Below are 72,089 nucleotides of genomic sequence, written 5' to 3' on the forward strand. Positions count from 1 at the left end.
ATACATATACATATATACATACACTACCATGTGTAAAATAGATAGCTAGTGGGAACATGTTATAAAGCACAGGAAGCTCAGCGTGGTGCTCTGTGATTATGTAGAGGGATGGGATGGGCTAGGGGTGGGAGGGAGTCTTAAGAGGGGATAGATATATGTATGTATATGGTTGATTGACTTCATTGTACAGCATAAACTAACACAACACTGTAAAGCACTTATATTCCAATAAAAAAAAAAAAAAAGAAGTCAGAAGGGGAGTCTGTGAATCAAGCCTAAGCCCTGGAAAAAAATAAACTGAGTGCATATTGCTCTCTTATAGCTTAGACATGGAACTAAGAATAAATACAGAAAAGGTAGAAAAAATAAGAATAAACAAATATAATTGATAGAACATACATTAAGACAATAGGTATGAATCTAAGAATCAGTCAGTATAGTAAATCTGAATATGTTAAATTTCTGTTGTGAAAGGCAAAAAGATTTATGGAAATGAATTCAAACATATGCATTTTTGCAAATGATTCACTAAATTATATTAATAGATATACAGAAAAGTTGAAAATGAAGAGTTAAAAGGTTTCAGGCTAGCAAGCAGACAGCTATATTAATGTTGTCAGAGAAAAAAGAATTTAAGAAAAAAATTTTAATACAACAGAGAAGGACAGTTCAGATTATTGTTATGAACTAAATTCTTGTTTTCTCAAGTTCAGGTGTAGAAGCCCCTATCCCCAGTGTGATGGTATTTGGAGATGAGACAACTAGGAGGTATTTAGAGTTTATGAGGTCATGAGAGTGGGATCCATCTAGATTTTAGGATTAGTTCCCTTCTAAGAAGAGACCCCAAAGAGTATAGTCTTTGTCTTTCCACTCACACACAAAGGAGGGATCATGTTACCACATTATGAGATGGCAACTGCCTCCAAGCCAAGAGAAGAGTCAGAATCAACCCTACCTTGATGGCATTTGGATTTTGGACTTGAAGCCTCTAGATGTGTGAGAGATAAATTTATATTGTTTAATCTGCACGTGCATGCATGCATGCTAAGTCACTTCAGTCATGTCTGACTTTTTGCGACGTTATGGACCATAGCCTGGTAACGTACCAGTCTCCTCTGTCCGTGGGATTCTCCAGGCAAGAATACTGGAGTGAGTTGCCATGCCCTCCTCCAGGGGACATTCCTGACCCAGGAATTGAACAAATGTCTCTTATGTCTTCTGCATTTGCAGGCAGGTTCTTTACCACTAGTACCACCTGAAAAGCCCCTTAATCTGCCCAGTCCATGGTATTTTATTATGGTAGGTCAAGCAAACTAAGACAGTTACTTTGAGATAAAATCCATAATATTCATGGATCTTTATACATGTAACTAGATATGTATTACAGCAAAAAAGTCACTATAAAATTGAAGACACTGAACTTCTTTCAGAAAAGACAGAAAAAACAATAACAAAAGAATAAGAAATTTGATTGCCAAAACTGTAAACCTTGACCTAATGAATGTATATGAAACCATATACTCACAAGTTCAGTATTTACACTCTTTTGAAGCATGTATAGAAACACTAGTAGATAGTTTCTGTGTACATAGTCTTAAAAGAATTGTCAAGTAATTTTAAAAGAAAAAGCGTAATTTTACTTAATATGTTTTAAAAATGCAAAATGCTAGCCAAAATTATGCTTCACCATTAAAATACACTACTCTAAATAGTTATTGAATGAGAAGAAAATTTAAATTATCATTTTTAAGAACAGAAATATGTGGTATGAGTAGTATAACAGGAAAATATATAAATAAAAAAATGTGTAAAATTCATATTTGGCTAATGCTAAAACAAGATTTATTCTATGAAAGCCTATTTTATATAATAAACTCAAGGCAAGGGAAATCCTAAAAAACCAAAAATAATAATTTTATATAGAATAAAAAGCTTTCATATTCAGTAAAACTCAATATTAGTCTTTTAGGAAACAAAAGAAATACTGGCAAATTTGATCACTTGTAAGTACACATAACCTTAGAAATCAAAAACAGTTGAGACAGAGAGTAACTAGATAAAATTGTGGGAGCATATTATATATGTTTATGTCAATTTAAAAATTTAAATAGCATAAATGCTTTTCTAGAGAAAAAAATTCCATACAGCAATTCTTTTTTTAAAATATAAATTTATTTATTTTAATTGGAGGCTAATTACTTTACAGTATTGTATTGGTTTTGCCATACATCAAGTATTTGATGAAGCAGACAGTTTTTTTTCTTGAATAACATACAGCTCTTTGATGATATTACTGAAAAAGAAATAGAGAATGTTGCAATTCTGTCCATTCTAAGTTATATAGTTAAAAAACGGTCAACAATTAATACAAAAAGAAAGTTATGGAGGGTTTTTGTTTTATTTTATCCCTTCCTGAAGGTATCATCAGCTGTTGTTGTTTAGTTGCTAAGTCATATCTGACTCTTTTGCGACCTCATGGACTGTAGCCTGTCCAGCTTCTCTGTCCATGGCATTTCTTAGGCAAGGATACTGGAATGGGCAACCATTTCCTTCCCCAGGGCATCTTCCCAACCCGGAGATTGAACCCATGTCTCCTGCATTGGCAGGCAGATTCTTTACCACGGAGCCTCCAAGGAAACCCATCATCAACTGAGTCATCTCAAACAAAACCATCCAGGCTCCAACAGGCAGTGGTTCTAAAGTGGTTATGGTCTGGTTCCAGTCGTTTCAGGAGAAGGCATTTTGGGTCTGTGAAAGGGAGTCAGCATCTCTCATTTTTATATACTTCTGAAGTAATTCTGTATGTGTCTGTATGGAATTTGTGACTTAATCTGAATATGATGCTAATAAAAGCCAATTGGACTTCCAGTGTCTTGATCCACATCTACACTAGGCAGTCAGGACCCTGAGTTAGGAACATGACTGGTGAGAACCCCAGTCTAATCCCCAATAAGGTTTGGTTTCTACTGTGTTTGGAGTGATTTTTGAAAGTATGGAAATATTTACATTAATATTTTTATTTAACTTTTGAAGTAAACTATCCTTGTAAACACATAAACTTAATTTAGTAGTAATACTTTGGAAAACTCAGCAGTGGCCACAAGACTGGAAAAGGTCAGTTTTCATTCCAATCCCAAAGAAAGGCAATGCCAAAGAATGCTCAAACTACCACACAATTGCACTCATCTCACACCCTAGTAAAGTAATGCTCAAGATTCTCCAAGCCAGGCTTCAGCAGTACGTTAAATGTGAACTTCCAGATGTTCAAGCTGGTTTTAGAAAAGGCAGAGGAACCAGAGATCAAATTGCCAACATCCGCTGGATCATGGAAAAAGCAAGAGAGTTCCAGAAAAACATCTACTTCTGCTTTATTGAGTATGCCAAAGCCTTTGACTGTGTGGATCACAATAAACTGTGGAAAATTCTGAAAGAGATGGGAATACCAGACCACCTGACCTGCCTCTTGAGAAACCTATATGCAGGTCAGGAAGCAACAGTTAGAACTGGACACGGAACAACAGACTGGTTCCAAATAGGAAAAGGAATATGTCAAGGCTGTATATTGTCACCCTGCTTGTTTAACTTATATGCAGAGTACATCATGAGAAATGCTGGGCTGGAAGAAGCACAAGCTGGAATCAAGACTGCAGGGAGAAATATCAATAATCTCCGATATGCAGATGACACCACCATTATGGCAGAAAGTGTAGAGAGGAATGAAAAAGCCTCTTGATGAAAGTGAAAGAGGAGAGTGAAAAAGTTGGCTTAAAGCTCAACATTCAGAAAACGAAGATCATGGCCTCTGGTCCCATTGCTTCATGGGAAATAGATGGGGAAACAGTGGAAACAGTGTCAGACTTTATTTTTGGGGGCCCCAAAATCACTGCAGGTGGTGATTGCAGCCATGGAATTAAAAGACGCTTACTCCTTGCAAGGAAAGTTATGACAAACCTAGATAGCATGTTCAAAAGCAGAGACATTACTTTGCCAACAAAGTTCCTTCTAGTCAAGGCTATGGTTTTTCCAGTAGTCATGTATGGATGTGAGAATTGGACTATGAAGAAAGCTGAGTGCTGGAGAATTGATGCTTTTGAGCTGTGGTGTTGGAGAAGACTCTTGAGAGTCCCTTGGACTGCAAGGAGATCCAACCAGCCCATTTTAAAGGAGATCAGTCCTGGGTGTTCTTTGGAAGGAATGAGTCTAAAGCTGAACCTCCAGTACTTCGGCCACCTCATGCGAAGAATTGACTCATTGGAAAAGACTCTGATGCTGGGAGGGATTGGGGGCAGGAGGAGAAGGGGGTGACAGAGGATGAGATGGACATGAATTTAAGTGAACTCTGGGAGTTGGTGATGGACAGGGAGGCCTGGCGTATTGTGAGTCATGAAGTTGCAAAGAGTCGGACATGACTGAACGACTGAACTGAACTGAATAATAAATCTTATCTATCAGACTAGTGTTGCTCCATGAGTGAAGAGTTCTCTTGAGGGCTGTCTGTCTTGAGGGAGAGGAAGAAGCAGAGCAGTTGTTGTTTAGTTGCTCAGTCGTGTCTGACATTTTGGGCCTCCTTGGCCTGCAGCATGCCAGGCTTCCCTGTCCTTCACTATCTCCCAGACTTTGCTCAATCTCATGTCCACTGAGTCAGTAATGCCATCCAACCTTCTCATCCTCTGTTGCTTCCTTCTCCTGCCCCCAGTCTTTCCCAGCATCAGGATCTTAAAGCAGGGAGGATGTCTGATCCTTTGAGGTCATAAGATCATAAGATCGTGGGCTGAACCTCATGTATAAATTGCTAAAATAACAGGAATCTTTTCCTGTGAATGCTGAAAACTGCCCCTAGGAACCCTAAAGTATTTTTTGTATCAGTGCTAGAAGCACCCAGTTACGCACCAGAAACTGCAAAACTGCATAGCCGGAGAAAACTAATTTTGAGGATGCAGTAACTATAATCCTAGGGTTAGTTTCGGAGATAATGGGTGTGAGTCAGGGTTTCTAAACTAAGAAACACTTTAAAAAAAGTTTCTTCTGTCTTTCCATGTCAGACCAAAATTGGCCTTCTAAGAAAGCCAGCACACAATGGAAAAAAGCAATCCAGAGATACTTAGATATTTCAAACACATGTGGAATAGTTTCTGGTGACCTATTTTAGCAAGATATTTAAAATAGGATATTTGAAATAGTCTTTATGTTCTGCCAGATAATTATCCAGTATTTTTATCTAGTAACTTTTACATGATGATTCTTAGTTTCTTGATGCTGCTATGTAATTTTCAGAAGCAAGACTAGGCCCATTTTCCTATTTCTATTGAGTTAGTGTTCATTTTGGCAGTCACTATAATTATATTGTGCTGAATTCAGGAACACTGGTCAGAAAAATAAAATGCAGATCAGTGGAGCACTATTACAGTCTGCATACTAGTTCCCTATAAATGATTTCACAAGTGAAACATTCTTGTTTCTCCAAAGACTTTCAAAATACTACAAAAAGAATATTATCAAAAAACATTTTTTTCTAACTCAAGGCAAAACAAATGGAGGAAAACAAAAACATAAAAGGAGCAAAGCACTCTCTGTAATTATACTTGCAAAAATGTTTCATTTTCCCTAAATATCGCATGTATTTTTAGCAGTACTTATTTTACATGTTTAATATTATACAGTTACTGGAAAAAACTGTTCTTGAGAGCCAAGTCCATTACATAAAAAAAAATAAACCTCTTCTGTTAAACTAGTTTGAATAAAAAACAAACTTCTCTAATATATTCATTATTGTAATTGTATTTTTTAAACAGATAAATCTATTTCAAAAAACAAGTTTTTCTGGGATAGAAAAGCTTCATCTCAAAAGTGATGAGAGAGATTTATAAAATCAAAAAATCTAGAAATGCAAATAGTTGATCCAGACAACAAAAAGAAAAGAACATTCTCAAATAATGATAAAGCTTCCAGTAAGATTTTAATAGTACCTGGGACCATTTGAGTATTCTTATTAAAGGAATGGGATTCTCTAGTGGCTCAGATGTAAAGAATCTACCTGCAGTGGAGGAGACCTGGGTTCAATCCCTGGGTTTAGGAGGTCCCCTGAAGGAGGAAATGCCAACCCACTCGAGTATCCTTGCCTGGAGAATCCCATGGACAGAGGAGCTTGGTGGGCTACAGTCACTGGGTCGCAAAAGAATAAAAAGACATAGTTATAAAATATGTATTATGTCCGTGCTTTGCATTAAGCTAATATGAAAAATTTAAGCATAAAAATGCAATGAAATTTATAATAAGGCTATACCCTATGAGTGAGCAGTCTGATCTTTGCAGTTCAGGTGTCCATGTGGCCTTTGTGATAACTACTTATAGTGAAAATTTAGGACTACTCTTTCCAGTCCCCCATTTTGCTGATTTCCCTGCTATAGTTTCTTTATATACCTATTTCATCACTCCGAAAGCAGTCCAGGTAATGGTTATCAAATAAATTCTAAGCACTTGATAAGCTTTCAATTAATGTTCATTAAAGAAAGACTGAATAAATCATTCTGTTTCAGCTTATTTTATTTTAGCTTATGAGTAAATATTTTATTCATCAATGGATAAAAGAATACTTAGGAAATTTTACAATATATAACTAATTTTTGTGTAGTACTTGGCATATATAATCATCTAAGCTGGTATATTTGTTACATTTCAGATTACATCATTTTAGCTGGCTTATGTACTGTGTAAAAGGGCAACCCCAGAAAAAGAAATATTATACTACATTTGATAAATTCTTAAAAATTTGTTTTGGAATAATTATGAAATCATTGAAAATTCCAGAAATAGAACATTGATTACTCTGTAACATTTACCAAACTTCTGCTAATGATAACCAGTTATATAATTATAGTACAGCTAAGAACTTTTACATTAGCACTGTTAAAGAGGAGAGTTTTTCCTCTTCTCATGAAGGTTAATTAGACTGGTCTAATAATTAAGTTGACATAAGAAAAACAAATGTGATTTTGTGTATATGGAACCTCACAGAAACTTCAGAGGACTCAAGACAGGTGACTGAGGCTTATGTGCCATCCTGAGCTAAGGAGAAGGTGTAGGGGTCTGGGACTATAAAGGGGAGGAATACAGGTTACAGGGAGATAGGAAAAAACAGTGTCTGGAAAAACAAATGTTTGTCATGCCATGTAGAGATAATGGGACAAAAGGAAGCTCTTGAGAACCAAGAGCAATGGTAGCATTTTTCTTATAATATTTAGGCTTTTGTCTTCAATTCCTACAAAACTCCAGAGCCATAAAGGTGAAATGGGTGTCTTATTATTTACAGCAAGCCCCTCTGTACCAAAACTGGGTTTAAGTTAATGAGGTGACTTTTGAAAGCATCAAAAGGTGGAGGCTGGTGGTCTGGAGAACCAACATTGTGGTTAGAGTTGGAACATTTAGTCCCACTTGAGAATATCTGGAGGAGGGAGAGGGACTAGAAATTGAAGTAGTCCCTGAAGGCCAGTGATTTACTCAACCGTGGTTAGTTGGGAAGCCTCCATGAACATACAGAATGACTGTGTAAGAGCTTCTGGGCTGGTGAACACATGGGGAGAGTGATGCTCTCAGAGGTTGTGGAAATTCCTGTCCTTCCTTATACCTTGTCCTACATGTCTGGCACATCCCAAGTTATATCCTTTTATTAGAAAACTGGTAGCCAAGTGAGTAAGTGGGTTTCCCGAGTTCTGTCAGCTACTCTAGCAAGTAATAGAACTCAAAGAGGGATTTATGGGAACCTGTGATGTACAGCCAGTCAGGTAGAAGTACAGGTGACACCTTGGGCTTGTGACTGGTATCTCAGATATGTGGAGGAGGGCAGTGTCCTAAGGCTGATCCTCTGACTTGTAGAGTATGATGCAGTCTTGATGTAGATCAGGTAAATGGTGTTTGATTATAGGAGAAACAGCTGGTGTGGAAAATTGTTTGGCGGTATGAGGAGATCAATATTGCTGGGTGAAATACGAATAACCTCAGGTATGCAGATGACACTACTCTTATGGCAGAAAGAGAAGAGGAATTAAAGAGCCTCTTGATGAAACTGAAAGAGAAGAGTGAAAAAACTTAAATAACTAAACATTCAGAAAATGGAGATCATGGCATTATCCAGTCCCCTCACTTACTGGCAAGTAGATGGGGAAACAGTGGAAACAGTGACAGGCTTTATTTTCTTGGGCTCCAAAATCATTGCAGATGGTGACTGCAGCCATGAAATTAAAAGATGTTTGCTCCTTGAAAGAAAAACATGGCAAACCTAGACCACATATTAAAAAGCTGAGACATTACTTTGCCAATAAAGGTCCATATAGTCAAAGCTATGGTTTTTCCAGTCGTCAGGTATGGATGTGAGAGTTGGACTGTAAAGAAGGCTAACTGCTAAAGAATTGATGCTTTTGAACTGTGGTGTTGGAGGAGGCTCTTGAGAGTCACTTGGACTGCAAGAGGATCAAACCAGTCAATCCTAAAGGGAATCAATATTGAATATTCATTGGAAGGACTGATGCTGAAGCTCCAATACTTTGGCCACCTGATGTGAAGAGCTGACTCATTAGAAAAGACTGTGATGCTGGGAAATATTGAAGGCAGAAGGAGAAGGGGATACCAAAGGACAAGATGATTGAATGGCATCATTGACTCAATGGACATGGGTTTGAGCATGTTCTGAAAGATAGTAAAGGACAGGGAAACCTGGCATGCTGCATTCCATGGGGTCACAAAGAGTTGATGCGACTGAACAGCTATGAAGTGAATTCCTCTCTCTATGGTAAAACTGGGCAAAACCCAAGAGTAGAGTTAAAAGATTATAGGTAGCTGAAAAATCAATTACCTCCTAATTTTTTTCAAATCAGAATGTAAACAAATAGAAATTGTAATTTGTATAATCACAGTGAAATTATTGGTAACACTCAGGCTGACTTCTGAATGCTGCAGGAATCATGGTGACCAAACATTGCAAAAGAACATGCTACTGGAATGAAGAAAACGAATAAAAGGCACCAAGCAATAATAGCAACAAACTCTCGGCTTCACTCATAATTTGAATTGTTGTTGTTGTGTAGTTTCTCAGTTATATCTGACTCTTTTATGACCCTGTGGACTGTAGCCTGCCAGGCTTATCTGTCCATGGATTTTCCCAGGCAAGAATACTGGAGTGGGTTGCCATTTTTTTCTCCAGGGGATCTTCCTGACCCAGGAATCAAACCCATGTTGCCTGCATTGGGAGGTGATTCTTTACTGCTGAGCCACCAAGGAAGCCCCCATAATCTGACTACATAACATTCAAAACTGCAGTGGTATTTATTTAGATGTTCATATTCTGAGTGGCTGAAATCTTCCCTGCATATATGAAAGGCTCTGGATCCAAATTCAGGAGACCTGGTATCAAGTCCAGACTCTAATAATTACTGGCTGCATGATTTCAGATGATTTGCTCAATATTTCTCCCCTATTTTTTCATCAGTAAAAGAGAATGAGATGTGACCATCAGACAGAGTCATTTTGAATGTCAAATAAGACCATCTAATAAGATTTCTTAACTCTCAAATCATATGCTAAATTTAGTAATTATTATTTTTGCTCTTCAATCCTATGTATCTTAGCTCATAATTGAATCTATAAACATAATCCATCTTTCAGTGTCAGACTTTATTTTTTGGGGTTCCAAAATCACTGCAGATGGTGAATGCAGCCATGAAATTAAAAGACGCTTACTCCGTGAAAGAAAAGTTATGACCAATCTAGATAGCATATTCAAAAGCAGAGACATTACTTTGCCGACTAAGGTCCGTCTAGTAAAGGCTATGGTTTTTCCAGTAGTCATGTATGGATATGAGAGTTGGACTGTGAAGAAGTCTGAGTGCCGAAGAATTGATGCTTTTGAACTGTGGTGTTGGAGAAGACTCTTGAGAGTCCCTTGGACTGCAAGGAGATCCAACCAGTCCATTCTGAAGGAGATCAGCCCTGGGATTTCTTTGGAAGGAATGATGCTAAAGCTGAAACTCCAGTACTTTGGCCACCTCATGCGAAGAGTTGACTCATTGGAAGAGACTTTGATGCTAGGAGGGATTGGGGCCAGGAGGAGAAGGGGATGACCGAGGATGAGATGACTGAACTGAACTGAACTGAACTTTATGTTCTTCTAATGATCTAGCTATTTTCAGTGGAAAACTACAATCAGTTTCAGTTCAGTCACTCGGTCATGTCAGACTCTTTGTGACCCCATGAACCGCAGCACACCAGGCCTCCCTGTCCACCACCAACTCCTGGAGTCCACCCAATCCATGCCCATTGAGTCGGTGATGCCATCCAACCATCTTATCCTGTGTCATCCCCTCTTTTCCTGCCCTCAATCTTTCCCAACATCAGGGTCTTTTCAAATGAGTCAGCTCTTCCTATCAGGTGGAAAACTTCAATAAAAATATCAAAATAGAAAACAGGTTTTTGAATGACTTCTAAATATATGAAACACTGGTGTAACTCTTTAGTTCTTTTAAACAATTATTTTTCTTTCCTGCTTATGATGACCTCATAGCATTTCTTTTCTGTCAGATTATTAATTCTTTGTTTACACAGTATCTAAGGTAGAATATAGCATGCCCTGTGACATGCTTGTTTGATTTTTTTAATAATAACAAAGTTTTGAAGCAAAGCAAATACTTAAAATTGCCCATCAAAATGATTTCTGTTGTTTTACTTTAAATACTATTTTGTACAACTGGGAAATAACACTTCCAATAGCTTTGGCCCTGTATCATAAAAATTATTTAAATACAGTAAATCACATGTAAAGTATTCTTAGAAGTGGAAAAAAGTCACAATTCACCTGTTTTGACCTCATTTACCTGAATCTAAAGAAATTTATTTCATTTACACTTAATAAACAGCAATCAGCAACATGTACTTTCACATTAAAACCCTCATTAAATTAAAGGACTACTTTAATGTATTTTCCTGAGTTATACTGCCATGGAAGAAAAAATGAATTTTGGGCTCATTTTAGAGTTAAGTTCAACAGGTAACAATATTAGATCTATTATCTAAATTGACTTGTTTAAATTAAGCATTACCAATCATGATTGGTAATTTACAAATTAAAAGAATAGGAAGACAGGCATTTTATTGAAAACTGAGTTGATAAAATATTTGGATTATTGATGGCAGTGGCTTATTTTTGTAATCAAGTTTTTCTCAGACTAAAAATACTATTTCATAACTTGTCAGCAATTCTTTGATAAAGAACAATTAAAGGAATGTCAGCAGAAGTTCAAAATGATGCTAAACTGGAGATGAAAGTTTGCCTGGAATTATAATTTTGCCAAAATGATCCTTGAATGATTTGCAACTATTAGATCATTATATTTTCAATCCAGTGGAGGCCTCTAAATACAGGTATTGTTGCCCTTGTAACAGAAAGGAAAATTACAAAGAAGGGAAAAAAAAATCCCTCAATGCTTGTAATTTAAGGGTCAATGTTAAACCTGATGTCTGATGATGGAATTTATTATATTGTTTGAATAATTTCTGTAACTCATAGATTAGTATTTTTCTTTGAATTTGTACTTAGATGATAATAGATGTACAACTAGAGTGAAAGACAAGCAGAAACAAGTCAAGCACAGAGACTGGGGAATAACATTCCAGGTTCAAAAGCCCTAAGGTGAGAACTGTGTTACTATGTTAGCATTCATTCAGTAGTGTAACATTTACAGAATAAGATAAATATTCCCCCTTTGTCTACATAGTGTACAGTGTTGCTAATTATGTACAAAAGTTAACACATGTATTTCTCTTCATGCATCTTGGGTTAGTTACTGGTGAAAATACATAGTCATTTAGAAAATATTACTAGATAGGAATATTTGATCTTTACCTTTATCAATAAAATTGTGAACTTGGATTCAGTTCAGTTCAGTTGCTCAGTCGTGTCCAACTCTTTGTGACCTCATAAATTGCAGCACTCCAGGCCTCCCTGTCCATCACCAACCCCCGGAGTTCATTCAAACTCACGTCCATCGAGTCGGTGATGCCATCCAGCCATCTCATCCTCTGTCATCGTCCGCTTCACCTCCTGCCCCCAATCCCTCCCAGCATCAGAGTCTTTTCCAATGAGTCAACTCTAGTGGGATTAAAATGTAGTGTCTTCTCTTGTTCTTTATTTATTATCTTTACAGCACAACAGTGAACCAGAAACTGGTTATTTTGAGCATAGTAGTATATATTATTTCTTCTGGCTAACCACACTTTGGTTGATACAGATGTTAAGTCTAATTTAATCTAAATTCTCTGTGGATATTAGCAATTTAACACACTGTTACCTGAAGTTATGTTAACTTTTTGTTAGAAAATGATTTTTTTTATAAGTATAGGATTAAAATTTTGTTTTCCTCAAAATAACAAGAGACATAATCCGAGAGTAAATTTCAGGTATTTAGTTTCTAAGGGAATACAGTTTAAAGCCAAGGAACTCAACTAGACTCTTCAACTATCTTAATATACAAGATTTTCTATAAAAAATGCACTAAAAAATTCAGTGATTCCACAGTACCTGCTGCACCTCTCTGCTTATATTCTTGTGACATTTCTGTGCATCTCACTGATTTTAAATTCCTGGTATCAGTATCTCGGTGCTTTGCTCCCCAGTGGTGCTTCTGGAACCTCCTTATTCTAGTCTTCCTTAAAGCATTCAGGTTTGTATTTTCCATCATTAGTGTAAACTACCCTGTATCTCTTCATATTGAAAGCATTTTTCAAATACCCAAGTTGGCTTCTCACTCTATGATTGTAATTCTTGGTTAGATATCTAATCTTCATAATTTTTACTTTGATAACTCAGTGGTTTCAGTATATATGAAGAAAAAAATTCCCAAACTCACAGCTTCTTGGTTATCTCATCAACATTCAGTATATCAAATGCCAGTTATATGGGGGATAACCGCCAATTTTTTGTCTAAATTCTTGTTTTTTACATCTGTGAAAGTACTGGCACAATCAAGAGTCTGAGCCTCTCACCTCCAAGAGTTTCCTTATTCCCTTTGAAAATTATTTCTCCCCATCCTGTGCTCCTTCTCTCCCTGGACAAAGATCTATTTGCTTTCAAGTGCTATCACCTAATTAAATCTGTTCTCTGCTCATATTGGCTGCAAGTGAAAGCTAACTTATGTGGTTTTAAAATTTAGCATAACCCTTACTTATTCCTGGCATCTTCTACTTTTTTTTTTTTTTTTTTTTTTTGCCAAATTGGTTTTGGAAAGAGTAGAAACCATAAAAGAGAAATAAAATATCAGACAGTATATGTAATGTCAAGATTAAAGTAAGACAGTGACTTGATTTACTGATCCATTTTTAAACTCTGATTGGATCTCCATTCTACACTCCCAGACTTTTGTCCTACTATTAAAAAGAGTCTCTAGGGACTTTCCTGACAGTCCAACGGTTAAGACTGTACTTCCATGCAGGGTTGGTGGGTGGGGGGAATTGGTTCAATTCCAGGTCAGGGAACTAAGACCCCACATGCTGTGTTGCATAACCAAAAGTAAAATAAAAAGCTTAAAAAAGTGTCTCTAGCTTATTAAAATCTGCTCCATGCTTTTAAATTTGATTTTTATTTTTTTGAGATGAACAAGTATATCTACTTTTTAGTATTTATGAACATGACCTTTAGAATTTTAATTCTGGTTAAGGTATTAGGCAAGGTATTTAATCTTCCCATGCTCTTTTCCCTCCACAGTAATACAGTGGTATATTTTATGCTTACTTTCTAGGGTTGTGTGAAGTTCAGGTTAGTAAATCACAATTAAAAAAATCAGCCTTACTCATAAAACCATTTCACAATAATTTCAGTAACATTTAGAGACAAATGTATTCCATTTTTACAATGTTTCAAATGTTTGTTTTCTAAAACTGTAAGTGTAGGTACACTAAACATATTATTTGGTTGGTCTAAAGTTCCATCTATTCTAGTGGCGTCAGGGCTTATTTTTGCAAGAGCCATCGCAATTACCTGTATGAGGCAATGTTCTTCATGATGACCAGCCTCACTTTGTCACTTTCAATGGGTCATTTTTGGCCAATTTTCCTCAGTTCCTGTGACTTCAGGGAGCTGATCACAGCAAGCTTGCAAATCAGAAACAAGATTTATCCCTTCTTGGTCCATTACATAGAAAATTGTGATGTTAAAATGCTTTCTGCAATCACTTGGATTAACCCAAATGATGATGGCTTGATGTTTTCCTGGAATTTCTTCATACGTTGTCTGCTCCAAAATGAAATAATGATTCATAACGTAGTCCTCACTCAAGGCACAAACACGTTGCTAATGAACATTTGCCTTAATAGAGTGGGTTCTATTACAGTGAAAGAAGACTTATTATTCCTTGGCAAATCTATCTTAGTACTTCTGTGGATTTATAAATAATAATGATATAAGCAATGCAGAAACATATGCAGTTAGATTTCTCTACAGAGAGAGCAATGCAACAAAAACTCAGCAGTGGATCTTAAAGTCAAATCATAATAGAGATATTGAGGAGTGGACTTCCCTCGTAATTCAGTCGGTAAAGAATCTGCCTGCAGTGCAGGAGACCTGAGTTCAACCCCTGGGTCTGGAAGAGGAGCCTGGTGGGCTGCAGTCCATGGAGTCACAAAGAGTCGAGCACAATTGAGTGACTAACACTTCATTCATTGAGAAGCACCACTTGAGGTTGACAATGGTGACTAATTAATTTTATATTTTATTTGTATTGGAGTATAATTGCTTTACCATGTTGTGTTAATTTCTCCTGTACAGTGAAGTGAATCAGCTATAGGTGTACATATATTTTCTCCCTCTTGAGCCTCTGTCCACCGCCCCCCCCCCCCCCCACCATCCCACTCCTCTAGGTCATGACATGCACTGAGCTGAGTTCTGTGTGCTATACAGCAGCATCCCACTATCTGTTTTACACATGGTAGTGTATATATGCCAGTGATACTGTCTCAGTTCATCCCACTGAAGTTTTATAACTATGTTTCTAGTGCAGATCAGTTGGAAATCTTGTGATTAAAATAGTAAGAAATAAGATCAGCAGCAGTTAGAAATCTAATAATCTGTTGCAAATAGATTATCAACAGTTTTTATTTCTGAAATAGAAAAGTTACTAAATACCTAAAACATGCAGAAAGACAGAGAGAGAAGGGGAACAGATTCTATCAAATGTTTATATTTTATGTATGTATGTGGATAGATGACAGATGAATGATAGATGATAGAAAAACAGCTGCGTGTGCATGTGTAGTTGTCTCATACTCCCTGTTTGCAATAACACAGGCCTATAAAAACAGCAGGCAGGATAGGACCCAGGGTCTGCCAGAAAGGCAGGCAAAATAAGTAATGTATTTGAGTGTTCAGCAAGTGTCAATCAAATGATTTAAATCCCCACACTTAACCTTCACAACAACCCCACACAGAATGCTCAGGTCAAGATTCCACATCCAGCCATCCCTAAAAACAAACAACAACAACCAAAAAAAAAAAAAAAAGGTAAAAACTGAGTTTGTTTTTATTATAAACATTTATAAATGTATTTGGTAGCAAATCATGCTTTAAATTGTGATGCTGTTAATGTTATTCATAGTCTTTTTTTATCCGACCAAGTGAGAATATCCAGTTGCTTCCCTAAAGAATTATTAATAGGTTTGTTTATGAGATGGAACGTAGCTTGCAATCTGTGCAATGTAATACTTACCAAAATGTTTAAAAAATAGATTCAAGTATATATCTGGCCCCAAGGATTTGGGATCATAGATTTGTGGGACTGTGTCCCTCCCATGACAGGGAGACAGTGTGATTATAGGCCAGCGTATCAGTGGCTTATTCTTTCTGCTTAAACAATAGTGTAGACATAATAATTAATGTTTGCTATGACAAGTGCGTTCTCTTGGCAGAACTCTGTTAGCCTTTGACCTGCCTCATTTTGTACTCCAAGGACAAATTTGCATCTTACTCCAGGTATCGAGAAAAAGAAAGGCGAAAAGGCAAAATGGTTGTCTGAGGAGGCCTTACAAATAGCTGAGAAAAGAAGATAAGCTAATGGCAAAGGAGAAAAGGAAGGATATACCCATTTGAATGCAGAGTTCCAAAGAATAATAAGGAGAGATACAAAAGCCTTCCTCAATGATCAATGCAAAGAAATAGAGGAAAACAATAGAATGGGAAAGATTAGATAGCATATTTAAAAGCAGAGACATTACTTTGCCAACAAAGGTCCATCTAGTCAAGGCTATGGTTTTTCCAGTGGTCATGTATGGATGTGAGAGTTGGACTGTGAAGAAAGCTGAGCACTGAAGAATTGATGCTTTTGAACTGTGGTGCTGGAGAAGACTCTTGAGAGTCCCTTGGACTGCAAGGAGATCCAACCAGTCCATTCTGAAGGAGGTCAGCCCTGAGATTTCTTTGGCGGGAATGATGCTGAAGCTGAACTTATGCGAAGAGTTGACTCATTGGAAAAGACTTTGATGCTGGGAGGGATTGGAGGCAGGAGGAGAAGGGGACGACAGAGGGTGAGATGGCTGGATGGCATCATTGACTCGATGGACATGAGTCTGAGTGAACTCCGAGAGTTGGTAATGGACAGGGCAGCCTGGCATGCTGCTATTCATGGGGTCACAAAGAGTCAGACATGACTGAGCGACTGAACTGAACTGAACTGACAAGCAACAGCAAAGGCAATTTTCACTTAATTGCAAATAAATAAATTGGGATCTTTGGGATTTTCTCTCGATGAGCCAGAGAATAATTCCTCTTTTTATTTGTCCATTTATGACAGTGATGTTTTTAAGAAAACTGGTTGAATGTTTCTCTTCTGTTTCATCTCCCTTCCTGCTGAAGAGAGCTCAATTTGCTCATAAAGTGCTGAGGAGTCTGAGACAGCACAGAAAAGTCTAGCAGGTGATGTGTCAAGTTTATCGGGCTCTTACTAGAGCAGCCAGCTTGCCTTCTCTTGCAGATGCTCTAAATCATATAACTGAACTTGGTTTTTATTAGGAAAAGCTGGGTTTGAGGATGCTTACAGTAAACTATGGGTCCAATTACAGCAAGTGTGTAAAACATCCTTTGGCAAATTTTCAGAAGTAAAGTTAAATAATGTTTCACTTTATTATCCCTAGTAATTTTTCCTTTTCAATCATTTATGCAGTATAACATATTTTTGTCGTGTTGAATAATATGCGATTTTGTAAGCTACCTTAAAATGTTTGGAACAAAGTAGATAATATGGAAAGTAAATCAGTGTAATTCATGGTTTTTCATTCAGCATTGTAACAAAAATCTTTTTATTAGAACTTTTCATAAATATCATATTTCAATGACATGAGATTACATTCCTCCATGATTTACTTTATCACTTCCTTCTAGTTCATTGAACAAATTTCCACACAGTTATTAAAATATTATGTGATTAATATGATTATGTGTAAAGTTTGTAACTTAGTTTAGGTAGATTGATAGAAAAATATAGTAGAGGGTATTGAAAAGCAAGAAAGTCAGTTTAGTATTAGACCAATGTATATATTTTCAAAATTAATGTATACTTGAAAGACAAAATATTAGACTAAAATATATGAAATCTCTGGGAGCCCATGCCTGCCTAGAGGTGAGGACAGAGGCAGCCAAGCCCCGACATGAAGCCAGTCAAGGAAGAGACAAAATCACATTTTTCCTTTCATGAGGGAAAATTGTTAAATTAAAACCTGTCTGTAATTAATTTTAAAGAAATTTTAAACAACTCACTTTAAATATAGCGGGTTAGACAAACTCAATCTAAGTCTTTATTATTATATTCAAGAAGAAGTAAACTCACTTCAAAATCTTAGGTTAATAATAATATTATATGTTGAAATATTCATTTGATTTCTAAGAATTCCAGAAATCATGAATATTTATAGTTAAATCCTTCAAATATGGTCAGAGTATAAAATAATCAAATAAATAAAACATCGCTTTTAGTCTGTCTTCATTTTTAAGGAAATTTATGTTGCTAGCTAACGAGAATAGTTCAGACCCTCTTTCCTTTTTATACACTTTGAATAACTGAATCCTCTTCTTCTCCCCAAAGATTTGCCTCATAATTCACTTTAAAAATAAATATAAGCAAGACTCCTAAAATGCTTCACACTTGCAATCCTACCTACCTGCCTCTCCACTCATAATTCTGCCTTTGAGGTTCTTACAAGGAAAAAAAAAAAAAAAAGATAATTCCTGTTCTTATCAAAGTCTTGTCCAGATCCTCCATTTTTTCTCGAATTCTCATAACCTCTAAGCCTCTTAAAAAATTCATTCCTGAGATAACCTTCATTCAGAATCCTAAATTCCTCCTATGGTACTAAATCATTTTCATTAACATAAAAGTAAGAGAAATATCTCTTTTTAAAAAATCAAACAAAAAAGGCAGTTATAAAACCTTAAATCTGCCTTTGCTCATGTTTATCACCCTGTTTTTTTTCTCTCTTTCACAGTGAGCATTTTAGAAAGTATATTCTATTGACTGCAGTCCTTACCACCTGTTCTCTAGCCAATTCACTCCAATTGAATTTCAATTGGAAATCCAATTTTTTTCTTAGTAACTTGTAGAAATGTGCTTTATTTCATGCAAAGCTAATAATATCCCATACTTTAACAGCTAGATAAATAAACATTTTTTAAAAACTCATTACATCACAATAAATTAAAATACTGTGAAGCAATTCCAAGTCCATGACTTTGTCACAAACAAACAGAGAACATTATGCATAGGTAAGGGAAAGATGCTAACTTACTTATAGATAGCAGCTTACAGGTTTTTTCAAATACATACTGAGTGAGAATAAGTAGAGAATAATAGTTCCCTGGAACTGTTCTCTTTAAGTCATAGTGAATTCACGTTAAATATTGCTGTCTGATCTCCATATTTAGCAGTCTCCTTGAAACACAAACTTGCCTTACTCGCAGATATGAAATAATTTTCTCACTTGCTGTGAACATCCCTTCAATGGTGCTTTCTCCTCACCTGTATTTTTAATGCAAGAATCCGCAGAGGTTGATTCAAATCTGTTTCTGCTGTTTTTATTTTTTTTAATTTATTTTGAAAAATTAATCATAGTTTATTTCACCACTTCTACAATTTTTTTCAAGTTTTCCATTTTAACTTTTAATAGAAATGAGTTTCAGACTTAAATTTACACACTGGCAAACACACATGCAAATCATATAGTTAAGCTTCACATTAATAAAACCAAATACATATATTTTTCTTTTAAAAAATATTTATTTAATTGGAGGATAATTACTTTGCAGTGTTGTGATGGTTTTTTGCCATATATTGACTTGAATCAGCCATGGGTGCATGTGTCACCCTCCATCCTGAACTCCCCGCCCCTGCTCCATCTCTACCTCATCCCTCTGGGTTGTCCCAGAGCACCGGCTTTGAGTGTCCTGCTTCATACATCAAGCTTGCACTGGTCGTCTATTTTGCATATGGTAATATATATGTTTCGAGGCTATTCTCTCAATAGCCTTCTCCCACATAGTCCAAAAGTCTGTTCTTTACATATGTGTCTCTTTTGCTGCCTTGCTTATAGGATCATCATTACTGTCTTTCTAAATTTGACATATATGCATTAATATAGTGCATTGGTGTTTCTCTTTTTGACTTATTTCATCCACCTCACTAGAATTAACTCAAATGTGTTCCTTTTTATAGCTGAATAATATTCCATTGTGTGTATGTGCCAAAACTTCCTTATCCATTCATCTGCCAATGGATATCTAGGTTGCTTCCATGTCCTAGCTATTGTAAACAGTGTTGCAATGAACGTTGGGGTACATGGGTCTCTTTCAATTCTGGTTTCCTTGGTGTGTATCTCCAGCAGTGGGATTACTGGGTCATATGGCAGTTTATTTCCAATTTTTTAAGGAATCTCCACGCTGTTCTCCATAGTGGCTGTACTAGTTTGCATTTCCACTGACAGAGTAAGAGGGTTCACTTTTTTCCACACCCTCTTCAGCATTTATTGTTTGTAGACTTTTTGATGGCAGCCATTCTGACCGGCAGACATGATACTTCATTGTGGTTTTGATTTGCATTTCTCTAATAATGAGTGATGTTGAACATCTTTTCATGTGTTTATTAGCCATCTGTATGTCTTCTTTGGAGAAATGTCTGTTTAGTTCTTTTGCCTGCTATATTTTTAATATGCCACATTTTGGTGATCTCCTCTAGCCTCATGAATATTAAATATCATCTTTGTGATAAAAATTCCTAAATTTCAGGCACATGAATAGAATACAGGTACCTCAAATTGGATATATTCTCCAGATATCTAAGCTTAATAAGGTAGCTTTGCGTTCTCCATTTAACCTGCTCTGTATCTGTGTACCCTAAGTTACCTACAGTTTAGTAAATGGCACCATCTTCTACTCTGGTACTAAATCACCTAACATCAGAAGCATCCTTAATTATTCCCATTTCCTTCATCTGCACATCTATTCCATTAGTCTTATCACCTTTCTTTTCAAAATGAAATTTGATTTTACCACATTCCTTCCATATTCTTTCCATTTCCGGTGGGACCATTCTGTCGTTTCTAGAGAAGGCTTATCTCTTCTTTCCCAGGTGGACTCAGTGCTTCCCCATGTGACCTGATAGTGCATTTCCTTTTTAGTGCCAATGTGATAATTCAAATATGGAAGTTGGATCATTAGCAGACATAAAGAACAGACTATTGGTCACAGTGGGAGAGGTGGAGTGGGGATGACTTGAGAGGGTAGTAGTGAAACATATACATTACCATATGTAAATTAGATAGCAAGTGGGAATTTACTATATGACGCATGGAACCCAAAGCAGAACCCAAAGCTGGTGTTCTGTGATAACATGGAAGGGTGGGGTGGAGAGGGAGGTGGCAGGGAGGTTTAAGTGGGAGGGGACATGTGTATACCTGTGGCTGATTCATGATGATGTATGGCAGAAATCATCACTATATAGTAAAGTAACTATCTTCCAATTAAAAATAAAATTAAAAAAAAGAAATTGGATCATTTAATTCTCCTATTTAAACATCTTCATTGACTTTTCATTGTTCTTAAAGGAACATATGTATTCCTTTGATAGTATTCAAGATACCACCTATATGGACACACCATGTGTCCTGATTCTTTTACCCTTTTTCCCTAGATCTTCAAACATCTGTGTCTAGGTTACCATTTAGACCTCAACACAAACATTATCTGGGCATGATCAAGATTGTCGCAGAAATTTTCAGTGAATTTCCTATAATCAAGAAACAGGAACCAAAAAGGCTTTGTGCCCATAAATGTTGGATACATATAATTTGACCAGCAATAAATTATTATATTTTTTGTCTTAAGGAAAATCTTTAAATAATTTGTTCTAAAACAGTAAGGAAAGCAGAAGAGTTCCATGGACATGGGGCAAAATCTTTCTCCACTTGGGATCCAGACACAGTGAATTTCAAGTCCTTCTGTCATAGCCACATACATTCATATCATCTTTTTTCTTGCAGTTGAGTATATTTTTGTAAGTTTTTGATACTTTAATAGCTTTAATACTTTTGATACTTTAATAAGTGAAGACCAACGCAACTGATTTCAAGTCATGCTTTACTCTAATTCTCAAGTCTACATCAGTCTCTTAGATCTGGCATAGCTCAACCCATCTTACCTGGGATAAGGGACCATTTTAGTTTATTTCTCTGGTTAACGTTGAACCAAAAATTCAGCCTCTATAACCCACCATCTGATTAAATCTCAGAGATAAATTGTCAATTGAAGTAGAAAAGAATGGTTTTATTGCTTTGCCAGGCAAAGAGGGCCACGCTGGGTTAATGCCCTCAAAACTATGTGTCCCGACCTGGAACAGACAGTGATAAGTTTTATAATCATGGTTCAAACAGGGCATGATCAGCTTGTGGACATTCTTCTGATTGGTGATGAGGTAAGTGGGAGCCTGCATCATCAACCTTCTGGTTCTAACCAGACCCCCAGTCTGGGGTCTGTGTGCTTATGGGCAGCATACAGTTAACTTCTCCCACCTGATAGGGGTTTTGGTCTCTGTAAAATAGCTCAAGATATTGTATGTATCTCTTGATGGGAAACCAGGACCCTGCCCCAAGGCTGCACTATTTCTCTTGACTGTCAGTTTCCCCTTTGTCTCCATCCCCTGCTTACCTAATGAGCAACTGCTTGAATCTCCCCTTTGGAAATCAGGAAGGTCATGGAGGCTAAATGAAGCCTATTTCCTGAAATCAAGAAATAGGAACACAGAAAGGCTTTGTGCTCAGGAGCCCCACAGGGTCCTGCTGGATTTCACCATCTTCAGTCATTCAGTTTCATTTTCTTGATGACATTAATCACTATCTGAATATAGGTCATCTGTTCATTTGCTTACTATTTACCATCTCTCTCCTTCCCACAAATGTTAAGTTCTGTTAAAACAGAGATTCTTATCTCATCTCTAGTTCTTTTTATATTCCTACTTTATAGAATGCAGTTACCAGCATAAAGTAGGTGGTCAGTAAATAATTTACTAAAGTAATGTTGTTGTTCAGTCACTTAAGTCGTGTCTGACTCTTTGTAACCTCATGAAGTGCAGCATGCCAGGCTTCCCTGTCCTTCACTGTCTCTCAGAGTTTGCTCAAACTCATGTCCATTGAGTCAGTGATGCTATCTAACCACCTTATCCTCTGTCATCCCCTTCTCCTTCTGCCCTCAAAGTTTCCTAGCGTGAGATTATTTTCTAATGAGTTAGCTCTTCACATCAGGTGGCCAAAGTATTAGAGCTTTAGCTTCAGCATCAGTCCTTCCAATGAGTATTTAGGGTTGATTTCCTTTAGGTTTGACTTGCTTGAGCTCCTTACTGTCCAAAGGTCTCTGAAAAGGGTCTTCTCTAGCACTAGGATTCAAAAGTATCAATTCATTGGTACACAGCCTGCTTTATGATCCAATTCTCACATCCATGCATAAGTACTGTGTCAGGAAGCATTTAACAGGAGGCTTCCTGTGTGCTGTTTTGGATCTGTCAGGAATCCTCTGTTCCTTACTAATTCCTGAATATTCAGGAATTAAGAGGAGAAGCAAGCCTCTCTTGGGGCTGAGGGATCCAGGCATTTTCTTCGTTAGTTTTTCAATACCATGATAAGTACCCTCTTCCTTCTTGTGAACCATATGGTAAAAGTGATTGTTTACAACTCTGTCTCTCTTTAATATGGGTCGCCTATGTTTTGTAAGTCTGGAATTTTAATCTTTATCTTTGCTGAGAATAACTACAGTATATATGCCCACACCATGTTGATTAAAACACCTTTGCTCCATCAGAGTTTTGGTCTCTGTGTCTTGCTTTCTCTTTCTCTCTCTTTCTCTCTTTCAGGCTATTTCTTTGAAGCGCAGAGGCTCTCTGAGTTCACTTTCCTGCCCGAGCTTCTAAGACCTCCTCGAGAAGGCGCTCTGCACCTTCACCCCATCGAGAGGGCTCCTGAGGCCTCTGTGAACAGAGCAAGCCCCATATCAGGGACTTTATTGGCTTTCTGCGTAAACCAAGGAATATCAGCCTCTTTCTCTCTCCTTTACTTTCTTACCGGTTGACTCAGAACCACCAGGTTCCAGTCCATTAAAGGACCTCAGCAGTACTGAAAACACCATAGCTGTGACTGTAGGGAACTTTGTTGGCAAACTGATGTCTTTGCTTTTTAATACATCGTGTAGGTTTGTCATAGCTTTTTCTTCTAAGGAGCAAGCATCTACAGCTAAATCATATTTCCTCCAAGAATGTTTTCCACTAATTCTTATTCTTAGTTAATATACAAAAACATGAAATAGTTAATACTGTATAATTGCTTGTGCCTCTTTCATTTTCTCTAGCATATTTACAGTTTTGCTCACTTGCATTTATTATACTGATTAATGTACTTATAGCAAAAGAAGTCTCTATGGATGAATAAATTTAATACCACATAATTGGAGCTACAGTTTGACAATAAAATTATCATTTATGCAGGGGAATATATTCCGACAACATATGCTTAAACCAAAGTAATAAGAAATTGGGGAAGTAAATAAATGTGCCATTGGCATGGAACGTGTATTATACTTATAATTAAGATAGCAAGAAACAAAAATAGAGCATTTCTAATTATAATTCAAGAATCAGACACATAACTATTTTAATCTATCAGCTAATAAAATGTAAAGACATTTCAAAAAATATTAGAGATCTTTAATCAAGTCACATAGTTTTCTGTCTGTAGCAGTGCCTTAGAGAAAGAAAGCAACAATTCTAAAGCATGCTTATCAAACACCTTGGAGTTCAATATTATTATTTTTTTTTCTTTTTAGATTGAGAAGCTAAATGGTCTCACAGCAACACATCTGGTAACTGACAGACTGTGACCTCAGGTTCATCCTCTTGCTATCCTGCTGCTTCTCATACAAGGCCTATGGCATTACTCAGTGACCAGGAATAGTTTATCCTGTATTACAATATGACATCCAGTTATATGATAATGACTGCTCTGAGTTGCCATTTAGCTAGAAATTTTATTTTTCTAATGTGAAACCTGACCTTTCTTTTTTGAAGGAAACTTACTGGCTTTGTTCCTATTTTGCTGCTTTTTTTCCAATGATATTTAGAATTTATTTCAGAATCTTAGATGTTTCACAAGACAGTTTGCAAAGATGGAATGTGCTGTGTCAGCAGGCATGATAGCACAGAAAATATTTTTAAATTTGTAAATAAATTATTGTATCCTGATCAGTTATTCACAGTAGTTTTGGTGTTGTAGCAAGTTATAGTTTTATAGGAATAATAACTTAATATGACATTCAAAACTATATTGTGGAATAGATTAATGGCTACAGTCATTCAGGTATTTATTGGGAAACTATTTTTGTTATCTACTTGAGCTCTTCTGTATCCTTCCAAAAATATAAAATATGATTATGTTGTACAAGCTGCATATAGGGCTAGTCACCCAGTGGTGATTCACATGTAAAATGATGATTTGCACTTCCTGTTCAGTTACATTAAACATAGTCATTTTGAATGAATTATACATAAAATGAAAAACTGTGATTATTCTCATATTCTAGGACACAAAACAGTTTAAGAAGCTAGAAAAAAATTGTTCTAAAACAGTTGGGCTTGGGGCGGGGCTGCACTGGCCACTTCCCAGCCAAGCTGAAAGGGCTCAAGAAGCTAGCTGGCCTTGTTGGCCCTTAAATCGCACACTAGATGGTCTGGCCCAAGCTACCCTCGCCGAGCCGTGCAAAGAAGGATGCTCCTGGCTCTTGTCAGCCTCCCAGGTTTGTTTTCCTTCTTTTCCCGAAGGTGGGCCCTTAGGTTCACCGTCCGAAGCCTGTGGCTGCAGGGAAAGCCAAACCCCCAGTGTCCAAGTGTCCGGAGAGTAACCGGAAGTGCCCTCCCAGGCAGAGAGGCGGCTCCTGTGGCAGCCGGAGAAAGGAAAGAATTGAATATTGTTAATAACTATGGACTAGAGACCTTTTGGAGCCAAAAACAAGACAGTCTTGAGTCTTTCTTGTTATGGATTGTAAATACCACATAAAGAACGAGTGCATGTGACGCTGGAAACTTGTAAAGAGGAGCTGCTCATGACTGAAACGCCTAAGACACATGTATCTTTCAAGTTCTTATTGAGAAAATGACTATGAAGAAAGTGATGGGTCAGGAAGACCAGTGGAAAACTCCCTAGGAGAGAGCCATAGAAAATGTACACTTCAGAAGAGAGAGATAAAGAACTCAAGGAAAATATATCATGTATGCCCTCAGAAGGGTAAAAAAAAAAAAAAAATCATGTGCATGAGATTACTCAAATAGATGATCAGATATACCAGTGCCTTGAACGTGAGCAAAACTTTTGTGAAAACTTAGCTCTTATGTGTGAGAGAACCCACACTGGGGAGAAACCTTATAGATGTCATATGTGTGAGAAAGCCTTCATCCAAAGCTCAGATCTTTTTTCACATGAGAGGATGCACAGTTATGAGAAACCTTATAAATGTGGCAAATGTGAAAAGAGCTTTTGGCACCACTTAGCCCTTTCAGGGCATCAGAGAACACATGCAAGTAAAAAATTCTATACATGTTATATCTGTGGCAAGAATTTTGGTCAGAGCTCTGATCTGCTTGTCCAGGAGTGAAGCCATACAGGCGAGAAGCTGTATCTGTGTAGTGAGTGTGATAAATGCTTTGGTCGAAGTACAAACCTCATAAGGCACCAAGGAACGCACATAGTGAGAAACTGTTTAAGTGTCTGGAGTGTGAAAAAGCTTTTAGTGGGAAATCCGATCTTATTAGCCACCAGAGAACTCATACTGGTGAAAGACCCTACAAATGTAGTAAGTGTGAGAAAAGTTACCGACACTGGCCAGCCTTCATTGTTCATAAAAGAGTACATACTGGGGAGAAGCCCTATAAGTGTGGTGCCTGTGAGAAATGCTTTGGCCAGAAATCAGACCTTATTTTACACCAGAGAGTCCACACAGGTGAGAAGCCATATAAATTCTTGGAATGTATGAGAAGTTTTACCTGGAGTGCCAACCTCATCAGGCACCAGGCAACTCACACTCACACTTTTAAATGCCTTGAATATGAGAAGAGCTTCAGCTGTAATTCAGACCTTATTGTGCATCAAAGAATTCACGTGGAAGAGAAACCGCATCAGTGGTCTGCATGTGAGAGTGGCTTCCTCCTAGGCATGGACTTTGTTGCCCAACAGAAAATAAGAACTCAGACAGAGGAGCTGCATTATAAATACAGTGTCTGTGATAAAAGCTTTCATCAGAGCTCAGCCCTTCTTCAACATCAGACAATCCACACTGGTGAAAAACCATATATCTGTAATGTGGCTGAGAAAGGTCTTGAGCTCAGCCTCCCCATGTATCAGAAGCCTCACAGATGTCTTGACCAGACAAGAAGTTATTATATCATAAAAAATAAGTATATATATATGTATTTACAATGTAAGAGAACTCATTTAATAAGATGGAGAACTCAAAGCAAATCTCAGACTTTCCTCAGAGCTCAGACTTTATTGGGGACCAGAAAATCTGTAGGTGTAGGGACTTGAGAAATGGTTTAACCATAGAGCTGTCTTTACAGAACCGTATCAATCACTCCAGTGAGAAACCTTACAAATGCCCTGAGTTTTTGGAAAACCTCAGTCCAAGCTCCTGTCTGATCACCCACAAGAGGATTTATACAGGTGTGAAACTTACAAGTTCAGTGAATGTGAGAAAGTTCTCTAGCAATGCTCACCTCTCCTCATTCCAAGAGAATTCAGATCAGAGGATGATATTTTTTTAATGCCCTGTGAAACAGTGCTTCAGACAGTATGCACGCCTCATCAAACATCAGAAAGCCCCACGGGAAAGAAACCCCAACAGTTGTGAAAAAAGCCTCTTAACAAAACTGTGACTTTATTACCTATCAGAGAAGGCATACTGGTGAAAATTTGTGTATTTTCCTTGAATGTGGCAAAAGCATTAAGTGGAGAGCCTTCTTGGGTTTGCAACCCCCCCTCCCCGCCAAAAAAAAATCTGATGAAGGACCTTATGAATTCTCGGAATGAGAAAAACTTCTGTCAATGATCAGTTCTTGTACACCAGGGAACTTGTATAAGTGAAAGACCCTAAAAATAACCCTAAGTCTGGGGAAAAAAAGAAAAAAAAATCCTTGCAGGAAATCTCTACCTTATTGGGCCCCAAGGAAACTACTTTGAAGAGCATTTTGTAGACCTCTATAGAGGTCTAACTGTGGACTGTGTACATTTAATAGGTATGAGAAGAACTGTTCTCATAGTTAGTTTACCCCTGTAGTAGAGATGACTTTTAATGGAGTCGACATGCAAACCGTTTTGTTTAGATACCCAGAAACTTGTTCTGGGAAGAGCTAGGGCAGGTCAGAGTAGGTCTGATGGGTAACTCAGGTAAAGATGCTTTTCTTTTATCTGAACCACTGAATGATTGCTTTGCTTTCAGTTTTTAAAATTTGGAACTCTAATAAAAGAAAGGACTGTAATTGGAAAAAAAAAAGTTGGGCTTCCATAAAATTACTGTTTGAAAACTTAGGACATATTCTTAAAACCGTCTACATAAACAGCATTCATAATTTTAAGATAATTGAAATTTAATTTATATACAGAAGAAGTACATGAATCATGAGTGTACAGTTAAATAAACGTTCAGACAATAAACAGAAGAACCATGTAAGTACCACCAGTTCAACAAATGGAGTATTTCTAGAATGTTAGAAGCAATTCTCATGCTCCCTTCAACTTACGAGCTTTTCATTTATTTTATGAAAGTAAAGGTTGCTCTGACCTTTCAGTTCAGTTCAGTCGCTCAGTCGTGTCTTTGCGACCCCATAGCCCACCATAATACATGTTAATGAAATTTATGTAAATCAAATAATTAAAAAACATTCTATTCTGGTTTTTGCTCAAATTTACATTTTTGAAGTCTTATTTTTGCTCTTATGAGTGTAGTTTTTTATTAGTAATCTCATTCATTTATTCATATTAGTGTTGATGGCCATAAGAGTTGTTTGCTGCTTCAGGATATTACACACTAGTTAAGTTCAGTTCAGTAACTCAATCATGTCCAACTCTTGGTGACCCCATGGACTGAAGCACGCCATGCCTCCCTGTCCATCACCAACTTCCAGAGATAACTCAAACTCATGTCCATTGAGTCCATGATGCCATCCAACCATCGCATTCTCTGTCATCCCCTTCTCCTGCCTTCAGTCTTTCCAGCATCAGGGTCTTTTCAAATGAATAAACTGTTTGCATCAAGTGGCAGAAGTATTGGAGTTTCAGCTTCAGCATCAGTCCTTCCAATGAATATTCAGGACTGATTTCCTTTAGGATGGACTGGTTGGATCTCCTTGCAGTCCAAGGGACTCTCAAGAGTCTTCTCCAACACCACAGTTCAAAAGCAACAATTCTTTGGTGCCCAGTTTTCTTTATTGTCCAAATCTCACATCCATACATGGCTACTGGAAAAACAATAGCCTTGACTAGATGGACCTTTGTTAGCAAAGTAATGTTTCTGCTTTTTAATATGCTGTCTAGGTTGGTCATAACTTTCCTTCCAAGGAGTAAGCGTTTTGTAATTTCATGGCTGCAATCACCATCTGCAGTGATTTTGGAGCCTAGGAAAATAAAGTCAGCCACTGTTTCCATTGTTTCCCCATCTATTTGCTATGAAATGCAAATAGGACTGGAAATGGGACCAGATGCCATGATGTTCGTTTTCTGAATGTTGAGCTTTAAGTCAACTTTTTCACTCTTCTCTTTCACTTTCATCAAGAGGCTTTTCAGTTCCTCTTCACTTTCTGCCATAGGGGTGCTGTCATCTGCATATCTGAGGTTATTGATATCTCTCCCGCAATCTTGATTCCAGCTTGTGCTTCATCAGCCCAGTGTTTCTCATGATGTACTCTGCATATAAGTTAAATAAGCAAGGTGACAATATACAGCCTTGCCATACTCCTTTTCCTATTTGGAAACAGTCTGTTCCATGTCCAGTTCTAACTGCTGCTTTATGACATGCATACAGGTTTCTCAAGAGACAGGTCAGGTGGTCTAGTAATCCAATCTCTTTCAGAATTTTCCACAGTTGATTGTGATCCACACAGTCAAAGGCTTTGGCATAGTCAATAAAGCAGAAATAGATGTTTTTCTGGAACTCTCTTGCCTTTTTGATGATCCAGTGGATGTTGGCAATTTGATATCTGGTTCCTCTGCCTTTTCTAGATCCAGCCTGAACATCTGGAATTTCATGGTTCATGTATTGTTGAAGCCTGGCTTGGAGAATTTTGAGCATTACTTTACTAGCGTGTGAGATGAGTGCAGTTGTGTGGTAGATTGAGCATTCTTTAGCATTGCCTTTCTTTGGGATTGGAATGAAAACTGACCTTTTCCAATCCTCTGGCCACTGCTGAGTTTTCAAATTTGCTGGCATATTGAGTGTAGCACTTTCACAGCATCATCTTTTAGGATTTGAAATAATTCAACTGGAATTCCATCCCCTCCACTAGCTTTGTTCGTAGTGATGCTTCCTGAGGCCCACTTGACTTCACATTCCAGAATGTCTGGCTCTAGGTGAGTGATCATGCTATCAGGAGTATTTAGGTCACGAAGATCTTTTTGGTACAGTTCTGTGTATTCTTGCCACCTCTTCTTAATATCTTCTGCTTCTGTTAGGTCCATACCGTTTCTGTCCTTTATTTTGCCCATCTTTGCATGAAATGTTTCCTTGGTATCTCTAATTTTCTTGAAGAGATCTCTAGTCTTTCCCAATCTGTTGTTTTCCTCTATTTCTTTGCATTGATCACTAAAAGGCTTTGTTATTTCTCCTTGCTATTCTTTGGAACTCTGCATTCAGATGGGTATATCTTTCCTTTTCTCCTTTGCTTTTCAGTTCTCTTCTTTCCTCAGCTGTTTGTAAGATCTCCCCAGACAACCATTTTGCCTTTTTGCCTTTATTTTTCTTGCTGATGGTCTTGATCCCTGTCTCCTGTACAATGTCACGAACCTCCGTCCATAGTTCTTCAGGCACTCTGTCTATCAAATCTAATCCCTTTAATCTATTTGTCACTTCCACTGTATAATCATAAGGTGTTTGATTTTGAACATTCCTGAATGGTCTTGTGGTTTTCCCTACTTTCTTCATTTTGTAATTCAAGGCCAAACTTTGCTTTTACTCCAGGTATCACTAGACTTCCTCTTTTGCATTCCAGTCTCCTATGATGAAAAGGACATTTTTTTGTCATTATTTTTAGAAAGTCTTTTAGGTCATTATAGAACCATTTGAGTTCAGCTTCTTTGGCAGTGAGTTGGGGTGTAGACTTGAATTACTGTGAAGTTGAATGATTTGCCTTGGAAACAAACAGAGATCATTCTGTCATTTTTGAGATTGCACCCAAGTACAGCATTTCAGACTCTTTTGTTAACTATGAGAGCTACTCCATTTTTTTCTAAGGGATTCTTGCCCACAGTATTAGCCATAATGGTGTTGTGAATTAAATTCACACATTTCAGTCCATTTTAGTTTACTGATTCCTACAATGTTGGTATTGACTCTTGCCATCTCCTCTTTGACCACTTCCAATTTACCTTGATTCATGGCCCTAACATTCCAGGTTCCTATGCAATATTGCTCTTTACACATCGGACTTTCCTTCCATCATCAGTCACATCCACAACTGGACGATGTTTTTGCTTTGGATCCATCTCTTCGTTCTTTCTGAAGTTATTTCTCCATTCTTCTCCAGTAGCATATTGGGCACATACAGACTTTGGGAGCTCAATTTTCAGTGTCATATCTCTTCGCCTTTTCATCCTGTTCATCAGGTTCTCAAGGCATGGATACTGACGTGGCTTGCCATTCCCTTCTCCAGTGGACCACATTTTATCAGAACTCTTCACCATGATCCATCCATCTTGGGTGGCCCTACACGGTATGGCTCATAGTTTCATTGAGTTAAACAAGGCTGCGGTCCATGTGAATAGTTTGATTAGTTTTCTGTGATTGTGGTTTTCATTCTGTCTGCCCTCTGATGGATAAGGATAAGAGACTTATGGAAGCTTCCTGAGGGGAGAGACTGACTGGAGGGGAAACTGGTTCTTGTTCTGATGGGCAGGGTCATGCTCAGTAAATCCTTTATCCAATTTTATGTTGATGATTTGCTTGGGACAGTGCAGACTATTAGTGAAGAAACTCATCTTGGTGGTCAAACTCAAAACGGCTCATGTGTGGCTCTTTTTTTGCCCAGGATTTAAAAATCAAGCAAACTGTAAATCAGTTCTTTCCAAATGTCAAAGTACCGTGTTGCTAGATTGTTTTTGAAGTGTTGAATAAATATTAATAATCATGAAAGAGAAGAGGTGTATGCAAAATGGGTAAATGGTGAAGTTTCTAAGTGGTTCACACAGCCTGGATGCCCAACAAAAACATTTCTGGAGAAAGGAACAAAATTCCATTTACATAGTGACCTAGGAACTCAGAGGGGCTCTCCTGACGTCATCCACTTTGATCATTGCCTGGATCAACCACGTCCTCCTTAGCGTCCACATATGCTCCATTCTCATTGTGTTTAGGACATGGACTGGATTGTCTAGCAAGAAGAATTTGACTTAGTCACATCGTGTCCTTCAGACCATCCATTTGAGATCACATTTTGAATCTGCCTCAACACAGAGAGTCCCTTGGGCAGCAGGGAGATTAAACCAGTCAATCCTAAAGGAGGTCCACCCTGAAAGGACTGATGCTGAACTGAAGCTCCAGTGCTTTAGCCACCTGATGCCAAGAGCCAACTCATTGGAAAAGACCCTGATGCTGGGAAAGATTAAGGTAGGAGTATAAGCAGGCAGCAGAGGATGAGATGGTTGCATGGCCTCACCGACTCAGTGGACATGAGTTTGGGCAAATTCTGAGAGGTTGTGAAGGACAGAGAAGCCTGGCATGCTGCAGTTTATGGGGTGGCAAAGAGTCAGCACAACTTAGTGACTGAACAGCGACAACAAAGGAAGAGAGGGTTTTATGAGAAAGGTAATATGAGACTTTTCCTAGAAAATTTTGTAATCAATACAGTAGAGACATTACCTGAAAATAGTATTTTGCATATGAATAATATTTTAGAATACTGTATTACTATAATATACTCAAGAACATGTTCTTTGTTGTATCCCACCACTGCTGATGTGTTTATTACGTTTATTGCTCATACCAATTGAGTGAAAAAAAGTGAAGCTGATTATTTCACTGCTTCTGAAACCAGCTCTGAGGATGATGTTTCTCTATGCTTAATCTGATATTAGCTATCAGGTAAGTTCTACAAAGCATTGAAAACAAAGTTTTAAATACAGTTTTATTGTGTGTGCATCTTTATTAAGAATTAAGGCTTGTCAACTCAGAGGTACACCTGAGCATGCTCATGACAAATTAATTTACATTTTTATTAACATTGATATAGATGATATAGATATAAATTTACAACCTAATTTAAACTTTTAAAAATACATCTAGATTCTGAGCTACAAATTTCAATTGTTATCTTTTTAATAGAACATTAGAGATCTAAAAATACCAATACCATTTAAAAATACTAACTTAATCAAATGATCCATGCTCATAAAGCTAACCCAGAAACAGATGTTGGCCATATAAGAACATTAATGTTGACAGAGGATGAGATGCTTGAATGGCATCACTGATTCAATGGGCATGAGTTTGAGCAAACTCCGAGACATAGTGAAGGACAGAGAAACCTGGCATGCCACAGTCCATGGGGTCACAGAGTCAGAATGACTGAGCAACTGAACACCACCACAATATAATATCCAGGGTAGAAACCAATGGTAGTTATTATACAGAAAAAGTTTGCTTAAGGGGGGATATAGGAGTCCAAAAATACTTTCTAGAAAAAATAAATATATGATTTAGTCTTATATAATAGTCATTGGTATTTCAGCGGCAGGAGAATTAGCAATAACATGGTTTCATGACATGGTCATAAGATGTAATAACACATTGACAAATTTCCAAAAGACAAAGAGTACAAAATAAGATGAAAAAGATAGGTTATCTCTACAAAATGCCAATGAAATATACAGGCTATGAAATGTATTTCTTAAACAGAGTCCTTAAGCCCAAATTTTATTTTGTGCTACTTCCATGAAGCTTTTTTAAGTTTTTTTTGTTTTACTTTTTTATTATGCTTATAGTACCTACATTTTATGACAGTGTATAAATGTGCTCTAGATAGTGATTTAACAAACATAATATCTCTTTTCTGTAATTACATTGTTCCTAAACTGAAAATGTTATTTTTGTCTTTAGCATCTGGTAACTAGCTCACTCCTGGGATAATTTTTACTGTGGAAAAATGGATGAAATATGATAGAAATAGCAGGTGAAACATAGAAACAGAAAATGGTATTTGTTATAGCTTACCTAACCATGAAGCAGAGATGTTCAATTTGAATCGAGGTAAGGTGCTTGGTGCTATATAGAGGTAAGGTGCTTGCTTTACTGTGTTTGCTGAAACACAGTAAAAAACATTCAATCTCTTTTGAAGAACCTTGCAGTAGTTCAGAAACCTGAATCCCCTGGATTGGCTCACTATGAAAGAATAATGATATAACATTGCTTTCACAGTTCAGTTCAGTTCAGTCGCTCAGTTGTGTCCGACTCTTTGCGATCACATGAATCACAGCACGCCAGATCTCGCTGTCCATCACCAACTCCTGGAGTTCACTCAAACTCACATCCATCGAGTCGGTGATGCCATCCAGCCATCTCATCCTCTGTCATCCCCTTCTCCTGCCCGCAATCCCTCCCGGCATCAGAGTCTTTTCCAATGAGTCAACTCTTCGCATGAGGAGACCAAAGTACTGGAGTTTCAGCTTTAGCATCATTCCTTCCAAAGAAATCCCAGGGTTGATCTCCTTCAGAATGGATTGGTTGTATCTCCATGCAGTCCAAGGGACTCTGGAGTCTTTTCCAACACCACAGTTCAAAAGCATCAATTCTTTGGCGCTCAGCCTTCTTCACAGTCTGACTCTCACATCCATACATGACCACAGGAAAAACCATAGCCTTGACTAGACAGACCTTAGTCGGCAAAGTAATGTCTTCTGCTTTCGAATATGCTGTCTAGGTTGGTCTAACTTTTCTTCCAAGGAGTGAGCGTCTGTTAATTTCATGGCTGCAGTCACCATCTGCAGTGATTTTGGAGCCCACAAAAATAAAGTCTGACACTGTTTCCACTGTTTCCCCATCTATTTCCCATGAAGTGATGGGACTGGATGCCATGATCTTTGTTTTCTGAATGTTGAGCTTTAAGCCAACTCTTTCATTCTCCACTTTCACTTTCATCAAGAGGCTTTTTAGTTCCTCTTCACAGTTAGATGCATTCAAATTAGCCTCAGTGAGAGCTTTAAAGTTAAAAACCCTTAAATAAGAAAACTCAAATGCCTATTGAATTTCCATACAGCATTTGCAAATTGACAAACACAATGTCCAAATATTTTGAGATGGAGCCAGAGCTATGACCTTGTAAACCATGAATGTATATCCTTGATGTTTGTTTATATCCCCTGAGATGACCAAGTTTTAATGGAATCAATTTAAACAATAAAAGAAGTAGATGATATTTGAAATTATGAATGTAACCATTTTTGCACTTACTGTCTCTCAATTTTAATTAGAAATGTATGTTTTTTGAATTCTTAAATTATAAACAAAATGAAATGTGACTTAACTTTCCATTATAAGCCTTTGGAGCCCTTTAAATTGTCTTTATCTAAGTAAATAAAGTTGTGAGCTGCAATAATATAAAGCAACAATCCCACAATGTTATTAGCAGTGCAGGAGTCACTGAGTTAATCCAAAGGAATTAGGTTTGCTCTCATAAAAGTGGTGTTAAACACCCTTAAATTGAAGCATTCTGTTCTGGTAATATGAAAGTCTTTAGTTTCCTTTACTAATGATTTTCTTTTCATAGAAACATAGTTTGGACTGACCTAATTAGACGTAAAATGAGATGTGGTCTTTGAGATAATAAAGGACCTAGTTTGGCTAAATTCTCATAGGACCACTGTTCCTCATTTTCCCTCACAATATGTTCTTGATCATCAAAAGAATTTTTGCTTGTGTGATCACAGCGTGTGATGGTTTCTCTTGAGCTATTTCTCTACTTCAGGTGACCTATAGGTTTACTGATTCAGAACTTGATTTTAAATACAGCTATGTCTGTTGTTGATCACTTCATTGATGGCTTCCTTGGGCTCACAGATTACAGGAGGTTGAAAGGAGGACAGATGTTTTCTAATTTGAAGATATTTTTTGGTGTGGACAATTTTTTTTTCAAGTCTTAAATGAGTTTGTTACAGTATTGTTTCTGTTTATGTTCTGGGGTGTTTATCTATTTAATTTTTTGGCCATGAGGCATGTTTGACCTTAGCTCCCAAACCAGTGATTGAAACTGCACCTCCTATATTGAAAAGTGAAGTCTCAACCACTGAATCACCAGGGAGATCCCGAGGCTAATTAATTTTCATTTCAACAGGACCTTTGCCCATGAATTCCTGCAAATTAAAATGGTGAAACATGCATTGGAGGCTACATCGAAACGGAGGTTTTTTCTGGTTGGTCAAGAAAAATATATGTAGCATCCTGGTTAAAGGATAAATATCTCTATATTGATCAATAATTTTTTGTTGCCAATGAAAGGTACCAAATCCAGCTAATTAAGGATACTGTGCATCTAGTGTGTCAAGAGACAGCTACTCTGCTGGGCTTGAGACATTCATGATTAGGAGGTAATGGGAATGTTACTCCCCCCCTTCTAGTATCTAAATACTGATAGCAATTATGGAGGAAATTACAGTGAAACACATTTATCTAACATAAGATAATTTTCCAGAAAATTAAACTATACAATAATTTAGTGGGAGTTGTATAAAACTGAATGCCCATGCCATATTTGAAGTTACGTAGAAGTTCATTTGTCGTCAATGCATGCGTACATGCTTAATCACTTCAGTGATGTCCAACTCTTTGCAACCATATGGACTGTAGTTTGCCAGGCTCTTCTATTCATGGGATTCTCCAGGCAAGAATACTGGAGTGGGTTGCCATGCCTTCCTCCAGGGGATCTTCCTGACCCAGGGATCAACACACATCTCCTATACCTTGGGCATTGTCAGCAGATTCTTTAAGCACTGAGCCACTGAAGAAGTCTTTCATTTCTCAGGTGGTGGTGGTTTAGTCGCTAAGTCGTGTCCGATCTTGCAACCCCATGGACTGTAGCTCACCAGCCTCCTCTGTCCATAGGATTTTCCAGGCAAGAATACTGGAGTCGATTGCCATTTCCTTCTCCAGGGGATCTTCCTGACCCAGTAATTGAACCTGTGTCTCCTGCATTGCAGGCAGATTCTTTACCGACTGAGCTATGAGGGAAGCCCATTTCATTTCTCAGAGATGCAGTTAAACAAACTTTGATGTTACACAGGTTGGGTGGTTGGTTCTTTCCACTAGTAAATATGTTTTATATATTCAATTAAAAACTATAAATATTGATAAAATTGCTCTCCAAAGGCAGGGACCCCCAAAAGAAAGACAACAAATACTTCTATAATGTATCCTATGTACTGGGTATTTTATATGCTTTATACATATTAATATATGTATCCATTAAGAATCCCTAAGGGATAGTTACTATGCAAATCTTTGTTTTTCAGATGGGAAAGTAGAAACTTATGTTATATAAACAGAATAAGGTCACACACCCAGTTAAAGGCAGAATCAGAATTCTGTTATATTCAGGCTTCCTCCATATTCTATTCACTTTAAGAAACATAAAAAAAATTCATACATCACCTTTCAGAATGTATTAAGAACTGATGCTATTTCCTCAGGAAAAATTAGAAGTTGCAGTTAAAAGGAACAGAAATCATATAAATTTGATTTTTCACAGCAGAAATTTAGAATTTCTTGTAAAAGAAAGTAGTTTCTTTGCTAGAAAGATAAAATGAGGCCCTCTGTATATCATTGCAATTCACAAACATCTAATCAGAGGTTTAGGTAAACAAAATCTGACTAGAGATGACTAGAACTGTTTGAAGCATGTGTGCAAAATACACAAATAAGGGTATGAAAGAAATGAAGTGATAGGTCAAATCTAAAGCCCAGCAAGGAAAGGATTACAGTTACTCTAGATGAAATACTATCTGTCCTGAGCAGGTACCACATGAACTCACATGGGGAAGATTTGGAGGATGTTACTGTCTACTAGGTAGGCAGGAAGAAGATGGAAGTGAGGTCTGGCCTTGGCAAAGCAGTTCAGGTGAGGTCACAGTGGTAGATTATGGCAAGCTGGAATCTGGTCATAAACTGTCCAAACACGAGAGACAGCATTGTCAGCACAGTTTTCAGAAATAGGCTCAAGGTATATGGGGTGAAATGTCAGACAGGACTTGATAAGTTAACATTAGAGTAAGTCTAGAGAGCACAACACAGTCTATATATAATCAGGATTTCAAATTGTGTGCCCACTCTGCCGAAAGCAATGAGACTTCATGAATCATATAAAGTAGCTACTTTGGGTTTTGTTTTTTTTAAATATCTTTTGTGCTCTGTGGTTAGTTGCTCACTTGTGTCTGACTCTTTGTGACCTCATGGGCCTGCCAAGTTCTCTGTCCATGGATTTTGCAGGCAAGAATACTGGAGTGGGTAGTCATTCCCTTCACCAGGGGATCGTCCAATCCAAGGAACAAACCCCAGTCTCCTCATTGCAGTCAGATTCTTTACCATCAGAGCCACCAAACAAGCCTGAAAATACATTTTACATTTTCTTATTTTTTACTGAAATATACCTGATTTACAATGTTATGCTAGTTTCAGGTATATAGAGCAGTGACTCAGTTTACCAGTATCTATATCTATATCTATATCTGTATCTATATCTCTATCTATCTATCTATCTATCTATCTATTTTACAGATTATTTTCCCTTATAAGTTACTATAAAATATTGTGTATAGTTCTCTGTGATGTACAATAGGTCCTCATTGATTATTTTGTATCAGTCATTTCAGTTCAGTCGCTCAGTCTTGTCTGACTCTTTGCGACCCCATGAATCACAGTAAGCCAGGCCTTCCTGTCCATCACCAACTCCCGGAGTTCACTCAGACTCATGTCCATCGAGTCAGTGATGCCATCCAGCCATCTCATCCTCCGTCATCCTGTTCTCCTCCTGCCCTCAATCCCTCCCAGCATCAGAGTCTTTTCCAATGCATCAACTCTTCGCATAAGGTAGCCAAAGTACTGGAGTTTCAGCTTTAGCATCATTCCCTCCAAAGAAACCCCAGGGCTGATCTCCTTCAGAATGGGCTGGTTGGATCTCCTTGCAGTCCAAGGGACACTGAAGAGTCTTTTCCAACACCACAGTTTAAAAGCATCAATTCTTCAGTGCTCAGCTTTCTTCACAGTCCAACTCTCACATTCATACATGACCACAGGAAAAACCATAGCCTTGACTAGACAGACCTTTGTTGGCAAAGTAATGTCTCTGCTTTTCAATATGCTCTCTATGTTGGTCATAACTTTTTTTCCAAGGAATAAGTGTATTTTAATTTCAAGGCTGCATTCACCATCTGCAGTGATTTTAGAGCCCTCCAAAATAAAGTCTGACACTATTTGCACTGTTTCCCCATCTATTTCCCATGAAGTGATGGGTCCAGATATGATAGTATAAATATGCTAATGCCAAGCTCTTTATAAAGCCTCACTCTTAGAGTACAGGGTCGATCACAAAGCTTGGTGTATAATAATAGTTCAAGTTCATTTCAGTTGTTTAGTCGTGTCCAAATCTTTGTGACCCCATGGACAGCAGCATGCCAGGCTTCCCTGTCCATCACTAACTCCCCAAGATTGCTCAAACTTAGGTCCACTGAGTCAGGGATGCCCTCCAACCACCTCATCCTCTGTCGTCCCCTTCTCCTCCTGCCTTCAGTCTTTCCCAGCATCAGGGTATTTTCTAAGGAGTCAGTTCTTCTCATCAGGTGGCCAAAGTATTGGAGTTGCAGCTTCATCATCAGTCCTTCCAATGAATATTCAGGACTGATCTCCTTTAGGTTTGACTGGTTTGATCTCCTTGCAGTCCAAGGGACTCTCAAGAGTCTTCTCCAACACTACAGTTGAAAAGCATCAATTATTCAGTGCTCAACTTACTTTATAGTCTTAACTCTCACATCCATACATGACTACTGGAAGAACCATAGCCTTGACTAGACAGACTTTTGTTGAGAAAGTAATGTCTCTACTTTTTAATATGATGTCTAGGCTGGTCATGGCTTTTCTTCCAAGGAGAAAGTGTCTTTAAATCTCATGGCTGCAGTCACCATCTGCAGTGATTTTGGAGCCCCCCAAAATAAAGTCAACCACTGTTTCCCTATCTGTTTGCCATAAAATGAGAGGACTGATGCCATTATCTTATTTTTTTGAATGTTGACTTTTAAGACAACTTTTTCACTCTCTCTTTCACATTCATTAAGAGCCTTTTTAGTTCTTCACTTTCTTCCATAAGGGTGGTGTCATCTGTATATCTAAGGTAATTGATATTTCTCCTGGCAAACTTGATTCCAGCTTGTGCTTCATCCAGCTCAGCATTTCATATGATGTTCTCTGCATGTTCTTGCCTGGAGAATTCCAGGGCCAGTGGAGCCTTGTGGGCTGCCATCTGTGTGGTTGCACAGAGTTGGACACAACTGAAATGACTTACCAGCAGCAGCATGTAAGTTAAATAAGCAGGTTGACTATATACAGCCTTGACGTACTCCTTTCCCAGTTTGGAACCAGTTCATTGTTCCATGTTTGGTTCTAACTGTTGCTTCTTGACACACATACAGATTTCTTAGGAGGTAGGTAAGGTGGTCTGGTATTCCCATCTCTTTAAGAATTTTCCACAGTTTGTTGTGATCCGCACAGTCAAAGACTTTGGCATAGTAAATAAAGCAGAAGTAGATATTTTTCTGGAACTCTTTGCTTTTTCTGTGACCCAGTGGATGTTGGCAATTTGATCTCTGGTTCCTCTGCCTTTTCTAAATACAGCTTGACTATCTGAAAGTTCTCCATTCACATACTGTTGAACCTGCTGACCCATGCCTTCACAGGAGACACACAAACATTCAAAGGCTCGTCTGGCTAAGTCTCTGGCGTCTTGGGTCCTTGTGCACACCAGTTTTTGTTTGAGCCCTCCAGGTGTCTCTGGCAGATATGGGATTTGATTCTAAATGCTATTTCGCCCCTCCTACCTTCTTGCTGGGGCTTTTACTTGCCTTTGGACATGGCATATGTTTTTTTTTTTTGGTGAGATCCAACATTCTCCTATTGATGATTGTTCATCAGCGAGTTTCGGAGTTCTCACAAAAGAAGATATGCACATCCTTCTACTTCATCATCTTTCGTATTCAAGATGGTTAAGATGTGTGGACATCCTTCCACCCCGCCATCTTGCCTATTCATCTTGTCTATCCATAGTATAATAATAAGTTGAAACTTAATTAAATAATAAATATTGCAGTATCAAGAGAAAGGCTGACTTTCAGTAGGCTTTACTGAATTGGTTTATGGCAGTCCTATTCTATTAGAAAACGATCACACCATAATAATTATAAAGGTAAGAGCCACAGAATCCAGTGACTGGAGACTTCTTGACGGTGCATAAGCTTGTCAGTCAGACATCTGTATTCACCACACACTATGAGTCAAACCCTGGGGAAACACTAGTGGCCAAGAAAGGCAGACTCAAACTTTCAGAGGAATTGTGTTGATGTAAGGTCAATGCTGTTGCTGATTTGTGATAGATAACAGTGTAATGACTTAAGATTGACTCAATGTTGAAATATTTTAAGCAAGGAAATCCATCCCCAAACATTTGTCTGTATATATGTGTGTATGTAACATGTATGTATTTAACCTAAAGACTATATAAATACATACTGGCAGATATCTGATTAAACATGATAAATTGGATACATGTGTTTATCTCTATGCCATTCTAAATTTTCAGAAAAAAAAAAAAAACATTTCAAAAACTCCAATTTTACAAAGTTAAAGAGAAGTGGAGAAAATGTTAAAAAATTAATAGTAAGATAAATACTTGAATACTTATCAGAATTGTTGTTGCTTAGTCACTAAGTTATGGCCGACTCTTTTGCAACACCAAGGACTATAGCGTTCCAGGCTCCTCTTTCCATGGGATTTCCCAAGCAAGAATACTGGAGTGAGTTGCCATTTCCTTCACCAGGGGATTGTCCCAGCTCAGGGATTGAACCTGCATCTCCTGCATTGGCAGGCAGATTCTTTACCACTGAGCTACCAGCTAAGCCCCATATTAACAAATGTGTTATGTGCTTAGTCATTCAGTCATGTCTGACTCTTGCCACCCCATAGATTGTAGCCTGCCAGGCTACTCTGTCCATGGGATTCTTCAGGCAAGAATACTATAGTGGGTTGCCATTCCCTCCTCCAGTGGATCCTCCTGACCCAGGAATTGAACCTGGGTCGCCTGCATTGCAGGCAGAGAATCCACTGAGCAACCAGGGAAGCCCCATATTAACAAGTAATCAGATTTAAATATTTAAGCAATTATTCATCCTCGGTAGAAAATGATAACATAATGGAAAATGGAACTTTACTACAGGATTTATCATTGTCATTATAATACAAATAATGATACCATTGTGATATAACCATAGTAAGGAAATAAGGTAAGAAAATGCGTTTGTGATTATGTGTGTGAGAGTATGTTCTGTTTATATGTGAATGTTTTGTGGTGAAGGAAGTGTCAAAAAGAGTGCTGAATTTGCATCGTCTATAGGGAAAGTACAATAGTGTCCAAAATTTAAAAGTCAAGAGAGAGCGTAGGATAAGAGTAATGTTGAAAATTTGTATGTAGGGAAGTGAAGAAATAGTTAAAATATTTAAGACAATTGCTTTTGAAAGTTGCTGTTAGGTTATGGGGTGGACTTTTAATTATATATCTGCCAATATTTTATGATTTTTAAAATAGTGTAGATGGGTTGCGTTGATAAAAGCAGTTTTAAAAATAGCATAAAATGGGTTTAAATTTGTTGGAAGAGAAAAAAAATGTCATCATCATACACTTCTGGAAACTCTGACATATTAAAGTTTTATTTTAATATATGTGACTATATGTTAGAAATCATCAAATGATGACTGGTTCCCTTGGGGAAGAATTTAAGGTTAGAAGTTAAGGCTCTGATATAAATAATTTTCTCTAGAAGACCTCCCCTCAACCCACAAGGGTTGGCTCACTGTTCATTGTATACAGTCTTTATAACTTTCAAAACATTTCTGTCATAGTTAATACACATAATATTGTGACTAGTTTGTTGCCTGTTGGTCTAGACTGAATTTCAGGTAGGGTGGGAAAATGGAGGAGACAGAAAATTGTAAATTCATTCATTTGATCTTAGAATTACATCATTGACTTTTACTTACTAGTTAATCTTCTGGATTGCAAACTATTTTATGATACAAACTTATTTTGAAATATGTTCATATCAGAATCTCTTGGCAGATTTTAGTCACATTTACAAATCCATGGCCATTTGTGAATTTGTATCACAGTCCTAATTTCATTTTTTTTTTTAGGAAACATGGGCTTTGGGGAAAAAATGTAGTGTCATTGGTCTAAAGAGGGCAAAAAAGCCTTCATTAGTCTTGATTAAATTTCTAATCAGTATTCATTTCCAGTTTCTTCCAAATTTCACTAGAACATAGCAAATAAAAAACAAATCACCAAGTCTGGCAGTATTTAAGATATTTAATGTCACTTTCCAAATTCATTATTTTCTTTTCTTCAAGGCAACAGACAGCTTAGTTTTTATGGAAAGAAAAATAGATCCTCTGTGGCCATTTCTGTGCATTAAAAGATTTTTTAGTTTTCTAAGACACCATTCCAATTTTATCTAAACAAATGCTGAAGGCAACCAGACTGTTTATATTATGCTTCTCTCCAAGTGAATGACTTGTACATGCTTCTGATAATAGGAGAGTCTTTCCACTTAAACATGTGTGTGTGTGTGTGTGTGTGTGTGTGTATACACATAATTTAATGAAGCATAATTGCTTTCCAGAATTTTGTTGTTTTCTGTCAAACCTCAGCATGAATCAGCCATATGTATACATATATCCCCTCCCTCTTGAACCCCTCTCCCTTCTCCCTTCCCATCTCAGCACTCTAGGTTGATACAGAGCCCCTGTTTGAGTTTCCTGAGACATACAGCAAAATCCCATTGACTATTTTGTATATGGTAATGTAAGTTTCCATGTTATTTTCTCCATACATCTCTCCCCATCCTCCCCTTTCCACATGTCCATAAATCTGTTCTCTGTATGTTTCTCCATTGCTGCAAATAAATTCTTCAATACACATATTTCTAGATTCCATATACAGGTGTTAATATATGATATTTCTCTTTCTTTTTCTGACTTACTTCACTCTGTATAATAGATTCTAGATTCATCCACCTCATTAGAACTGGCTCAAATGTGTTCCTTTTAATGCTGGATAATATTCCACTGTGTATGTGTATTGCAGCTTCTTTATACATTCATCTGTTGATAGACATCTAGGTTGCTTCCATGTTCTATAGATTGCAAATAGTGCTGCAAGGAAAAATGGGATACATGTGTCTTTTTCAATTTTGGTTTCTTCAGGGTATAGCCTCGGAGTGGGATTGCTGGGTAATATGGTGGTTTTATTCCTTGTTTTTTTAAGGAATTTACATACCATCTTCCATAGTGGCTGTATCAATTTACATTCTCACCAAAAGTGCAAGGGCATTCCCTTTTCTCCACATCCTCTCCAGCATTTATTGTTTGTAGACTTTTTGATGATGGCCATTCTGACTAATGTGAGGTGATATCTCATTGTAGTTTGTATATCTCTAATAATGAGCGATGTTGAACATCTTTTCGTTTTTGTTAGCCATCTGTGTGTCTTCTTTGGATAAATGTCTGTTTAGAACTTTCCCCCACTTTTTGATTGGCTTGTTTGTTTTTCTGGTATTGAGTTGTATGAGCTGCTTGTATATTTTTGCAATTAATCCTTTGTCAGTTTTTTCACTTGTTATTGTTTCCTCCCATTCTGAGGGTTGTCTTTAACCTGCTTTCTGTTTCCTTTGCTGTGAAAAAGCTTTGAAGTTTAATCATGTCCCACTTACTTCTGTTTTTATTTCCATTACTCTAGGAGGTGGGGAATAGAGGATCTTGCATTTTTTGATTTATGTCATTGAGTGTTCTGCCTAGGTTTTCCTGTAAAAGTTTTATAGTTTCTGGTCTTACATATAGGTCCTTAATCCATTTTGAGTTTATTTTTGAGCATGGTATTAGTTCAGTTCAGTTCAGTCCCTCAGTCGTGTCTGACTTTACAACCCCATGAACCGCAGCACGCCAAGGCCTCCTTGTCCATCACCAACTCTTGGAGTCCACCCAAACCCATGTCCATCGAGTCAGTGATGCCATCCAACCATCTCATCCTCTTTCATCCCCTTCTCCTCCTGCCCTCAATCTTTCCCAGCATCATGGTCTTTTCAAATGAGTCAGCTCTTTGCATCAGGTGGCCAAAGTATTGGAGTTTCAGTTTCAACAACAGTCCTTCCAATAAATACCCAGGACTGATCTCCTTTAGGATGGACTGGTTTGATCTCCTTGTAGTCCAGGGGACTCTCAAGAGTCTTCTCCAACACCACAGTTCAAAAGCATCAATTCTTTGGTGCTCAGCTTTCTTTATAGTCCAGCTCTTACATCCGTACATGACCATTGGAAAAGCCATTGCCTTGACTAGATGGACTTTTGTTGGGAAAGTAATGTCTCTCTGCTTTTCAATAGGCTGTCTAGGTTGGTCATAACTTTCCTTCCAAGGATAAGCCTCTTTTAATTTCATGGGTGCAGGCACTATCTGCAGTAATTTTGGAGCCCAAAAATAAAGAGCCATTGTTTCCATTGTTTCCCATCTGTTTGCCATGAAGTGATGGGGCCGGATGCCATGATCTTAGTTTTCTGAATGCATTAAATGGGATTAAAATAAATACCCAAAAATGAGAAAGTAAAGAAAAACCCCAGAAGCATGACAATTACAAAATCAGGCAAATAATAATTAAAGTAACAGAATATACACATATACATATAGAGCCATAAGCAAAATCAAAACAGTCCAACAAATATAATGTACAGTAGATTGACTCAGCGAACAAAGGAAACCAAAAATGATATTCACTAGTTAAGAACAAAGTAACTAAAGTACAAATTGGAAAACATAACTAAAGCAAGTTGCCAACTGGGAAATTAAGCAATGAAACCAAAACTAACAAATATGGTGAAAAAAAGAAAGGAAAAAAAGAATAGAAATGCAAAGTTAGATAGAGGTAGATAAAGAAGATCTGTATATATTAAAGATTAACTGCAAGGGGGAAAGAACAGTAGGAAAATCAAACAAAGGAATAAATGTAGAAAAATAATAAGTTTAAATAATTTAAAAATAAGAGAAAAAAGGGAAAATTCCATAGAACTTCAGAAGTCCAATGTGGAGGCAGAGGTTTATAACAGCAATGAAAATTATGATTGAAAAAAAATATGGAAAGCTTAAGTAGATTTCATAGTGCTAATACAGTTGACAGCTACAGTGGGGGGCGGAGGGGAGGAAAGAAGAAAGGGAAAAGAATACGGAAGAAACTACAGAACAAGTCAAGATACAAGAATAATGAGGTTTTTCTTGAGTCTCTGCTGCTAGCGTCCTTCCCTCACTGGGAGCCACAGTCTACCTCACCTCCCTAAGATGCCCTCCAACGTTGCACTGGTCTCTGGACCTGCTTGGAGGCAGCTCACTCTAATGTGGTCATACTCCTGTGTATTCTCACCTCCAGCGTTCACAGCTACCAGAAATAGTCTGTTTTCTTTTGTGGGACCTCTCAATGTCCTTTTATATATTCCATAGACATAGAGTCTGCTAGTTGGTCATGTGGATTTAATCTGCAGCTTATACAGCTGGTGGGAAGATTCTGAGTTCTCTCACTTAGCCACACTGCCCCTGGGTTTCAATTGTGGCTTTATCTCCACCTCTGTATGTGGGTCGTCCACTAGGGTTTTCTCCTGAGGCTGCCCTGGAGGACTTCTGACTGACCCAGTGATGGCTAGGTGAGGAGATGGTGCACTACTTAGATGCAGGGGCCCTAGCAGCACCTGGTATTTAGGGAAGTTGAAGGCTAGGGCACAGGAAATAAAGAGCTTTAAAAGGGTATGGCAACCCACTCCAGTATTCTTGCCTGGAGAATCCCACTGACAGAGAAACCTGGTAGGCCACAGTCCACAGGGTCACAGAGTTGGATATGACGAAGTGACCCAGCATGCATAGACACCAGACATTTTTTGCCTGTGGCAGCTTTACCCCAGTGGGGGTTGAGCATGAAGAGGGCACAGCTGCTTGGGCTGCAGGGACCCTGGCAGTACCAAAGTGCAGGGACACGGACTGCCTCAGCCACAGGAGTTATGGTCCCATCAGAGTCTGTTTTTCAAGCCTCTATCAGCTGGTGATCAGAAGACCTCTCTGGCTAGACTTTCTCCATTGTTGTGCCTGTTCGTGCACTGAGAGGGCTCCCTTTCTTGGGGTCCTTCTCTGTTCATCACATCAGGCGCATAAGGGGGCCCCCTGGCTGGGGTCCCACTCTGTTGTTTGGTATGTCAGGCACTTAATGGGGCACCCTGGGTGGGTTCCTCCTGTATTATTCTGGCATGTCAGGCACTGAAATGGCCTACTGGGTGGGGTTCTACTCTGTCGTTACACATGTCAGGTGCTTGATGGACCAGCCTCTCTGTTGTTCAGCTACCAATGCTGAGGGGGTAGGGGGAGAGAGGCTACAATGATGGCTCCACCCCCAAGGTGATACTCAGAATATCACCTTGCTTCCATGGCTGCCTGGCTTTCCTCCACAGGAGTTTCCCACCACAATGTCCTCCCTCATGTCCCCTCAGTCTGTCTCTCTCTGCAGTCAACAGTAGCTCTTGCCCTGGGATTGCTCCACAATTCCTGTGCTCTAGCTCCCAGCCACTACACCTTCTAGGGGACCTTTATTCCTGTCTGGGGTGTGTATGGCTATGGCAAGGACTGTCTGACTCTCATTCCATTTAGGCTACCACAGAGTGGCTGCTTCACTCTCAGCCTCAAATGTTTCTCCTCTGACCCAGCCAGTTGTTCCAGTGTGGGCATCGGACCCCTGCTTCAGTTCACCCCCTGCCAAGAGCAGATCCAGTACTACCAACACTCCCCTTAGTTCCTTCATCCTACTGAGTTTTGCATGGTTATATATTCTTTCCCAGTGGTTAGATACTCCTGCCCACTCTCAGCTGGTGTTCTGCAAGCACTTCTGTCTCTGAAGGTGTATTCCTGATATATCTGGGGAGAGAGATGTACTCCATATCCACCTACTCCTCCGCCATCTTGTTCCTGCTCAGAGTCTTTCCATTTTTAAATGGTATTTATTTCATTAATGTAATATAGGACCTGGACCTTCGTTTTGGAAAACTGCATCAACATATTCCCCCGAAGGAAGGTGAAATTATGTGACGATGAGGAAAAAAAGAGCCATCTCTCTTCCTTTTTTCCCCTGAGATCCTTGTTAGAGTCACATGGGAGGCATGTCCTATAAATAAATCAGAAGATAGTGTAATGCAGCAATTTTCTAGAACGTTGTTAAGTATTATTGTAGAGTCTCTAACTCATTTAAGTCTATTAAACCTGATCTGTAAAATTATAGTATTTTTAATCTTAAAAAGTATATGTCAAATTTTAAGAGTAGAGCAGAAAAAAAATTTCCAATTTTTTAATAATATCTAAATCCTCAAATTGCTGTGATTTTTTAAATTTAATTTAATTTTATTTTTTTAATTTTAAAATCTTTAATTTTTTTTTTTAATTTTTAGTTTTTTATTTTTTAAATTTTAAAATCTTTAATTCTTACATGCATTCCCAAACATGAACCCCCCTCCCACCTCCCTCACCATAACATCTCTCTGGGTCATCCCCATGCACCAGCCCCAAGCATGCTGTATCCTGCGTCAGACATAGACTGGCGATTCAATTCTTACATGATAGTATACATGTTAGAATGCCATTCTCCCAAATCATCCCACCCTCTCCCTCTCCCTCTGAGTCCTAAAGTCCGTTATACACATCTGTGTCTTTTTTGCTGTCTTGCATACAGGGTCGTCATTGCCATCTTCCTAAATTCCATATATATGTGTTAGTATACTGTATTGGTGTTTTTCTTTCTGGCTTACTTCACTCTGTATAATCGGCTCCAGTTTCATCCATCTCATCAGAACTGATTCAAATGAATTCTTTTTAACGGCTGAGTAATACTCCATTGTGTATATGTACCACAGCTTTCTTATCCATTCATCTGCTGATGGACATCTAGGTTGTTTCCATGTCCTGGCTATTATAAACAGTGCTGCAGTGAACATTGGGGTACATGTGTCTCTTTCAGTTCTGGTTTCCTCGGTGTGTATGCCCAGCAGTGGGATTGCTGGGTCATAAGGTTGCAATTTTTTAAGGAATCTGCACACTGTTCTCCATAGTGGCTGTACTAGTTTGCATTCCCACCAACAGTGTAGGAGGGTTCCCTTTTCTCCACACCCTCTCCAGCATTTATTGCTTGCAGATTTTTGGATCGCAGACATTCTGACTGGTGTGAAGTGGTACCTCATTGTGGTTTGGATTAGCATTTCTCTAATAATGAGTGATGTTGAGCATCTTTTCATGTGTTTGTTAGCCATCCGTATGTCTTTTTTGGAGAAATGTCTATTTAGTTTTTTGGCCCATTTTTTGATTGGGTCGTTTATTTTTATGGAATTGAGCTGCATAAGTTGCTTGTATATTTTTGAGATGAGTTGTTTGTCAGTTGCTTCATTTGCTATTATTTTCTCCCATTCAGAAGGCTGTCTCTTCACCTTGCTTATATTTTCCTTTGTTGTGCAGAAGCTTTTAATTTTAATTAGATTCCATTTGTTTATTTTTGCTTTTATTTCCAGCATTCTGGGAGGTGGATCATAGAGGATCCTGCTGTAATTTATGTCTGAGAGTGTTTTGCCTATGTTCTCCTCTAGGAGTTTTATAGTTTCTGGTCTTACATTTAGATCTTTAATCCATTTTGAGTTTATTTTTGTGTGCGGTGTTAGAAAGTGATCTAGTTTCATTCTTTTACAAGTGGTTGACCAGTTTTCCCAGCACCACTTGTTAAAGAGATTGTCTTTACTCCATTGTATATTCTTGCCTCCTTTGTCAAAGATAAGGTGTCCATATGTGTGTGGATTTATCTCTGGGCTTTCTATTTTGTTCCATTGATCTATATGTCTGTCTTTGTGCCAGTACCATACTCTTTTGATGACTGTGGCTTTGTAGTAGAGCCTGAAGTCAGGCAAGTTGATTCCTCCAGTTCCATTCTTATTTCTCAAGATTGCTTTGGCAATTTGAGGTTTTTTGTATTTCCATACAAATCTTGACATTATTTGTTCTAGTTCTGTGAAAAATATGGCTGGTAGCTTGATAGGGATTGCATTGAATTTGTAAATTGCTTTGGGTGGTATACTCATTTGCACTATATTGATTCTTCCGACCCATGAACATGGTATATTTCTCCATCTATTAGTGTCCTCTTTGATTTCTTTCGTCAGTGTTTTATAGTTAAGAAGGAAATGGCAACCCATTCCAATTTTCTTGCCTGGGAAATCCCATGGGGAGAGGAGCCTGGTGGTCTGCAGTCCATGGGTTTGCAGAGTCACGCATGACTGCAACTAAACAACAATAATTTCTTATGGGCTTTGAAATATCTTTACTCCAAAAAAATTACAAAGTAAAGTAGTGAAATTCTACACTTCTTTTTAATTTAGCCACTGTCTAATGTATTCCACACATTTACCTTCAGATCTCCTGGGAGATGACATTACTAAAGAACACTGCTACCCAGTATCTGTGTTCAAGTTGGCATTTATTTGATTTAAAGTGTAAGAGTGCAAAAGTTTGATTTTTAGCAGTGTTCCACTAAGGGGCAGATGCTGACCCCTGGGAACATCTAGATACATTCTAGAGGATCACCCTACCACTATGAAAAACTGCTTTATGTGAATACAGAAAAATCTAAACCATATTCATTTTGCCTTGATGTGTTTTTGCAACCTGATTAAGAAGTGAGGCATCTACCCATTAATTGAACAGAGACAACTTAAGGCAACATACACCCATGTGACAAATTGAGTGGAGTCATAAAAATTGAAAGAGTTTAAAAAACTTTCTGAATTAAGTTAGCTTTTAGTAGCATGCAAATGCAGTATGTATGTGTATGTATAAAGGTTTGAATAACATTGTACCAAATGCCAATGAGCGATATGCTTTAAAATGGCTAATTTTAAGTTATGTGAATTTGACCTTGATAAGTAATCTACATTTATTGTATGCATACATAATAAATACTGTAATTTTTTTGGCTTGTTTATTAGATGTTGAATGAATAGAAAGTCAGTCATTACTTTCAGATAAGTTTTATGGTGTTACAGAAATTATTTTCACTGAATTCAACAATAAGCTCTCTCTGTAGCCAAATATAACCAAAGCTAATATTTTAGTGACATGTTTCTCATTACAGTAATATGAAGTGTATGGACCAATAAATTAAGCAAATTAAAGTTATATAAATGCATAAACAGAAGTTGTAATGAGGGAAATCTTTGAAATAACACAGTATCTTAAGAATCGTATATTTAAACATCCAGTTAATTAATACAACCAGGGTCAATTGTAGGTAAGTAAATCAACAGTTTATTTTCCCACTTCTCACATGGTAGCTCATTAGCAATACGAGCTGAACTAATTATATTTAAATATTATTCTGAATTTGGACTACAGAGATTTTAGATTGTAAACCAAACATTAAAATGATTTTACAAATGACTATAGATGGAAATGATTTTAGCTACCTTCTCAGTAAAGTGGACAAGTACAAGTTTAGTCTGTAAAAGTATATATTCTTTTAAAAATTGTTGAGTTTCTTTTTATTCTTGGTCTGTTTACATAAATTTGTCAGCAGATATTTATGATTTAATTGAAGTCAGTTTTTTTCAGCATATTTATGTAAAAACAATTTTTCAACTGCATCTTGGAAACAAAAAATGCAAAAATATTTGTTACATAATAATTCAAAATCTAATAAGAGACTGGCTGGATGTTTTCAAACGCTGTCATTTGTGCTTAAATAGTTCATTATGAATTATGATTTCTTATATATACTGCAATTGAGAGATATAACACAGATACTTCAAATTTAGTTTCAAACTAGGAACTATCAAGCTACCAACAGTATTTTTCACAGAGCTAGAACAAATAATTTCACAATGTGTATGGAAATACAAAAAACCTTGAATAGCCAAAGCAGTCTTGAGAGAGAAGAATGGAATTGGAGGAATCAACCTGCCTGACTTCAGGCTCTACTACAAAGCCACAGTCATCAAGAGAGTATGGTACTGGCACAAAAACAGAAATATAGATCAATGGAACAAAATAGAAAGCCAAGAGAGAAATCCACGCACCTATGGTCACCTTGTCTTTGACAAAGGAGGCAAGAATATATAATAGATTAAAGACAATCTCTTTGACAAGTGGTGCTGGGAAAACTGGTCAACCACTTGTAAAAGAATGAAACTAGATCACTTTCTAACACCGTACACAAAAATAAACTCAAAATGGATTAAAAATCTAAACGTAAGCCCAGAAACTATAAAACTCCTAGAGGAGAACATAGGCAAAACACTCTCAGACATAAATCACAGCAGGATCCTCTATGATCCACCTCCCAAAATACTGGAAATAAAAGCAAAAATAAACAAATGGAATCTAATTAGAATGAAAAGCTTCTGCACAACAAAGGAAACTATAAGCAAGGTGAAAAGACAGCTTTCTGAATGGGAGAAAACAATAGCAAATGAAGCAACTGACAAACAACTAATCTCAAAAATATACAAACAACTTATGCAGCTCAATTCCAGAAATATAAATGACCCAATCAAAAAATGGGCCAAAGAAGTAAACAGACATTTCTCCAAAGAAGACATACGGATGGCTAACAAACACATGAAAAGATGCTCAACATCACTCATTATCAGAGAAATTCAAATCAAGACCACAATGAGGTACCACTTCATACCAGTCAGAATGGCTGTGATCCAAAAGTCTGCAAGCAATAAATGCTAGAGAGGGTGTGGAGAAAAGGAAACCCTCTTACACTGTTGGTGGGAATGCAAACTAGTACAGCCACTATGGAGAACAGTGTGGAGATTCCTTAAAAAATTGCAAATAGAACTACCTTATGACCCAGCAATCCCACTGCTGGGCATACACACCGAGGAAACCAGAATTGAAAGAGACACATGTACCCCAATGTTCATTGCAGCACTGTTTATAATAGCCAGAACATGGAAACAACCTAGATGTCCATCAGCAGATGACTGGATAAGAAAGCTGTGGTACATATACACAATGGAATATTACTCAGCCGTTAAAAAGAATACATTTGAATCCATTCTAATGAGATGGATGAAACTGGAGCTGATTATACAGAGTGAAGTAAGCCAGAAAGAAAAACACCAATGTAGTATACTAACATATATATATGGAATTTAGAAAGATGGTAATGGTAACCCTGTATGTGAGACAGCAAAAGAGACACAGCTGTATAGAACAGACTTTTGGACTCAGAGGGAGAGGGAGAGGGTGGGATGATTTGGGAGAATGGCATTGAAACATGTATACTATCATGTAAGATGCGAATCACCAGTCTATGTTCTATACAGGATACAGGATGCTTGGGGCTGGTGCACGGGGATGATCCAGAGAGATGATATGGGGTGGGAGGTGGGAGGGGAGTTCAGGATTGGGAACTCATGTACACCCGTGGCAGATTCATGTTAATGTATGGCAAAACCAATGCAGTATTGTGAAGTAAAATAAAGTAAAAATACAAAATTAAAAAAAATAAAATTGTTGAGTTTCATTTTATTCTTAGTCTGTTTACATAAATTCTGTCAGCAGATATTTATGATTTAATTGAAGTCAATTTTTTTCAGCATATTTATGTAAAAACAATTTTTCAACTGCATCTTGGAAACAAAAAATGCAAAAATATTTGTTATATAATAATTCAACATCGTTAAAATCTAATAAGAGACTGGCTAGATGTTTTCAAATGCTAAGTCATTTGTGCTTAATTGAATTGTTCATTAGATTTCTTATATATACTGCAATTGTGAGATATAACACAGATACTTCAAAATTTAGTTTCAAACTTGGAACGTTTAATACTTTGCTTTAAATGTAATTTAATGTGAGATTAATTTTTAAAATTAAAAACTTTTAAAATCACTAACAGTTATGCTTTTTCCCATTGCCTCTGTCCTCAAAAAGACATCCAATTATTTGTAGTTCTGTGATTGATGAAAGAAACAATGGGAAAAAAAAGGTGCAAACTTTATAAATTCTCCAAAGGAAATCATTATTCAAACATGAGAAATATTAAACCTTGATAAAGAGATCAATTTCAAGTCGCTCTGGATGTTCATTCAGAATTGTGTGTTTCTAGTAACGAAGTCATATCACTTGGATCTAAATCATATCAGACTGGATTTAAATCGTTGAGATTTGATAAAATCTAAGGAACAGATTATTATTATTATTTGCTTTAGGTTTGCAAATAATTATTTCTATTTGTTTCAAGACATAATGAGAATATAAATCATGAGTTTAAAGGAAGTTACATTTTACTCATTTTTATTTTTGCCTTTAAACTTGGAGGCTTTCCTAGAAGCTGTAGACAATACAGGTCTATATAAATGGAATTATGTTCTCTGATTAGTGAATCTGAATGTCTAGCAATGTTTTTTTACATTGAGGTTAAAGTACCCACTCTTCAAATGAAGTCACCTGACATTTTTTATCTTATTATCCTGTTTTATTCAATTATAAAATGTATAGAATTACAAAACACTATAGAAGTTATTCTGTAGTGCTACAAGAAATATATTCAATCTGACAACATGTCTGCAAGTTAATTTTCTCCCACCAGGGTTAGTGAATAGCTTCCCACTGACTTTCAATAACCTATACTCATACAATCAATCCCCTACTTGAAATCTTGGACTCAAGTAATGTCAAATCATTGAGGGTGTCGTCACTAGTGTTTGGAGCTTTATAGAATACTGCATTTCTTCAAAAAATAAGCAATCTACTGTAAAAATGTTTTTCTTCTTCTTGTGATTTTTACTTCAGTACAAAGTCCAGAATATCTTTTTATAGGAAAATTTAGAATATTTTCAGGGGATTGCATGATACAATAGTTTGGTAGTGAGAAAACAGCTTAAATGAAGGACTTAAGAGTGTGATTTTTTTAAATCTAGTGACATAGTGGAATTGATGGGTGACAGGATATGGACTTCTCTATTGGCTCAGATGGTAATGAATCTACCTAGAGTGCAGGAGACCCAGGTTCGATCCCCGGGTTGGGAAAATCCCCTGGAGAAGGGCATGGCAACCCATTTCAGTATTTCTGCCTGGAGAATTCCATGGACAGATGAACCTGGTAGTCTACAGGCCATGGGATCGCAAAGAGTCAGACATGACTGAGTGACTTAGAGAGAGAGAGAGGGTATGGAGGAGATACCCATATAGAATGATCACAATACTTTTTGTTGGATGTACTGTGTGTAGCTAAGCACTGTTCTGCTTATATACATTTATAATAAGGTCATATATTTGTTTTTAACCCTGCCAGTTTTGGATTTAGCCCCTGCATAAATATTGGACAATGTAAGCCATAGTTTATTTATATTATCTATTTGAAGGAAAAATGATTTGGAGAAAGGAGAAGGAATGAAAATATTACATTTTAATAAATTATTTAATAATAAATAACAGTGATCCTCAAAACTTTTGTTATCTTCTTAAATATGTAAAGTAGCCTATTGTGGAAATCTTTTCTGGGTTTTTCTTGGCTACATGTTAAAATCTTATAAATTCAGATATGTTAGTTATGTTAATGTATACAGTTCATTTTCCTATCAAGTCATCATATTACAATGATTCCTTGTGTACTTTGCATAGAGGAATGGTCTTACAGTGATTCTTGAAATGGATTTTTAGTATAACCTATTTATCTTAAATGTGAAAGAAAAAAAGGCAAAACATTGTTTCTAAGCCATTATCATTTAAATTTTACAAGTCACATCATTCTCATTTTTCTGTTCTTCCTTTGAAAATTATTGAGAGTAATAAAAGTATCCTTTTTGTATATTTTTGATAGCTGATAGGCAGTACAGCTGATAGGCTCATTGAATTACTATATGTGGTGCAATGTAAATAATGTTGGAACCATGTCACCAAAAAAAGCCCCTAAATGCTCTCTGTTCTTTAATTTTATAGGGCTACTCAATTTGCTGTCTCTAAGCTGAACTTGTAGCTTTTATTTCCATGCCCCTCTGTTAGTCTAGTCACCTAGATGCTGAGTTTTTCCACATTCCGAGAACTTGGAGGTCACTTCCACAGTCATAACCATTATAATTTTATATTATTTCTAACTTGTTACAGAATGCTTTCAGTGGGATCTTAAATATTCATTGAATGAAGTTTAGAATATTGAATAACTAGCTTAAATACCCTTTATAAGATACTTTATTTATTTCTCTTATGCAGAAATTTTAAGGTTTACAAAAAGAGGTAAATTTAACTAAAAAATTGAAAATGAATTAAGCCTTACATCAATAGAATTTTAGACACTGTTGAATACAGTGTACTCTTTCTTTCTGGGTTAACCTGATGGAAGAATATGGGAACAGTTGATTAAATATGGCTATATTTGGAAAATTAGTAGATTACAACATAGAAACCTACATATGTGTATGTGTGTGTGTATAATTTTGCAAATGTTTGTAGGCTGTTCTTGGTTTAAACTAGTTTCATTTCTTTTATTCCTATCCTTCATAGTAAATGTGCTATGTTATTAATATATACTACCCCAGAGTGAAGGTTTAAAGAAGAATCGATTACTTTGCTCATGGAGTCTATCAGGATCAGGCTATGACATAATGAGGATGCATCTTTTCTGCTGCACAGTATCTGGGTCCTCAGCTGGAAAGACTTTCAAGATGGCTTATTAATCACAAGTCTCTGCGCTAGGCTGGTGGACTTACTGGGCTGGATGTATTGATCTGAGTATCTACCTGTGACCTCTCCATGTAGCTTGTGTCTCTCAGAGTGTGTCATCTGGGTTCTCAGTAGGAGTGTGCCAGTAGGGGGCTTCCAAAGATCACGTCTTCCAGGAGAAGCTTGTGGAAGATGAGTGGCTTTTTACTACCTAACTTTGCAAGTCACATAGCTTCCATTCCTCTGTGGGCTATAGGCTGAAGGAGTCAGAATAAAAGGGATGGGGTGGATCAGAGGTTAAAGCGTCTGCCTGCAGTGTGAGAGACCTGGGTTCGATCCCTGGTTTGGGAAGATCCCCTGGAGAAGGAAATGGCAACCCACTCCAGTATTCTTGCTTGGAGAATTCCATGGACGGAGGAGCCTGGTTGGCTACAGTCTACGGGGTCGCAAAGAGTTGGACACGGCTGAGCGACTTCACTTCATAGACCCTACTTTTAAATGGGAGGGTCTTTTTTATTTTATTACAAAGTCTTTTTCTTTGTAATATTTCTCAGTGGTATTATAAGCACATTATTTGTCTTCTGATGTTTCCATAGAAATATTTTAGTGAAGTTCCTTTATATTTAAATATTAAGCAGTGTTTTTATAGCATACTTAATTTTTTAGAAAGTTCTTGAGAGGATGAATATAAATTGTTGAATAAGTAAACAAATAGAGGAGACACTGACATTTACTCTTTTCTAGAAATATCATATTTCTTTATTTTCTTAAATCAAGCTCAGTCTGTCTTCAATTTGTCTCAAGGTCAATGAAAAATTCAGTATCAGTAATTTGGGTGCTACCTCCTACAGTCTCCTCCCTTCACTTCTCAGAGAAAGATATTTCTTTTTTGTTTTATATAACATTTTAATAGAGTTTTTTTTTCTTTTTTCTTGATGATGCCTTGATGATGTACTTCTCACCTAGCTGTTTATCATAGCAGTTTATTGAACTCTTGCTTCCAGCAACACAGTGCTTCTTATAAGAAGTCTGATGAATAAAATTACATCTTTACACAAATACACATATAAATTATTTTCTCTACAATTACACAGTCTTCTCACATAAATGCAGTCTTGCCTGATACTTCTTAGTATGATAGAGAATAACTTTCTTTTGCTTATAATTAATAAATGTGTTTTCTATTTTGGTTGAATTAGTTTCTTTTTTATCTAATATTTTCAGCTTATTTCAACAGATAAAAACAACTTTGTGAGAATAATTGCCCTGAAGAGTGAAATAAGGAGAGAAGGTTTTATTATTATCTTAATAATTCATGTGACACATGGCACACTTGCTTTGTTAATGGACCATATTAAAACATATTCAGTGTTAATAATAGGTTTGCAACTACTATTCCTATTCCTGGTTGACTTTATAAATTGTATTTAAAACATATATTAAAGATGTAGATAATATCTCCAGAAAAGTAAAACTGCCAAAAGGACCTAGTGATGGGAACAATGGAATAAATATAGCTATAGTTTGGATAATCTGTGAATTACAGTATAAAGACTATATTTTATGATTTTGAAAGTCTTGGTAGACTGCTTATGGTTTGAACTGATTCAGTTCTATTATGCCTACCATGAGAATGCTAATTTTAATTTTTACTTTCTACACATTTTATTAGTTGAGGTTGGAATTGTGATATGTGGAAAAATCTGTGTATTTAATTAGTGAATGATGTAGCTAACTAATTCTCATTTTGTAGCTTCTAACCTCACTTCATAAATATGATTACTGTTCTCATCATGCATGCATGCTAAGTCACTGCAGTCATGTCTGAATCTTTGTGACCCCATGGACTGTAGCCCGCCAGGCTCCTCTGTTCATGGAATTCTCCAGGCAAGAATATTGAAGTGAGTTGCCGTGACCTCCTCCTCGGGGTCTTCCCAGTTATTACTAATTCATTTCTGTAATGTATAACCATTTTGAATTATACCCTGGCATTATGAATCTTTATCTTTCTGTGCAGTGACATATAAATAGAAAATTAACTGTTGTACCTAAAATCATGTTTAAAAAATGAAAATGTGAAATTGCAATGAAAATGTAAAAATATAAAAAATACCAACCTACAGAAAAAATATATGTATACCTAGAATGATGTATATAGTCAAGGTTATTCCTTCATTAAAATGTGCACTATGAAGTTTGGCTTTTGGGGCTTTTCCTCATTTATTGAAATTTCCTCTGCACTATATTATGTAAGACTTTTAACTTCCTCAATCTTAAGACTTCTTCCCCTTTTTGTCCCACCTCTTTTTCTTCCTCCTTCCCTTCCTTCTTTTTTCCTGTTATTCCTTTTTTCTATCATTAAATATTTCCTTGTAAGCTGTTGGGCTCTAAAGAAATTTTGAGGTGGGTAATAAATAGTAAGATGGCATTACTAAAGTTCCTCTTTTTAGGAAGATACATTAAGTAATCAGTTATGGTGGATAAAAATCTATTGGGGGATTAAGTATGAGCAAACCTATGAAAATTCTTAGTAATTTTTTAATGTTGATCAAAAATACCAGTGAAATTGCAGATCAAATATAGAGATAATTAGCTTTCTTTTATGGCTTATGAATTACAGTCGGTGGACTATAATATTATTTTTCATTTCTCATATTCTCATTTTGACTATGAAAATTTTAAGACCTTCATCTCATTTCAATTTAAATTGGTGGGTCAGTGGTAAAGAATCTGCCTGCCAGTACAGGAGACACGGGTTTGATCCCTGTGTCAGGAAGATCCCTTGGAGATGGAAATGACATCCCACTCCAGTATTCTTGCCTGGGAAATCCTGTGGACAGAGGAGCCCAGCAGGCTACAGTCCATGAAGTTGCAAAAGAGTCCAACACAACTGAAGTGACTAAACAATAATAAAACTACTTTTAGTTTTTCTTCTAAAGTTTTTATATTCTGAATGAATTTTCATTATTGAATTTTTAAAAACTCGTTGGATTTTTTTAACTGTTTTTTTTAATTAAAAAAAGTTCAAAATCACTCGCAAAAGGATTCAGAATAAGTAGCAACCAATAAGTCCTTGATTAGAAGGTTTTTCGTTTGTGAAAATATATACATAGGCAAATACATGTATATCACAATTTTTCATCAGAGAAAATTGAGATTGAGAAAGGAGTTTTGTATTAGATAGCTTTTCGTTGCTGTCAACTTCTTAGTATAAGTGTAAGCCTTCTTAGTATATTTCCTTTAAGTAACACAACAGGCTTATGAATTTTCATCTCATATTCTTTTATGGCTTTTTGGCTTAATGTGATTTTAAAAAATCCTAATTGATTTGATCTGCACTATACAGCAATGTTCAGTCAGAGGCAATGGTTTTTCTTAGCACGTGAGATAAAATTTGCATGATCTTAAGGTTTGACTAACAGTAGAAGCTTTGCAACACTCATTTTGAGATAAATACGTTAAGCACGGGTGGCGGCGACCGGCGAACTAAGCATGGGCGGCTGCGACCAGCACACTAAGCGCAGGGGCCTGAGGCCAGGGGCGGCGACCAGGAGGAGCAACCCCACTCCCAAGGCCAGGGGTGGCAGCAGGGAGGAGCAACCCCACGTCCAAGGAATGGGGCACAGGAGGACCCCACGTTGAAGGTCAGGAAGGGCGGCAGGAGGAGATACCCTTCATCCAAGGTAAGGAGCAGCGGCTACGCTTTACTGGAGCAGCCATGAAGAGATACCCCACATCCAAGGTAAGAGAAACCCAAGTATCAGAGGGCAGACACACTGAAACCATGCTCACAGAAAACTAGTCAATCTAATCACACTAGGACCACAGCCTTGTCTAACTCAATGAAGCTAAGCCATGCCCGCAGGGCAAACCAAGATGGACAGGTCATGGTGGAGAGGCCTGACAGAATGTGGTCCACTGGAGAAGGGAATGGCAAACTACTTCAGTATTCTTGCCTTGAGAACCCCATGAACAGTATGAAAAGGCAAAATGATAGGATACCCAAAGAGGAACTCCCCAGGTCATTAGGTGCCCAATATGCTACTGGAGATCAGTGGAGAAATAACTTCAGAAAGAATGAAGGGATGAAGCCAAAGCAAACACAATACCCAGCTGTGGATGTGACTGGTGATAGAAGCAAGGTCCGATGCTGTAAAAAACAATATTGCATAGGAACCTGGAATGTCAGGTCCATGAATCAAGGCAAATTGGAAGTGGTCAAACAAGAGATGGCAAGAGTGAACATCAACATTCTAGGAATCAGCAAACTAAAATGGACTGGAATGGGTGAATTTAACTCAGATGACCACTATATCTACTACTGCAGGCAGGAATCCCTCAGAAGAAATGGAGTAGCCATCATGGTCAACAAAAGAGTCTGAAATGCAGTACTTGGATGCAGTCTCAAAAACAACAGAATGATCTCTGTTCATTTTCAAGGCAAACTATTCAATATCACAGTAATCCAAGTCTATGCCCCAACCAGTAATGCTGAAGAAGCTGAAGTTGAATGGTTCTATGAAGACCTACAAGACCTTTTAGAACTAATACCCAAAAAAGATGTCCTTTTCATTATAGGGGACTGGAATGTAAAAGTAGGAAGTCAAGAAACACCTGGAGTAACAGGCAAAGTTGGCCTTGGAACGCAGAATGAAGCAGGGCAAAGACTAATAGAGTTTTGCCAAGAAAATGCACTGGTCATAGCAAACACCCTCTTCCAACAACGCGAGAGAAGACTCTACACATGAACATCACCAGATGGTCAACACCAAACTCAGATTGATTATATTCTATGCAGCCAAAGATGGAGAAGCTCTATACAGTCAACAACAACAAAAAAGACTAAAAGCTGACTGTGGCTCAGATCATGAACTCCTTATTACAAAATTCAGAATTAAATTGAAGAAAGTAGGGAAAACTGCTAGACCATTCAGGTATGACCTAAATCAAATCCCTTATGATTATACAGTGGAAGTGAGAAATAGATTTAAGGGCCTAGACCTGATAGATAGAGCGCCTGATAAACTATGGAATGAGGTTCGTGACATTGTACAGGAGACAGGGATCAAGACCATCCCCATGGAAAAGAAATGCAAAAAAGCAAAATGTCTGTCTGGGGAGGCCTTACAAATAGCTGTGAAAAGAAGAGAGGGGAAGAACAAAGGAGAAAAGGAAAGATAAACATCTGAATGCAGAGTTCAAAAGAATAGCAAGAAGAGACAAGAAAGCCTTCTTCAGTGATCAATGCAAAGAAATAGAGGAAAACAACAGAATGGGAAAGATTAGAGATCTCTTCAAGAAAACTAGAGATACCAAGGGAACATTTCATGCAAAAATGGGCTCGATAAGGACAGAAATGGTATGGGCCTAACAGAAGCAGAAGATATTAAGAAGAGGTGGCAAGAATACACAGAAGAACTATACAAAAAAGAGCTTCACAACCCAGATAATGACGATCATGTGATCACTCATCTAGAGCCAGACATCCTGGAATGTGAAGTCAAGTGGGCCTTAGAAAGCATCACTATGAACAAAGCTAGTGGAGGTGATGGAATTCCAGTTGACCTATTTCAAATCCTGAAAGATAATGCTGTGAAGGTGCTGCACTGATTATGCCAGCAAATTTGGGAAACTCAGCAGTGGCCACAGGACTGGAAAAGGTCAGTTTTCATTCCAATCCCAAAGAAAGGCAATGGCAAAGAATGCTCAAAATACCCCACAACTGCACTCATCTCACAGGCTAGTAAAGTAATGCTCAAAATTCTCCAAGCCAGACTTCAGCAATAGGTGAACTGTGAACTTCAAGATGTTCAAGCTGGCTTTAGAAAAGGCAGAGGAACCAGAGATCAAATTGCCAACATCTGCTGGATCATGGAAAAAGCAAGAGAGTTCCAGACAAACATCTATTTCTGCTTTCTTGACTATGCCAAAGCCTTTGACTGTGTGGATCACAATAAACTGTGGACAATTCTGAAAGAGATGGGAATACCAGACCACCTGACCTGCCTCTTGAGAAATCTGTATGCAGGTCAGGAAGAAGCAGTTAGAACTGGACATGGAACAACAAACTGGTTTCAAATAGGAAAAGGAGTACGTCAAGGCTGTATATAGTCACCCTACTTATTTAACTTCTATGCAGAGTACATCATGAGAAACGCTGGACTAGAAGAAACACAAGCTGGAATCAATATTGCTGGGAGAAATATCAATAACCTCAGATATGCAGGTGACATCACCCACATGGCAGAAAGTGAAGAGGAACTAAAAAGTCTCTTGATGAAAGTGAAAGAGGAGAGTCAAAAAGTTGGCTTAAAGCTCAACATTCAGAAAATGAAGATCATGGCATCTGGTCCCATCACTTCCTGGGAAATAGATGCGGAAACAGTGGAAACAGTGTCAGACTTTATTTTTGGGGGGCACCAAAATCACTGCAAATGTTGACTGCAGCCATGAAATTAAAAGACGCTTACTTCTTGGAGGAAAAGTTTTGACCAACCTAGATAGCATATTCAAAAGCAGAGACATTACTTTGCCGACTAAGGTCCATCTAGTCAAGGCTATGGTTTTTCCTGTGGTTATGTATGGATGTGAGAGTTGGACTGTGAAGAAGGCTGAGTGCTGAAGAATTGATGCTTTTGAACTGTGGTGTTGGAGAAGACTCTTGAGAGACCCTTGGACTGCAAGGAGATCCCACCAGTCCATTCTGAAGGAGATCAGCCCTGGGATTTCTTTGGAAGGAATGATGCTAAAGCTGAAACTCCAGTACTTTGGCCACCTCATGCGAAGAGTTGCCTCATTGGAAAAGACTCTGATGCTGGGAGGGAGTGGGTGCAGGAGGAGAACGGGACGACAGGGAATGAGATGGCTGGATGGCATCACTGACTTGATGGACGTGAGTCTGAGTGAACTCCGGGAGTTGGTGATGAACAGGAAGGCTTGGCATGCTGCGATTCATGTGGTCACAAAGGGTCGGACATGACTGAGTGCCTGAACTGAACTGAACTTTCTCTTAATCTTTGTTGACTTTTAAATCTCATTACCTTATTGCATTCTTTTTTCAATAGGACCATCTCTCCAATTCGTCTTCCAGAAGCTGTAATTATACCACAAGTGATGCTACTAGTTTTCCCTGCCAGGGAAGTCCCAACATGATGGTCTTAATTTGAATTGTATTGTGATGTTAGTCAATCTATGTACATTTGTTCTGCCTGACCTGGATCAGCTTAGAACAGAGATTGTTTTCACTCATATTTATATTTACAGGGCCACACTCAGTGACCATCTGGGCTTCCCAAGTGGCTCAGCAGTAAAGAATCTGTCTACCAGTGCAGGAGACAGATTTGATCTTACAATCCTTTAGTTTTAAAAACAAATATGTATAAACCATTTGATTTATTAACATTTTATCTGAATTACTATTTTTCTTTCCTATCCAAATTCTAGATTGTACCAGTGATCTGATAATTATGCTTTGTGGAATTAATATTCTGTGTTGATATTGTTCTGTTGCTGATTCGTGTCTAACCCTTTGAAACCCAATGGACTGTTGCATACCAGGTTCCTCTGTCCTCCACACTCTCCTGGAGTTTGCTCAAATTCATGCCCATTGAGTCAGTTCTGTTCAATCATACTTAAAATAATTTGTTTCAAATAGACATTTCTATGATGATCATGCCACATACCACCTACTGTTATATAATTAGTTGGATATCTGATATCTATTGAAACAGGAGGGAAGGGAGCAGAGCACAACCTTTGAATGAATGAGGTAGGCTGAAGACACAGTATTATCTGATTACAACCAGACAGATCCAAGATGGCAGAGGAGTCAACTTCCAGTAAACTTTGAGCCTCATCATATGCTTATTGTAGTATATTAGCATAAGCTAAATGACACACCTTCCAGTGCCTTGACAGTTCTGAGGCCGACCGTAAAAGGTCAAAAAGCGGTTGGTGGTGCAGTTTCTGGAAATCCCAACCCCTCCCCTGAAATAATTGGAGTGATTCTACCAAAAAAAAACTATATTTCAGGGCTCTCTCACCTTCTGAGATGACCCAGACTCTGTGGAGTGTGTTTCTCTCTAAATTAATCTACTTCTTATCTATCACTTTGTCTCTCAAATGAATTATTTCAGCAGTGAGTTATCAAGAACCTCAGGTTCGCTGAGAGCAGACTTATCTCCAAGTTTCTTTTTTTTTTTTTCCTTGTTTGGTTATTTAAATTACTTAGATTAGTTGGGACTAAATTTTTCTCACATTTTAAATCTTTTTCCTCCCTCTTTGCCTCCAGTGTTCTGTGATTTATTACTTCTGGGATTCTATGATCCATAGCTTTCCTAATCATTCAATTCTAAATATGTAAGTTAAAATACACCTTTTCAAAATAAAATGAGTGATAAATTCCTCGCCTCTTCTTAAAATGATATTCAAAACCTGTTAACAGTGTTAATTCTAATTTGAATAAATATATCACTCTTTTTAAAAAGTAGAACACAAATTCTTTTTAATTGGATCTGTTTATTGTCGAAATGCATATCTAAAAAACAAAAGGAAAAAATGTGTCCTAGATTGCCAAACCCAAACACTGTAAAATTTAGTTTTCAATAACCCTGGAAAAGGCAATCAAGGAAGAAAAGACATTAGCTAATGCTACTGAAAACTTCATTTTTTCTGGCCTCAATATTGAACTAGTTAGGATATTTTCTTTTGCTGCCATGTACCCTGGGCTGCTTATCTACCACTTGACAATCACTGAAGTTCCTCAGTCTCAGCATCTGCATTGACTCTTGCTCTCCTGAAGGTTGTTAGTGCTGGTCCCACAATTCTCTTCAAAGCATGGTCCTCTCCAGGCTCACTCTGAACTTCTTAAGAAACAATTTTATAACATAGTGCAAATTCTTTTTTATCTAACTTTCAAATGCCATATGATATCATTTATACATGAAATCTAAAATATGGCATAAATGAATTTATTGATGAAACCAAAACATATTCACAGATACACAGAGAAAAGACTGATGGTTGCCAAGGGAAGGATGGGGAAGGGGTTGGGGTTAGCATATGCAAACATACATAGAAAGAGAAAACAACAAGGTCCCACTGTGTAGCACAGGAAAGTATATTCAATATTCAGTGATAAGGCATAATGGAAAACTATGAAAAATGTATGTTTATATATGAATAACTGAGTCACTTTGTGTACAGCAGAAATGAACCTAATATTGTAAATCAACTAAACTTCAATAAAATAAATTTTAAAAAATGTAAAATGATTTACCCTTTCAACATTGCAGCCCTTCTTCCTAAGGAAATAGGAAATTCCTCTTGATTTTCCTTATTAATAGATCAGGGGAGATTTTAAATAAGTAATCTGTAAAGGGAATTCGCCTCTATCAATTTTTATCCAGTTTACTTGGAAACTGTTCAGACATTCTTTACACTCATTTGGTATGTGTTTTGATTATTAGGGAATTATCTGATAGGTTTTGTGGTAGGTTTAAGATCCAACTTTATTGCTGAAACTCATTCCCTGGCAATTTTGCCCTTACCCATGGGTTAGTTTTTATTTTTTTAGTGGCAAAGAACAATCAAATTTTATTTATTTTTTAATATAAATTTATTTATTTTAATTGGAGGTTAATTACTTTATAATATTGTATTGGTTTTGCTATACATCAACATGAATCTGCCGCAGGTATACACGTGTTCCCCATCCTGGACCTCCCTCCCCATACCATCCCTCTGGGTCGTCTCAGTGCACCAGCCCCAAGCATCTAGTATCATGGATCGAACCTGGACTGGCGATTCGTTTCATATATGATATACATGTTTCAATGCCATTTTCCCAAATCATCCCACCCTCTCTCTCTCCCACAGAGTCCAAAAGACTGTTCTATACATCTGTGTCTCTTTTGCTGTCTTGCATACAGGGTTATTGTTACTATCTTTCTAAATTCCATATATATGCATTAGTATACTGTACTGATGTTTTTCTTTCTGGCTTACTTCACTCTGTATGCTGCTGCTGCTGCTGCTAAGTCGCTTCAGTTATGTCCGACTCTGTGCGACCCCATAGACCGGCAGCCCACCAGGCTCCACCATCCCTGGGATTCTCCAGGCAAGAACACTGGAGTGGGTTGCCATTTCCTTCTCCAATGCATGAAAGTGAAAAGTGAAAGTGAAGTCACTGAGTCGTGACTACGACTCAGGCTCCTTCATCCATGGGAGTTTCCAGGCAAGAGTAGTGGAGTAGGGTGTCATTGCCTTCTCCGTGCACTCTATATAATAGGCTCCAATTTCATCCACCTCATTAGAACAGATTCAAATGTATTCTTTTTAATGGCTGCATCATACTCCATTGTGTATATGTACCACAGCTTTCTTATCCATTCATCTGCTTATGGACATCTAGGTTGTTTCCATGTCCTGGCTATTATAAACAGTGCTGCGATGAGCATTGGGGTACACGTGTCTCTTTCAATTCTGGTTTACTTGGTGTGTATGCCCAGCAGTGGGATTGCTGGGTCATAAGGCAGATAGTTTTATATGGAGCTCCATTGAAGATTTATATACATAGAAAGTTATCAGCCTTCCTAATAACCAGAAGAATAGTTGCCAGTTCTGTGGCCCTGTTAATGACCTTTGAGCCTTTAACTAGCATAGAACACAAATCAAAATGATAAAAACACAAGAAGATTGGATGAGTCATGTTGTACTCAGTTAAAATTCATTTTGGTAGGATTGCAACTGCCGGGGGCCAGCGTGAGGAACTCTGCCCATGGCAAAGGTCATGAGGAACGAGGCTTGGCATACACAAAGGCGTGATCAAGCCTCAGGAAACCCCCTATTCCCGAGCATCTAACCCCAAAACCAGAGTCTGTTTTATGCTCTCACCTACACCTCTGACTTTACGGGGGGCTCTCCCCCATAACCATTTCTCTCGGAGAAGGAGTAAACGTGCAGCTCCAAGGCAATAAAAATTCTTGGGCGTGACAAGAGTGTTTCAGCTTACGGACTCCTCTGAAGGTTATCTAGCCCACCTGTATAGGTTCGTCCGGCCACATGTGATTGTTTACAGCCTCCCAACCTGAGAGGCATGAGATGTTTTAGACGTACTAAAGGCAAAATCTTTTGGGGAGTTAGAAATTATTAGCATAATGGGTTGGTTAGGAATTATTTGGTGAAGGGTTCTTCATTTGTTGTGTCAATAATTGCTGCTAATTCCCTGCTCTGGGTGGGACAAGGATGTCTCAGGTCAAACCTCTCTGCTGACAGACTAGCTTGTGTGACAGGATTATCTATACTGCTGCCACTAGGCACAAGATTGTTTACTACCTCTCAACTGTAAACAGCACAGAGAGTTTTGGAGTATTTTGAGAGTCTTAATTAGCATAGGACTTTTTCTTGTTGTTGAGTCAATGATTGCTGACAGGCCTCTATATCTTTAGGCACCTGGGAACATATTAATCAATGTATTTGGAATATAGCAAAGGAAATATAGTAGTTTTTGATGTTAGCAATACTAGACTTTTTCAGTTAATGGATTTTTTCTTTTGTAATAGATCACTGTACTTTGTTATAAATCAGTGTGTCCTTGCTATGTAAGAATGTAACTTTACCATATCTTAAGACTAAATAGATCTCAAGGGGAGCATTGGTGAAAGGATTTTCATTTGTTGGGCTGATGTTTGCTGCTAAATCTCCATGTTCCCTACCCTTATAATGAATATAACTAACATATAGGAGAAATAAGTATTAACCTTTAAACATATAGGAGAAATAAGTATTAACCTTTAAGCATATAGGAGAAATAAGTGTTAACCTTTAAGATTAATCATGTTAACCTTGGGTTAAATAAATTCCTTTCATGATTGTAACTCACTACACCCTCACCCTATAGGAATGCAACTTTATTTGGAGGGTGGTACCTGGTTTAAGAAAAAACACCCTTGGAAGAAATAAGATTTTTGGTTATCAGAAAGAAAGGATCATAAAATGTCAGCAGGTCTCACTCATGGCCAGAAGATGATGTAATATTCCTAAGACCTTTTTTTTAAATACATTTATGTAAAGCACCTGATTTTGATAAAGGTCAGGACTGCTGACCCCCACGTGACTCTGTATTCATCCTTATGTGTAACAAAAGGTATATAAGCAAACCCCAAAATAAAGAAATCGGATCAGTTTCCGGAAAGACTGATTCCCTCATGTCGCATCTTTCTTGCTCCCGTTTTTCTGGCTGAATTCCCATCTGGAGCATGGACGCTATTCCACGTAATCCAAGTTATTCAGCCTCTTTTTCTCCACTAATCTTCCTACTACACTATCCATTTCTAATCTCTCTATATCTGTGATTAAATATGTATTTTTCCAAAGACGCCGACTCCGTCCCCACCTTCGAATCACCCTGGATCCACCGGGGCTGGACCCCAGCATGCAACCTATTTAACTTATTGTGATAAACTTTTAAATGCATTCCTTCAATTTTATTCATTCAAAAAAATTATTGTGTGCCTGATATATGCTTAATATTGGATATTATTCTATGCAGTGAGAATACATTAGTGAAACAGAGAAAATCTTTCACCTTAGAAAGTTTACATCCTCAAGGAAGCAGAAAGAAGATATAAAATAAACAACAATTACATAAAGATTAAATTAATAAAAGAGAACAGATGCAGTTACTGGTTAGGGAAGGAGGCTGCAGTGTGGAATAGGCTAGTTAGGAAGTAGACCCAATGAGAAGGCAAATTTGATCTGAGATTTGAAGAAGGTTAAGAGAGTTCATTCCCTGATGTCCATCCCTGATGTCCAAGCTGGTTTTAGAAAAGGCAGAGGAACCAGAGATCAAACTGCCAACATCCACTGGGTCATGGAAAAAGTAAGAGAGTTCCAGAAAAACATCTATTTCTACTTTATTGACTATGCCAAAGCCTTTGACTGTGTGGATCACAATCAACTGTGGGAAATTCTGAAAGAGATGGAAATACCAAACCACCTAACCCACCTCTTGAGAAATCTGTATGCAGGTCAGGAAGAAGCAGTTAGAACTGGACATGGAACAACAGACTGGTTCCAAATGGAAAAGGAGTAAGTCAAGGCTGTATATTGTCACCCTGCTTATTTAACTTCTATGCAGAGGACATCATGAGAAATGCTGGACCGGAAGAAACACAAGCTGAAATCAAGATTGCTGGGAGAAATATCAATAACCTCAGATATGCAGATGACATCACCCTTACGGCAGAGAGTGAAGAGGAACTAAGAAGCCTCTTGATGAAAGTGAAAGAGGAGAGCGAGAAAGTTGGCTTAAAGCTCAACATTCAGAAAACAAAGATCATGGCATCTGGTCCCTCACTTCATGGGAAATAGATGGGGAAACAGTGTCAGACTTTATTTTTGGGGGCCCCAAAATCACTGCAAATGGTGACTGCAGCCATGAAATTAAAAGACGCTGACTCCTTGGAAGAAAAGTTATGACCAACCAAGACAGCATATTCAAAAGCAGAGACATTACTTTGCTGACTAAGGTCCATCTAGTCAAGGCTATGGTTTTTCCTGTGGTCACGTATGAATGTGAGAGTTGGACTGTGAAGAAGGCTGAGTTCTGAAGAATTGATGCTTTTGAACTATGGTGTTGGAGAAGACTCTTGAGAGTCCCTTGGACTGCAAGGAGATCCAAGCAGTCCATTCTGAAGATCAGCCCTGGGATTTCTTTGGAAGGAATGATGCTAAAGCTGAAGCTCCAGTACTTTGGCCACCTCATGCGAAGAGTTGACTCACTGGAAAAGACTCTGATGCTGGGAGGGATTGGGGGCAGGAGGAGAAGGGGACGACAGGGAATGAGATGGCTGGATGGCATCACTGACTTGATGGATGTGATTCTGAGTGAACTCTGGGAGCTGGTGATGAACAGGGAAGCCTGGCGTGCTGTGATTCATGGCATCGCAAAGAGTCGGACACGACTGATTGACTGAACTGAAGAGAGTTCATTATTAGGATGTCTGAGTAGAAGCATTCTAATCAGAGAGAACAACCACAGCCCACTCTCAAATACTCTTATGTTAAGACATGAAGTATGGCTAGAGCAGAGAGCAGGGAAAGAGCAGTATGATTTCTGGAAAAAGAGAAGGATTGGAGACTCTTTGTGTAAAAGATTTAGCATGGTGCTAATAATGCCGAAGATATTTAAATGATATTATATTTTGTGAAACCTGGGTTATAGAAAGACAAAATCATCTGGACTATATTGGTTTCCCATGGCCATTATTATAAATTACTGCAAAATTGGAGGCTTAGAACAACAGAAATGTATTTTCTCACTGTTTCTCAGCCCCCACATATGAATCAATATTGTTGAACTCAAATCACCGTGTTAGCCTCTCCCAGCTTCTGGTGGCTCTACCATTCCTTGAAAGAATTGAAAGTGTTAGTCACTCAGTCATGTCTGACTCTTTGCCACCCATGAACTGTAGCCCATCAACTCCTCTGTCCATGGGATTTCCCAGGCAAGAATGTTGGAGTGGGTTGCTATTCCCTTCTCCAGGGGATCTTCCTGACCCAAGGATTCAACCTGGGTCTCCTGCATTGCAGGCACATTCTTTACCATCTGACTCACCAGGGAAGCCCATTCCTTGGTTTATGACCAAATCACTCCAGTTTTCAAAGTCAGCATCTTCACATTTTCAAAGCCAGCATCTTCAAACCTCTGTTTTCATGTTGCTTTCTCTTTTGTGTGTGTCAACTGCTTCCCATTTATAAGGACACTTGAGATTGTGTTTAGGACCTACTCAGATAATTCAAGACAATATCCCCTTTAAGCTCCTTAAATTAATCACATCTTGAAACGACTCTTTCCACATAAGGTAATATATGTGTGTGTGTGTGTGTCTGTGTGTGCGCGCCAGAGTTTATGACCTAATTTATGTGTGGGCTGTTACTTGGCTGACCATGAATGATTAAGGAATTGGAGTATCATTACAATTTTTAAAGGGATAAAATTAGTTCTAAATCTTACCTATAAAATTTGTTGGGACCACTCTGTTCCAACTAACCTGAAGCCCTACTGTTATTAACATGGATACTGACATCCTGTAATCTTTCTAGCAATCTTATGTTTGATTGTCCACAAGGCATGTCTACCTTACAGGGATGGTAAATCAGTGTTTTGGTAAAATTCCATTTCATGGAGAGAGAAGGTTTTGCTTTGTAAGATCCCAAATTATAATTAATTTTTATCAGTTTCTGACCAGT

The 72,089-nt window shown here is 37.7% G+C and overlaps 1 pseudogene; it reads left to right on the plus strand.

Annotated features, from left to right (window-relative positions):
* Positions 1-25,771: 25,771 nt before the first annotated feature.
* LOC138415812 (zinc finger protein 322-like) lies at positions 25,772-26,969 on the plus strand (annotated as a pseudogene).
* The last annotated feature ends 45,120 nt before the right edge of the window (positions 26,970-72,089 follow it).

The sequence above is a fragment of the Ovis canadensis genome, chromosome 12, assembly GCF_042477335.2.
Source record: "Ovis canadensis isolate MfBH-ARS-UI-01 breed Bighorn chromosome 12, ARS-UI_OviCan_v2, whole genome shotgun sequence".
In the NCBI taxonomy this organism is placed as follows: domain Eukaryota; kingdom Metazoa; phylum Chordata; class Mammalia; order Artiodactyla; family Bovidae; genus Ovis; species Ovis canadensis.